This window comes from Malania oleifera, chromosome 7 (genome assembly GCF_029873635.1).
Source record: "Malania oleifera isolate guangnan ecotype guangnan chromosome 7, ASM2987363v1, whole genome shotgun sequence".
NCBI lineage: Eukaryota > Viridiplantae > Streptophyta > Magnoliopsida > Santalales > Ximeniaceae > Malania > Malania oleifera.
Genome location: NC_080423.1, coordinates 21,080,605 through 21,152,693, shown reverse-complemented (window position 1 = coordinate 21,152,693; position 72,089 = coordinate 21,080,605). Strand labels below are relative to the sequence as shown.

Below are 72,089 nucleotides of genomic sequence, written 5' to 3'. Positions count from 1 at the left end.
TAACTCCAACAAACATGAAATGAATCCACATGCGACACAACCATACCATTTCACATACAAGAATATAACCAAATTTCACACCAGCTCATTCATATTTAATGCACACATCTCCGAAGCACGTCACTCATGCAAGTTTCATCATTATATAGCAATTAAGAATAGTATACTCTCATGAAGTTAACCAACTGTACAATTCAGATTTAATGCAGTCATATAAATTCAAGTATAAATAGGTGAAATCTTGGGGAATGTGTGATGCGTGTGACTCGTTATACCTAGGATACTAGTGGACACCTACAGAACGGTCGTTTTGACTCGGCCAAACTAGTATACCTTCAAGGACACTAAAAAAGGATAGATTCACTCATCATATGTGAGGAGGAGTGTCGCGATCAAACATCCTACATATTGCAAGGAACAAACGCTAAATGTATGGATTGGATTAGTCTGAAAGGATCTAACCTATTTGTGAGGTGTCGGGTCCTTTACCCTAACACCTTCTCACCTACTTGCCATGTCCAACCAAGACCACTCTAGATCAACTTATTCACAAACTTGGTGTGAATACATCTGAGACATTAAGCGGTTGAAGAATCTTTTTACGTGGAGAACATGTGTAATGTCCTTGACTTTTTTTGGTATTTGTGTGGAGCAGGCATTAGCATTTCATTTCATGTGCATTTTTAATTTTCTTATTCTTTCTTCTGCTCATTCTTCAATTTCTATCTTTTCATTGTCAATTAAGACAATCATTACACTTCTTTTATTGTCTTCATACCACCAATGGGAATTAAGTTTGAACAGTAGTCCATGAACTAAGTCTATCTCTAGGGGTGGTTCAGCCTTCACATCTTGAGTAGGCTACAAGACTTAGGTTTCTATCTCTCCACTAGATGTCACCTCTAGGCTAGTAAGTCAAAAACATAGACTAGTGTAAAAAGAGTATCTAGAAAAAAAAAAGAAGAGGAAAAGTTGTGTTTCATGAACTCTAAGCTGACGTCAAAAACTCAAAAGAACGATAAATGGCTCAACAATACCTCACAAGGTGTCATAGTCGTCATGGGTGCTCTCTCAGTGCTCACAAGGAACTCTAAGTCACATGAACGTGTATTTTCAGTCTCGTGAGATACCATGTAACTACAAGAGTTTATATAACAAAATTAACACACGAGTGTACTACCAATCAATTCCTCATGGAGTTACAAAATCATATAAAGAGAAACTACACATAAATGACTCAAGTGTGTAATTCTTAGGTTATATTCAAGTATGTGAAGGGTATAGGTCAGTGTTAGTCATGGCATAAGTCAGTGTAATTCCTTAATACTCTTTCTTTCTTTCTTGTTTTTTTTTTGTTTTTAATATAAAGCCCAGCAAGAAGACATGCACAGTGTCACATGCAAATTCTCACCCCCCATCTAAAATGAAACATTATCCTCAATGTGAATGTATAAGGGAAATAGAAAAAGTGTGCACGGGTGAACAAACTAATAGAAAATCACTACCAACTAATGCAATCGAAAAGGAAAAAATAAATGCAAATAAAAACAAATGAAATGAAAAAGTGAAAAAGAAAAACAGTAAAATAGAAAGGTCAGAGGACTCCCTTAGGGTCTTGCAGAAGTAAGACCTCTTTATTAGGATTGAAGGGGGTTGAGAGGCTTAAGTTGCTGTTCATTGAACATGACATTGTTAGCATTCGTTGGATCCACAAATTTTACTGCGCCGTTGGAATGAATGTGTTCAACGATGTATGAGCCACCCATCGGGACCGAAGTTTTTAGGGGAAAAAATGTGATCTAGAGTTGCAGAGAAGATCTTGTTGATTCAGTAAAAGTTGTTTATCCTTGATTGTATGCAGTGGCTTCATCCGCTTCTTCACTAAGCGAGTCTTGTCATAAACTTTCCTCTTGCATTCTTTAAGCTCACGCACCTACAACTTTCTCAAACCTATGGCATTACCAAGTGAAAAGTTATTCTATTTTATAACCCATAATGCATAATGCTGAATCTTAATTGGTACATAACATGTCTTACCATAAATCAACCTGTAGGGAGTCATCCCTGAATTTTTCTTGAATTCAGTTCGGTAGGTCCAGAGTGCATCAACCAAATTCTCGAACCAGCCTTTTCGATTAGGACAACCCGTCTTCTCAAGTATGATCTTGATCTTTACAAAGAACTGACGCTTATCCTGCGTTATCCTATGTTTTGGTGTTCGATCGGTGGCAAGGTAGTTCATAAAACCAAGGGCCGCATGACATGTCGGTAGTAGGATAGATGATTTCTAACATCTTTAGCACTTCTTTCTTAATCACCTTTGTCATGGTTGGGTTCAGTCTCCATTGCGCATCACGGACTGGTATTGCATCTATCTCTATGGACTGCCCCTCTAATTCTAGTAGAGCTCTAATCAAGGTAACTTTTTCATCAAATACCTCAGGTAGCTCAGGAGATTCATTCTTAAATGCACTATCAGAACCAAATACTGAAAACAACTTTAACATATCCAAGTCATCTACCACATCTAATGCATGTACCTCTGAATCATCACACCCAGTCGACGTCTTATTAAACACGTTCATCTCCAATGTCATGCTTCTGAACGTGAGCTTATGTACTCCGCTTTGACAGTTAATCAAGGCATTTGAAGTAGCAAGGAATGGTCTCGCAAGAATAATAGGTTCCTGGTAGATGTTGGAGACAGGCTGCTGAATATCCAAAACCACAAAGTTCACTGGATAATAAAATTTGTCAACTTGTACTAACACATCTTCAATAACACCTCGTGGAGCTTTTAGTGATCTATCTGCCAACTGTAGCATTATAAGTGTTTTCTTTAGCTCACCTAAATCCAACTGCTCGTATATTGAAAATGGGAGCAAGTTCACACTACTCCCTAAATCAAGTAAGGCTCTCCTAATACGAGATTTACCAATCATGATAGAAATAGTGGGGTAACTAGGATCTTTGAGCTTCTGAGGAGTCTGACTCAATATCAATGCGCTAACTTGCTCGGTCAAGAAAGCTTTCTTCTTCACATTCAATTTCCTTTTCACTGTGCATAGATCTTTCAGAAATTTTGCATATGCAGGGACTTGCTGTATGGCATCCAAAAGTGCAATGTTGATCTTCACCTGTTTGAATATTTCTTGAATCTCAATGTAATACTTATTTTTCTGACTAGATGTCAACCGCTAAGGATAGGTTACCACGGGTTGATACTCCCTAACCATCTCATCCTCCTTATTATCTGACTTCTTTGAACTTGAGCTTGCTTCATCTGATTTTTCATTTCCCTCATCTGTCTCGGTTGTCACTTCAGGAGTTGGAGTAACTGTTTTTTGATCAGTGGGCATTTCAGGATGGGCAACTTCTTCTCCGCTCCTCAAGGTAATAACTGACTTCGTCATTTCAATAGAATCCCTTGAAATAGTATGCACTGGTTTCTATTGTTATCGATATACTTGGGGATTAGGCTGAGGTTGTGCTGAAAATTTCCCTTTTTCTAAGGTATTTAGCTGTGTACTTATCTTATTCATGGTATCTCTCAGTTCACTGAAGGCTCGATTACCCTGATTGTTGGCCATGATGTGAATCTGCATGAATTGCTTAAACATGTTTTCCATCTATGCTATGCTATCATTAGAAGATTTCTTTGCTGGAATAGGAGCTAAATTTGGTTGAAATATTGGAGGTGTGTAGCTCTGAGAAATCTGTTGCGGCTGATACTGCGGTTGAGAAGCTGCAACTGGATGATATAGCGGTTGCGGAGGTGGTGCATAAGATTGAGGAACTTGCTAATACTACGAGGATGATGGACCGGACTGATCATTCCTCCATGAGAGGTTCGGGTGATTCCTCCATCCGGGATTATAAGTGTTTGGGAATGGCTGATTCTGAGATCTGTTGAACCAATTCGCTGATTGTACCCAATCAGATCTACTCCCCTGCCAAACTGGTAGTAAACGAAAATCCTGAATTTTGTGGTATGAGGTTTCACAAGTAGAGCAATCCTAAACTTTCACTTTTTCTGATTCCATAACCTCTAGTTTCTTAGACAACGCAGCAACAAGAGCTTGTAGGCTAGTTTCCTCTTTGACCTCGTATCTACCTCCACCACTGATCGCTCTAAGAGGTTATGTGGCCATTGATCCCCGTTCATGAAATGTATTCCATTGTTGGGCACTTTTAGCTAAATAATCAAAGAATGATAGAGTCTCATCCGATTACTTGTTGAAGAACTCCCCGTTGCACATAGTTCGGATAAATTGTTTACATGTAGGGGTTAAAGCAGTATAAAAATAATTCACTAACCTCCAAGATTCGAATATGTGGTGTGGATTTATATTCATCAGGTCCTTGAATCTCTCCCAGGAAGCTTGGAACGTCTCATCACCTCTCTGCATGAACTGACTGATCTACTCTTGTAGGTATTGAGTTCTCTGAAAAGGAAAGAACTTATATAAGAACTTATGCTGCATTTCAGCCCAGCTAGTAATAGAGTTAGGTCATAGAGAATTAAACCAGATTTTTGCCTTATCTTTCAAAGAAAAAGGAAATAGGCAAAGTTTGATATACTCATCGGTTCCAGCCCTATTAATAAAAGTGGTACAAACCATCTCAAAATCTGTCACATGCTGGTATGGACTCTTAGAATCCATCCCGTGAAATTTGGGTATCACAGATAACATGCCATGCTTAATTGTGAAGTTCGATGCATTTCATGGTAACACAATGCAGGAAGGAATAGATGTGCGTGTAGGCTATATAAAATCCTAAAGTGTACGTGGTGCAAGTGCAGCCATAACTTCCTCAAAAAATTCTTCAAACAGATTACTCAAATCAAATTCAGAATCACTCGTAAAAGTAATGGGAGAACAATCAGATTCTGTGCTCTGTGTGTCACTACTGGTGCTAAGTGAAATTTTGGACAGTCTATTCGAATTATCTCGAACCCAGGGCATCAAACATCAATATAAATAGTAGAAATTCACCAACACAGCAGCAAACAAGCATGATCAATTTTTTTTTTTCAAATTTTTCAAATTTTTATTTTATTTTATTTTGTTTTATGAAAAATAAAAAATATTTGGAAAAACACAAAATTTGAAATTAAAACTGGCACTCCCTAGCAACAATGCCAAAAACTTGACTCACTTGAAAAATGAGCAGCTCGAAATTATCCCAAGTATAAGAATTCTGTCGTGTAATATTCAGCCCAAAGGTCAAATAAAAATCAAAACTGTACTACGCAACTGAAGCATTCAATTCTCTTAAAAAGAACACAAATCCTAATTAAATTTCAATACAATTTATATCGCGACCCAAAATTAACTCTTTAACAATTCAACTCTAACGGAAACACGATAAAAATTCAGACTTTAATTAAACGAACTTAATAAAACCCAACAAAATTCAACTTCCAAAGAAAGACAACAAATTTAAAGCATAAAGAAGATATTTTTTTCTTCTTTTTGTATTTTTCTCTTTTCTTTTTCAAGAACTAAATCGGACCTTAAGCAATTAAAATTAATTCAAGCAAAATTAAATCTAATACTAATATTAACTAAGAGGGAAAGAATTTAAATACTTTAAGAACAACACCCAAACAAGATTAAAAATTAATACTTTAATTAAAAGTCTTCCTAACAAATAAAAAAATTTTTTAAAGGCAATAATCAAAGAAAATTAAGGACAAGAAAAGAAAGAAAAGAGAAGGAAAAAGAAAGAGAAAGAGAGGGAGGGAGGGAGAGAGAGAGAGAGAGAGAGAGAGAGAGAGAGAGAGAGAGAGAGAGAAAGGTCGTGTAGCAGCAGGGGCTGGCCGGTGGAGCAGCAGCAGGCCGTGGGGTGGCTCGGCTGTGATGGCAGCAGGTGGGTGGCTCAAGTCCTTGGCAGCAGATGGTCGTGGGGTGGCATAGCTGTGATGGTAGTAGGAGGAGTAGCACAGCAGCTGCAGCAGTAGTAGCCACACAGGAACAGTAGCAAGGGCAACATTCTTCGGGTCCCTAGAACAGCAGCCCTCAAGTTCAGCTGGGAGGAGGAGCTCAGCTGGTGGCAGCAAACTGGAAAAGGGAGAGAAGGGAGAGTGGGAGAGAAAAGGGAAGGGGAGAGGGAGAAGAGCTGAGAGGATAGGGAGCTTGAGAAGGAGAGGATGAAGGAGAAAGGATGGAGAAGGAGAGTTAGCATAAGGTGCGTGAGGGAGAAGAGAGTTAAGGGAGAGGGGTTGGTCTTATTGCTATTCAGATAGCAATGGAGGAAACAGGGAAGGGGGTAGGAAGAGATAAGAGTGGAGAGAAGGGGAGAGTTAAAGAGAGTTGAGAGAAGGGGGCCGAGAGAAGGGAGCTGGGGCGGCCTAGCTGCTTGAAAGAGAAAGGAAGTAGAAAAAAATATATATAGGGGAAGGGGGAAGAAGCCCTACGCACGCATGGAGGATCTGAACCTAGCTGCATGGCCGGGTCACATCGGGTAAATTAATATTTTTTTTTCTTTTTTTTTTTCTTCTTTTCTTCTTCTTTTTGTCTCCTGGCAACAAGTCCACTTTGGACCATTCTAGAGCCCGTATCTCTCAAAGCTCTAAACACAAAAGTTGTAGATAATTTTCTTGGCTTTCCATAGAGTTTTGAATCGTCTTAATCGAAGCTCGAACAAGAAATTTACGCTCAAATTACGAAGTCGCATCAATTTTAGCTTCCAATAATCGCCCTGCGATAAAAAAATACGAAAAATTCATAATTTACTCAATAAAACCCAAATATTATAAATAGAACACCGTGCTAAAATATTGAGAGTAATTAAGTCTTTAATTAGAAATATTAGCCTCAATGCATAAATTAAAGAACCTAATTACGCAGTTTAAGCGCGTAATCACTTATGAAGGAACAATTGACGTAAGGGATAGTAGAATTGACATGCTTACCAGCGAAGTATGAGGCATTTAGGATATACCCTGAAGAGACTATCACTAGTATGTATACTAGATTCACCCACATAATAAATTCCCTTAATGCATTAGAGAAAAAATATTCTACTTATGAGATGATTTGAAAAATCCTTAGCGGACTTCTACCGATTTGGGAACCTAAGGCCACTGCCATAACGGAAGACAGAAATCTAAAAAATACCTCCTTAGATGAATTAATAGGATCACTCCTCACATATGAGATAACAATAAATGAAAGAAAAATTGAAGGTATCAAACAAAAGAAGTCAATAGCTCTAAAAGCTGCAAAAGACAGTTCTAGTGAGGAAGAAGACAATGAATTATACGAAGATGATATAACCTTATTCACTAGAAGACTAGGAAAATTCTTCTAAAAGAACAAGAGATTTGCTCAAAAATTCAGAGGCTCAAAAACCAATAAAGGTGAAACTAGCAAGAAAGAAACAAAGAATGAACCTCTCACATGCTATAATTGCAAGAAAGTTGGACATATAAAACCTAACTATCCACAACTAAAGAAAGACGCCAAGAAGAATAAAAAGAAGGTGATGAAAGCTACCATGTGGGTGACTCAAGCTTGTGTGAATCAGAAAATGAATCAAGTGATCAAGATGTGGCAAACCTTTGCTTCATGGCAAAAGATGACGAGGTAAATTCCTACTTTAGCTCACATGAAGAATCTAGTGACGAATCATGTAGTGACTCATGTGAGAGTATGTCTTTATATAGAGAAATGCAATCTAAACTATTTTTATTACATAATAGGTTCATAAAAGTATCCAAACGAAACATAGCACTTAAAGAACAAAATGAAAAGCTTATGAACCAACTAGAGACATCAACATGGGCTGAAAAAGAAAAGGACTCACTTATTGATGAACTCGTGAGTAAAATCAATAAGATGTCTCAAGATCTAGCAAAGTTACAAGTAAATGGTAAAAATATAAAAGACTCAGAAATATGTAGTCTTGAGAGTAAAATCGAGGTTCAAGCCAAAATCATCTACAATTTTACCAGAGGAAAGGAAAATTTTGATAAACTAGTTGGATCACAAAGAATGTCTTTGGATAAAAAAAGGACTAGGATTCAATGACATGGGGTACTTTGTAAAAGCCTCAAAACACTTTCTAAATACATCTTCCAAAAATGCATAAGAACACACTACATGTTTCTTGTGTAAGAAAAATGGTCACATAAAGTTTGAATGTCCATATAGAAGAAAAATGTCAAAGTCAAGAAAGTATGGAGAATCAAAACTTAAACTTAAACTGAATAAAAAAGACCTAAGAAGGCTTGGGTACCAAAAGTAACACCTTGAAAACCTTCTTGTAGGTATGTTTTAGGTCCACTCCATCAAATGATAAATGACACTTAGATGGTGGATGTTCAAGACACGTGACCGAAGACAAGTCCAAGTTTTCCTCATTAATACTAAAGGATGGTGGACATGTCACCTTCGAAGACAATGCTAAAGGCAAAATAATCGGCATCGAAAAAGTTGGTAAAGAACCCTCTTTAATTATTGATGATGTTTTGTTGGTAGATGAGTTAAAACATAATCTGCTTAGCATTATTCAATCAAGTGATAAAGGCTTTGATGTAACATTTAAACAAGACAAATGCCTGACACCTTGTTCATTGCAAATAGGGTTGACAATGTATACTGCATAAATTTTGAAAACCTAATACCTCAAGAAGTCACTTGCTTCACAGCCTTGAATGAAACCGAATGGCTGTGCCATAGAAGATTAGGACATGCTAGTATGGACCTATTGTCCAAATTAGTTAAAAAGAACTTAGTCAAGGGTCTACCCATCACTAAGTTTGTAAAGGACAAGATATATGATGTTTTTCAACTTGGGAAGCAAATCAAGACAAGTTTTAAAAAGAAGAAGAATATCTCCATTGGTAGGCCTTTGGAACTTATGCACTTAGACTTGTTTGGCCCCACCAGAATACAAAGTCTAGGAGGAAAGTAATACATGTTCGTCATTGTTGATGACTACTCCAGGTTTACCTAGGTACTTTTCTTACCCTACAAAGACGATGTATGTAAGATGCTAATTAACTTATGCTAGAAGCTCCAAAATGAAAAAGGGTACAAAGTTTTAAACATTAGAAATAATCGAGGTAGTGAATTCAAAAATAAAGATGTTGAGAAATTCTGTGATGAATATGGAATAACTCACAACTTTTCAGCACCTCGTACTCCTCAACAAAATGGTGTTGTTGAAAAGAAGAATAGGTCACTTCAAGAAATAGTTAGAACAATGCTAAATGAGCATAATTTGCCTAAATATTTTTTGGCTGAAGCCGTAAACACCGCATGTTATGTGATGAATAGTCTCCATTAGGACAAGCTTAGAAAAAGACCCCCAATGAACTTTGGAAAGGAAGAAGTCCAAACATATCTACTTTCACGTGTTTGAATGCAAATGCTTCGTTTTGAATGATAAAGAGGATTTAGGAAAATTTGATGCAAAATCAGATGAAGGAATCTTTTTAGGATATTCAGTGAATAGTAAAGCCTTTAGAGTCTACAACAAAAGGACCCTTTCAATCATAGAATCAGTCCATATAGCTTTTGATAAGGCAAATCCATTCTCTAAACCCTCTGATATTGAGGAAGCTAAAATTAAACAAATACTAGAAGACTTAGAGATTCAAGAAGTAAAATATGAGAGTAAGGAATCGAGCTCATCTTTAGATGATAGCCCTCTATATAAATTTGAATTACCTAAAGAATGGAAATTTGTAAGGAATCGCCCAAAGGATCAAATCATCGGTGAACCTTCATGAGGAGTACCCACTAGATCCTCATTGAAGAATATGTGTAATCATTGTGCATTCCTATCTTAGGAGGAACCAAAGAACATAACCGAAGCATTAAATGATGACTCATGGATAGTAGCTATCCAAGAAGAGTTAAATCAATTAGAGAGAAATAGAGTTTGGAAGTTAGTTCCTAGACCCACTGATCACTCAATAATCGGCACCAAATGGGGGTTTAGGAATAAGAAGGATGAGAATGGAATTGTAGTGCGTAACAAGGCTAGACTAGTAGCTTAAGGTTATAATCAAGAAGAAGGAATAAATTATGATGAGACCTTTGCTCCTATAGCTAGAATGGAAGCAATAAGAATGCTACTAGCCTATGGATCTCACAAAGATTTTAAAATTTATCAAATGGATGTGAAGAGTGCATTCTTAAATGGATTTATAAATGAAGAAGTTTGTGTAGCACAACCTCCAGGATTTGAGGATTTTCATTGTCCTGATCATGTGTTTAGACTAAAAAAAGCCTTATACAAACTAAAGCTAGCTCCTAAAGCTTGTTATGAGCAACTAACTGGCTTTTTATTGGAAAATGGCTTTTGAAGAGGAAAAATGGATAGATCTCTGTTTATTCAGTCTAAAGACAAAGATATGCTCATCATCCAGATATATGTGGATTACATTATCTTTGGTGCTACTAATGAGGAATTATGCAAAGAATTCACAAAATGCATGCAAAACGAGTTTGAGATGAGTATGATGTGCGAGTTGACATATTTCCTTGGTCTTCAGATCAAGCAAGCTAAAACTGGGACTTTCATAAATATGTCAAAATATATAAAAGACCTCCTAAAGAAATTTGATATAGAAGGTGGAAAGCCACTGGGAACCCCAATGAGCACTTCTATAAGCCTTGACAAAGATGATCAAGGAAAAATGGTAGATATGAAATACTACCGAGGCATGATAGGTAGTTTGCTCTATTTGACTGTTAGTAGACCTGACATCATGTTCAGTGTCTATATGTGCCCTTGTTTTCAAGCAACCCCTAAAGAATCTCACCAAATAGCTGTCAAGAGAATATTGAGATATTTAATAGGTACTATTGACTTAGGTCTATGGCATCCTAAAGATATAGGTTTTAAGATGATTAGTTATTCGGATGCAGATTATGCAAGCTGTAAAATAGATTGAAAAAGTACTAGTGGTACTTGCCACTTTCTAAGATGATCTCTTGTGTCTTGGTTCTCCAAGAAACAAAATTCCGTAGCACTATCTGCTATAGAAGCAGAGTACGTGGCAGCGGGTAGTTGTTGTGCACAAACTCTTTATATGAAATAACAATTAAAGGATTTTAATTTGGAATATTTGGTTGTAACAATTAAGTGTGACAATACCAGCGCCATCAATATTTCCAAAAATCCCATCTCCCATTCTTGGACCAAGCATATCGACATTAGACATCACTTTTTAAGAGATCATGTGCTAAAAGAAGATATCATACTTGAGTTCGTAAATACAAAGGATCAATGGGCTGACATTTTTACAAAACCTCTTTCAGAGGATAGATTCATTTCAATAAGACAAGAACTAGGATTATTGAATAGTAGAAAAGTAATTTGACAAGGAAAAAGGATGACTATTTGAGTTAGGAAGTAAGTTAAAATATTGAAGGTCAGGCGACTAACAACTTACCCTCAGTCAATTGGTCACTCTCTGACTTACTAGTTTTTTCAAAGATCAGGCTCATCAGTTGACTAACTCCTTGAGGCATAGTCATCTAACTCACTACTGGTTTGCGAAATTTCGAAGAAATACATAGGTCAGGCGACTAATTCTTCAAGCATAGTCGACTAACACACGACGTATAAATATGAACTACTCATAAAAACCCTAATTTTTCACTCCTCAGTCTTCTGACCCTGTTTATCTTCTCTTCTAAACCCTTTCTCCTTTATCCACGAGTGTTCCCACACGAAAAATCTTCTGATTAAACCTTAGAATACATCCTCCTACTTCATTCTCACTTTATTTTTAAGGATTTCACTATTCATTTTCTCTAAAGCCATGCCAAGAGCAAAGACCACGGCGAATCGAGGTTCTACCTCTAGGAAAGATGACATCAACGACATCAAACAATGGCTAGTGACACCCCATGCCAAGTAACTTTATCGAGACCATATTCGTGCTACCCGAACCTATATTTGGAAAGGTTCTAGATGTTGAATTTTTTAAGGAAGATTTTCCAGGCATTTTGCCTATGTTCAAAGCTTTAGGTTGGGAAAAGTTTATTACATATCAAGCAAAAAGAATGTATCCAAATTTGGTTAAGCTTTTTTATGCAAATTTGATCAAAGGGGGAACTGTGACCTCCACCCAGGTCATGGAAAAATCATTTGCAAATACTCCCCAAACCTTAGCTGCAATTCTAAGAATCAAAGCAGGAGAATTTGAGTGTCCACCTCTTGGCCAACCATGGATTATGGCTCAATATTTTACCCCTGAGGAATTTCTACCTTTGGTTATGACTACAGACCTTGTCTACTTTGGTCATCCTCCACCATAAAATCAACTGAACTTGTAGGCTCAAATCCTACAAAAACTTATCACTTACAATATCTTGCCTAGGATAGGATCACATGACCATGTCTCCTATCTTGATTGCTTTGTAATATGGTGCCTACTAAAAGGAAAGAAGCTTGACTTGCTAAGCTTAATCTTGAAATGGATGATTTCAAGAGAAGAAGCTCGTAGAGTAATTCTTTCGTATGGAGAAATTCTAAATCTCATCTTTTATCATCTCGGAGTAACCACACCATCCACATTGTTTATCAAACAAACCCATTATGACCTGTTTTCATCTACCATGATTAAAAAAATTGGGTATGAACGACATAACCAAGGTTGGTTTCTAAAAGGTAGGCATATACGCCAAGCACCTCATCAAGTTCTTGAACCACAACAAGTTGCTCCTCCAGTAGATGATAGTTCTTCTTAGTTTGTTGCCTATCAGAAGCAGATGATCTGGTCTTCGTGATGAAGTGCGTACTGGTTTTAGCTCACTTCAGTCGAGTTATACTTCTCTTGACCAACGGCTTGGATGGATTGAACAATATATGGTCGATTCATCTTCTTCACGAGGTAAGGCTCCTATGGAGACAAGCTTGGGTGAAAATGAAGCTGACAATGAAGATGATGCTGAGGAAGGAACTGATACTGATGATGCACCGTTGTTTTCGTTAAATGAACAATCTTGGATTGTAATATTTGCATCTGACACTACTCTTTTATTTTTATCTTTTTTGCTTTTATGGTTTTCACATGCTGTTTTGGTTCTTATTAACTATCTTATTATGCATGATGACTGTTCACTTTGTGTTTTGGCTATTATGTTGGATATATGCATTAAAACTTTCCATGCTATTCTTGTTGTTTTTCTCTTTTTGATTGATGTCAAAAGGGGGAGAAGTTTGGGCAAAATTGAGCATGATGCAATTACAATGAAAATATGAGCATGATGAACCGAGCATGATGCAATTACAATGAAAATATGAGCATGATGAAATCTGATTGTGATGAGATGTTATTAAATAATGATATTAGCTTCATACTATACATGGTTTAAACTTAACTTCATGAATGAGATTCAAATTTTATTGAATATGGGGAGAGTTATATTTGATAAATGATGATATCATGATATATGTCCATTGCTGAAAGTTAAAGTGAATTCTGATATGCAATCTCATTACTCTACATATCTTGTTAAGATTATGCTTATTGTAAGGAGGGAGTCTTATGAAGGCTTACTCACTTTTACTCCTTATTTGTCATCATCAGAAAGGGAGAGATTGTTGGCCTAACAAGGGTTAATCTCGTTTTGATGATAACAAATCAAGGGTACTTAACATGATTGTTTAAGTAAATTTCAGGGCTTCAAAAGATACTTATGAGATCAAGTTCAAGCGTTTAAAGAGAATGAATGAAGCTTGTGCTTAAAGTCACGAGTACTGATGAAGTTAAAGCATATTGAAGAAAAAGTTCAAGCTAGACATAAAATGGAAGTTAAAGCATGAAGACTTAGTGCTAAGAAAGTTTTATTTTATAAAAGTCTCAAGTAAGTACTTCACAATTTCAATATTGATGCTTGAAGCTCGTAGGAAATATCATTGACTTAGAGACCTATTTTTGAGTCATGGAAAATATTTTCAAAAAGTCTCTTATACGTTTTTTCAAGATCAAAAGTAAGTTTTGAAACCAAATTTTGAAGAACAAAAAATTAGCAAGAGGAAAGACGACTGATATATTGCTTTGGCTATTTATAAGCAAATAGAACCAAAGTAGTCGACTAACCCTTGGGCCTTAGTCGACTGAAAGTTATGTTATAACTTTAAAACAATATTTGTAAAGTTTCCAAAATTAATTTCTTGGCTCCTAAACTAAGAGAAAACTTGGGGAAAATAGTAAGCTACTTTATTACTCTATATATAATTGATATTTTTTGCAAATTACAAATCATCATCAAGCACATACGAATCATATATTCATAGATATCCTACTGAAAACTTTTCTGAAATACTGTTGTGCTGTTGTTGAATTAATTCATGAATTTCTAATCTCCTATGCTGAAATTCTCAATTCTAAATCAGAACCCTGGTGATATTACTTTGAGGTTCATCTTCTATATCGTATTTTGATTGAAGTATGTTGATTCTAACATTGTACAAAGCAACTCTTTTGAGAGTATTTCATTGTACGAACATTATTTGTTCCTTGTTCTTGCTTTTGTTTTTGATGATTCAGGATTGTTGAATCATTGTCTAGTGAGAGGGTTGTTCTTGTTAGAGAGGGATCTCCACCTTGAATGAAGAGAGGCTTTACTTCACCTGGTAACGAAGTTGGGAAAGGAAATCCTTACAGCGCGTTGCTTGAGGTAAGGACATAGGCCGCTGGCCGAACCTTATAAAAAATCTGGTGTTCCTCTCTTCTTCTCTTAATCTTTTTACATTCTTGCGAGTATATAAATTGTGTGTATGCTTATTTAATTGTTGTGAACTTGCTGAATATTGGGATTTGCTGGAATACTAATTTTAATCAAGGAACTATATTGATTGTCTTTACTAGATTGAAAATTCATATTAAGCTTAAATATTGAATTGCTGAATATCACAGCTGAAATAGATTATTTCATTGAAGGAAAATTGCAGAGCATTTAAGATAAATTTTCTGAAATTGATATTGTCTTTGATATTTACTTAAAAAGAAAAACTGACCTTGAATTTTTTCTATTGAATCGCTGAGAGTTGAATTTGTAATATCATATATACATTGGATTGTTGGTTGGTTTGAGTAAGGTGATTGATAAAAATTTTTTATTATGTAATTGTATTAAATTAACCCCATAGGCACCCCTTCTCGGAAGCAACTCCTCCGCAGCACTACTTCGACACCATCATCTCCCCTACAACCACCCTATCCATTGCCCTTGACTAGAGTGACGTCGACCTCAACCTCTACTCCTCCGACCACTTTCGAATGTTTTAGTTCATTTACTGTAATTTTCTTGTATTTGATTCTTTTTCTAATGTTCGTTTAATTATCTTAGAAGTAGGGCTCTATGAGTTTGCTCAATTTTTCTCTTTCTAATACTACCATGGAAGCATCTCAATAGCCCCAAACTTATTATTTCTCCCCTTTTTTCTTCTCAGTTTCTCAACTTTTTATGAGTTATCTTTAGATCTCTTAATTTTCTTATTTTTTTTTCAAGGATAATCTTATAATATATGAAACTCCTTTAGTTGTGTGTAATCTTTACCATGCTTTTGAGAGTATGAAATTTAGACATTAAATTTAAATAGAACCTAATACAAAATTAGATCTCTTTTAAACCTACACAAACTCAAATCCAAACCCTAAAATTTATGCTTCCAAATGCAACCCTAAACTTTATATATTTTACTAAAATTTGCATGTGGATGGCTGTGGGCAGTAAAATACATAAAACCATATCCAGTAGTGTCATTTGGGTTGCCGCTAGCAACGAATCTTTCATTGACAACCATATACTCCAGGGCGATGCAATGCTTGAAGGCAATCTTTGGGGCAACGATAAATTATTATTATTATTATTTGTACTTGTCACCAATCCTATTAGTTAATAGTAATTCACTTTTTCACATTTAATTAACTCATACAAATAAAAACATATACTATAAATTAATAAACAAGAAGTGTTCCATCTCACATTTCATTAACCTTTTGTTTTCTGTAATTTTTTTTTCAGTGTGATAATTTTATTTTTAATAATATTTTTAACATGAAGAGAAGATATAACAGAAACTTAATTTATTCATTTTTTATTTATAAATAAAATCCTTAATCCAGACATTTTCTAGAAATTTTAGAAATGACCTAAAAAGATGAGGGCATCCATCAACAGCTACTTTGGCTGGCCACAGAGCATAACCTTAATCTAACTGAACATAAAAATGGAGCTTCAAAAATGAAAGCATAATGAGATTTGGCACAAAATTATAGTAGTTCTGGCTCATCACACAACAATTCCAAATCCAAGGTTTATTGATGAAGGCAAAATGAGGCAGCAAATGTCCTCACAGACGTGTATGGGCTATTTATAAAAGAAACACATTACGGGGAGGCACCCCCACAAGGAACAAGAGCCTCTCAATCAAAGTACAGCTCGTCATCTTCAGCTATGCTTGCTGGGAGTAACTTCTGTAACATACAGAGAACTACTGGGAGTAACTCCATGGAAATACAATCAACTCTGTTGCTGGGAACAGCAAGGATTTTTATTTATTTAAGCCATCTTCCTCTTCCTCTTTCCAGAGCATGGGACTAGGGAAAATCATTGGCATCCTAGTGAGTGTTGGATCAGACAAGAATCTTCCTTGATAATGAAAGAACACCAGCATTGGCAGTGAAGAAGATTTTATTCCATCCCAGCTCTGATTGGGCACCAAGTGGCATTAGTATAAATCTTCTGAGATTATCATACTCATGGTATCATTGAAGCCAACAACACGACACAGAAAGCACAATGGCTCAGTATTTTCACCACCATCACTTTACTGATTGCGTTACATACATAGTGTAGGAAGAGAAATGGGCAAAAAAAATTAAATTAAATGAAACCTAGTACAAAATGAAAAAAACGACGGTTTAATGAGCCTTTTATACAAAACGGAGATGACTTGGCATATCTAGTTGAGGTAGTTTTCAGAACTCTGCAGACCTATTGTTTCACCATGAATGAGCTTTTACAACTGCATCCGCCCACTGCACTTGGATTTGTGGTTACCTGAACATGAAACAGGAATTTTTAGCTACTGCTGAGCTAACCATGGGCAATGGAAGCAAGGACTAACAGTGTTTCAAAAATGCAATTCAACTAGACAATGTAACAAAAAATGAAGGCATTCCTTTGAACAAGAAATCATCCAGGAAGAACACAATCCCCAGATGGGATATGAGGCTTGTTAACATAGTAGATTCTCCTCGTGAATTATTTCAAGTAAACAGAAAAAAATGATAGAAATTATTATTATTATTATTATTATTATTATTATTATTATTTAAAAGTGAACATAGAAATGAAACACAGTATTGTTAATTTGATAAGAGGGTACCATGTAATTTAAGGATGAACAATTGCTAAAACAAAAATAACAAACATTACTGTCATCACACCAATCCAACAATGTAGTTTCCATGCTCATTGCAAGGTTTGATTCTAAAGCCTAAACAGTTCTAATTGTGTAATTAACAACAGGGGCAAAACCACATCCACACATCAGGCCCACTTAAGTTTTTATCCTTATAATGTTATGCAGTCTTAGCAGTTACATATTTTGATTAGAACTAGTGGTGGTTGAGCATTCGCTATGCATGTGCAAGTATTACAAATTATTAATTCTCAAAATTTTTTAAATTTGAATTCTATTTGGACAGTTTTGGGTTAATTTTTAAACGGTTACAAATGTATGTGGGTTGTATTCAGCAGTTAAATGTTTGTTGTCATAGATATTTTTCAAATTATGCATGTAGCCTTCTTTTGAGTATTTGATCTTGACTATTAACATGGGAATGATGAAGGGTTTTCTTGGAATACAATGAACCAAAAAATGACAAATTAACAACTGCCGAGACTAAATAATAGTAGAGAAGCAACTTTGTATTTTAAAATGCCACCCAACCCCACAAAAGAATGATGTTCTGGTTCCAGCAGTTAAATGTTTACTTTAACAAAGCTAAAAGCTGACAAAACTGGATTCTCCAAAACACATCATCCATCAGTGTCCCTGCAGATCCTTCGCAATATTTTTTCTCCAGAAATAGGAGAAAAGGTGCGATCAAGTAATTACTCACATATCTCTTTGGCTTGTGGAATTATTGTACCTGGCAAATGCTTTGAACTATGACTGTATCAGTGAATAAATGGAGAAAAAAAAATGGGTAAAGTTTATTGTTCTCAATGTTTGTCATGCCTACGATTAATTTGTAAATTATCCGATTGGATCACTTATCACAAAATGGGAAAACGAGCTCACTCCAACTTTGAAAATACCGACCCACAAAATAAGAATAATATTTTAGAAATAAAGGAAAGAAAACAAACCCCTTGAAAGAAAAATACAAATAAAACATAATTATAAAGGAATAGAAACAAAGGTACTTAAAACTAGATATAAAAGCCAATAATTTTGTGTCTTTAAAAATATCTGCTGCTGACTGTTGATTTGGTGGGTGGGCTTTTTTTTGGGGGTGCGGTCATGGAGCCACTACGAAGAAGTTCCAAGAGTTACATTACAAAGGAAGCTTCGAGCTCATATTGGTCATGGGTTGAGAACGGGAATTGAACTCTATGAGATCTAATCTCCCGTTGTTCCTCAGTAGCTTAGTGGTGTAGAGCGGTCGGCTGTTAACTGACTGGTAGGTTCGAATCCTACTTGGGGAGATTTGATTCATTCTGAATTAAAGAATTCAGAATGAAAGGGCTCGCTTTGCCCGTTAAGAGTAGGTAACCCGTTCCCTATCTTTGTTTCTATTGCATTCTATTTCATCGTATCACATTCTGTTTTGCGATATTTGAGAATCACCATCAATACCTCGGTGTAGGTCCGGGATAATCCTTTGTTCCATAGTCCTAGGCATTCACCGAGGAAGCAGAAGCCCTTTTGAAAGAAGCTATTCAGGAACAGATGGAACGCTTTCTACTTCAAGAAAAAGCATAAATTGATCACGTTTAACTTTAATTAACTTATTAACTTAATACTTAATATATTTAATATTTTAATATAATTTATTAATTGAATATAAAATAATATTATCAAATTATATTTGATTTGTAAAATATATTTATAAAAAATAAAAATAGAAAATTTGAATTCTTTAATCAATCCTTTATAAATAATAAATAAATAGAAGCAAATAGAATAAATATAAACGTCTTTGATTCAAATCATAAGGGAAGGATCCATGATAAGGATTTAGAAAAGTTTATGCTCATCAGATGGCAGTGCGGCAGGCAAGTGTTGAACTGAATATTATTTGAAGAGAAGCTAGATAATTCTAATGGGACAACCACAAACTTGAAGAAGAAATGCTAAAGAAAAAGTGGGAAATGTGGAATACTCACTCAGAAAGGGGGCCCAGATGAGAGGGTCTGCAAGGAGAAGAAAAGAAGGGGTGATGTGTCGGACAATGATAGTGATGACACTAGTAAGTTTGCTTATGAGGGCAGTTTGTGTTTTAAATGAGGTTTGGGAACAGTATGGCTGTTTTGAATTGTCTGATAACTTGGGGATATATTCATATGGGCCATCATCTCTGATATAAGTTTGGAGCATGTCTCTATTTTTGAGATTGATAGAACCAGCAGCAGCAATAGAAGAATGGGCCTTTTCCCACCACACTGGAGGAGGTAAATGGGAAAGACTTATACGCTCAAAATTTGATGGATAAGATGGGGTTGTCGCTGTATGATCCTGAAGGAAACAAAGTTCGTTTAAATGGGTGTAAAAGAAAGTGAAAAAAGGGTCAGCAGGCATTAGCAAACTTGGTGAATTACACAATCAAAAGTGTTTATGGAGGGGTTTTATTTTCTTTCGTTATTTTTATTTTTTCTTGATGGTTTCTTGTTCTCCTTTAGATAATTTATCTTCTTGTCTTAATACATCTTTTTATGATCTAAAAAATTGTCTTTGTTTCAGTTTACGTCACCAACCAGGCAGCAATCAACTGATTCTGATTCCATGCTGTTTTCAGAGTTCCAACGGAATGCACTGTGATTCACATTGGCATTTGCAACAAGAACATTTAACATTTCATTGAGAATTTGAAACTAGCATTTGCTAAACTTCATAATGTAATGCACCCTTCATTTCAGCCTGAAGCTTTAATATGTTTTAACATGTTTGACCACCCAGGCCAAACTAAACCCTTCACGCTTCATCGTAAAGGTTGATATGCTTTCTCAATAATACAAAACTTTTCTTCCAAACTATAAAAAAAAGGGCAGCCCAATGCACAAAGCTCCTGCATATGCGGGGTTGGGGGAAGGGGCGGACCACGATGGGTCTATAGTCCACAACTTTACCTATCGTTTTTTCAAGAGGCTGTTTCTACGCTTCGAACCCATGACCCCTAGGTCATACAGCGACAACCTTACTATTATGCCTAGGCTCCCCTTCCTCATCCAAACTATCAAAATAAAAATTTGTAGTTGCAGATCTTCAAACTAATTCATTAATCATTTATTTTTTAATCACCAAAATCCAAAATAAGGATAGAGAACAAAGCATAAAGAACCACAATGAGCTCTTAACCACCAACTTTGATCTTTGCAAATAACCGAATGACTCCTAACATTGGGGGAAAAAAAATGATGGATAGCTTCCTTTGATGCTCCCTCCTTAAGAATTTTGCTTCTTGCTTAAAGTGTTTGGCATCTAAAAAAAAATGCCTATTATATGTACTTAAAAAATAAAATTTATTATTTAAAGTGAATTTCTAGCTTGTGACACTTTTTTGGAAGTTTTATTGTTAGTAGCAAACTCATACTTCTAGCAACAGTTTAAGTTTGAAAAACTTGTAATTTAATCATTTATACTACTATAAAGGGGATTCCCCTATTTGGTGTCATCTTTAAAAAATTTCAAATTTATCCCTATATTTACCAATGATTATTTCAAAATATTCCTTTAGCTACCCACAACCATCCCAAAATACCCTTTAATTATGTTAAATGTATCCCTATAACAACTCATAATTATCCCAAAATACCTCTATAACTATCTACAATTATCCCAAAATGCCCTTATACTATTTAATTTTTTATTATTTTTTATATTTTTTTATTATTTTTAAAAAATAGAAGCCATAGATATAATATTATTAACATTTTATTAACGATTTAAAAATTATAGTTTCATAAATTATATAACTAAATCTTATAGATAAAAATATTTATTAAACTTAAAGAAGCATAAATTATATTAATAATTATTAAAATAACTCGAATATTTATGATTTAGTTATTTTAATTCATATATTACTGAAATATATAAGTTATTATCACAAAAATATTAATATATGAAATTTAATATTCTAAACATTATTTTAATAAATTAAAATTTTTAACAACAGTATTTTAATAATTATATAATATAACTTAATAATAATTTTAATATATTATTATAATAAAAAATTATATTTTAATAAATTATAGAATTAAATTTATAGATATATTTTTTTAAATTATAGTAATTATAAATTATATTTTAATCCCTTCATTTCTATTTACTATTTTGGTTAATGTCTTGAGTAGGATTGTTGAAACGTGTAGATAGAGGGTTGGTGGAGGGGATTAAGGTAGATTATGAGAATTGCATCATTTCTCATCTTCAATTCCCAGATGACATTACTCTTTTCCTGTCAGACAACATAAGTTGCTTCTTTAATTTGTTGACTATCTTACAAGTGTTTAAGAAAGTGTCTAGGCTGAAAATTAATTTCTCCATGAGCATTCTGGAGAGTTTGGGTATCAATGTGTATCCTTTTCCTAGTGGGTCTAGGTATTATTGTGGATCCTTTTTCTATGGTAGCTGGTTGTGCCATTTTGACTTAGCCTATTACTTATTTAGGTCTCCCCCAGGTGGTACTCCCAATGCAGGCTCTTTCTGGGACCCTATTTTTGAGAGTGGCTAGGAGACTGGACTGGTGAAAGGAGCTTTCTTCACTTTAGGGTGTTGTGTTGCCCTAATCCACGCTTGTCGATCTTCCATCCCTTTGTCGTACCTTTCTATTTTTAGAATCCCTGTGAGATTGGCACAAAGGCAAAATTAATGAGGGATTTCTTGCGGTCAAGCGGAGGAGAGGGTTGTAGAGATAGTCTTGTAGGATGGAAGATTGTTTGTAGGCCTAAAGGGAGGCTTGGGTCTTGGTAACCTAGTGTCCAAAAACATCTCTTTGGTGGGGAAATGGTTATGGTGTTTTCCTTTAGAACCTAATTCTCTTTGGAAAAACGTAATTTGCTATAAATTTGGAATGCTAGAAAACAAGTGGGATGCTAAAGTAGGAATTAACACTACTTATTCGAGTCCTTGGAAGTTAGTATCTTAGATTTATTATTAGTTTCCTTCCTAAAATCATTATACAGTGGGTAATGGGGAGCATATTCACTATTGGGAGGATCATTGGGTGGGGGAGATTCCTTTGGCTAGTACTTACCCTCGTATTTTTCATTTATCGAATCTTCATGACACCCTGATTTTTGCTTTTCTTCTTTTGCAAGAAAATGGGCATTCTTGGAGCTTCCATTTTAGGAGAAATCTAGGTTGCTCAATTTTTTTCATGTTCATTGAGGGTTTAATGTTTAGATCCTTTTGGGAAATTTTCTTGAAAATCATTTTTCACACCTACTTGACTTGTGATTCTACTATGGGTCCTTTTGCTTTGTACCCTTTGATTTAGAATGCTAAAGCTCCCTAAAAATAAAATCTTTTATTTGGACAGCAATACTTGAAAGAATTAATACCAACGATTTGCTTTATAAGAGAAGACCTAATAATGCCATGTCCCCCCAACTTTTGTGTCCTTCGTATGAAGAGTAAAGAGACTTGTGCATGTCTCTTTCTTCATTGCCCTTTCACATTGGCTATTTGGAATAAGTTCTTTGGTATTTAAATATAAAAAAAAAAGGCGTCCCCGAGCCACAAGGCTCCCGGCTTTGTGAGAGTAGGGGAAGGGTCGTCACAGTGTACATAGCCTTACCCCTGATTTTTATTTAGAGAGGTTGTTTCCTTGGACTCGAACCAGTGACCAACCAGTCACAAAGAAGCAACCTAACTGTTGATCCAAGGCCTACCCTCTAATAAGTTATTTTGTATATTTGGAAAAAACTGGGTCTGTCCATGCACTTTGAAGGCCTTTTATACCACTACTTTTTGGGGTTTTGGCAAAGGAAAGGATAGGAAAGCTCTATAGCATTACACTGTTATGGTTATTATTTGGTGTGTTTGGTTGGAAAGAATGCTAGAATATTCAAGGGTGTGGCTATTGCTAACAATTTGCTTTGGAGTAGAGTGGTATATCTTGCATCGCTATTGGCATCAACAAATGGTTTTTTTTGTCATGTTTCTCTAGAAGACTTGTAGCGAAATTGGTTAGCCCTATTACATTGAGTTTAGTTCTCTATTTAGGTTGCATTCTTTGCAACTAGTTTCTATTGATGTAGAGGAAGGATGTCTTATTGTAACTCCCTCGTTACCCATTCTCTTACCTCTAAAAGATTAATGGAAAAAACTGCATCTAAATTTCCTTTTCCTCAAAGACTAACCATTATTGTTGATTGAGAAGCAATTATTCCCTATAAGACCTCATAAAGGCATTGGAAATGGACAATTGAGCTTGACTAATCAAAAGAGCTTTGTGAAAATGTGGCAGAGGTATACATAGAGCAATCACCAGTCTCTCTCGTATCATATCTCTATTTGTGTTTCAATCCTATTGGTTTCATTAACATATTTACTATTTCTTTCTATTCTTCTTGATGATTGTCATAGCCATGTTTCAGCTCATATACAGTATTCATAGGGGGTTGTTCGAGCCCATAATTCTCTAAAGGTACTTCTTAATGATAAACATCCTCTACAGGTGGTGGTGGTGTAATGAGAAGGGGGGGGGGGGGGTTGGGTGTGTGGGAGGGAAGGCAGTTTATCAACCAAATCTTTGGGCCCATAGTAGTCAAAAGCATCTACCACCTTACCAAGGTTGAGGCGAGGCAAACTTCAAGAGGCGCAGTGAAGCACAATGAGGCTCAAGGTGCACTAAGTCACTCCTTGAGATATTTGAGCTCTTAACTTCATTTTTTTTTTTTTCAACCTTTCAAGAAAGAAAATGCAAGGCTTCGGTAGACATAGCAAGAGCTAGAGCCTTCAAACCAGCCCTAGCACTAGCCAGAGGCTTCGACTCGAACTAGCATGTCCAAGCTTCATCTTAGAGCCTTCGAACTAGCATGAAACACCTTCTTCATCACGTCTTTGAGCCTTTACCAGCAAGAGAGCCTTCTCAAGAGCCCTTCATCTTCGAGCCTTCGAACTAGCACAAAACACCTTCATCTTCACGTCTTTGAGTCTTTGAGCCTTTGCTAGCAAGAGAGCCTTCTCAAGAGCCCTTTGCCTTCAAGGTTTGAGCCTTCGAATCAGCACAACCTTCGTCTTCGAGCCTTCAAACCAGCATGAAACACCTTCATCTTCAAGTCTTTGAGTCTTTGAGCCTTTGCCAGCAAGAGAGCTTTCACAAGGGCCCTTTGTCTTTGAGTCTTCCGCCAGCAAGAGAGCCTTCCCCAGAGTCTTCGAACAAGCTAGAGGCTTTGAGCCAGCAAGTCATCATCGTCAGTCTTTGTCAATCTTCAGGCTGCTTCAAACTTCGAGCCAGCAAGTCGTCATCACCAGTCTTCGTGAGTCGTCAGGCTGCTTCAAACTAGTAAGGCGTTTTCTTCTTCTTCTGCTGTCTGCTGCCTGCTGGTGGCTGGCAGGCTGCCCTGCTCTTCACAAGTTATAGATTAACTTGCATTAAGCCATTAATTTAATATTATATAATATGTAATTAATTATGTCGTTTAATGCAAGTTTACAATTAATATATAACATTTTTTACGGAATTTAGCTGCTGTTTTGTTTGGAAATACAGTTTACAAACCATACACTGCTTTTGCATTTAGGATACCAGGGCTTAAATCTTACTATTGATGTGTTCATATATATCAATTATCCATCAAATAGGCATTGGACACAATTTTAATAATTATGCACCTCACCTTCCTAAGGCGCACGCCTTCGCTTTGTTGGAACTGAAGAATAGAAAAACAGAAAAAACAGAGAAGAAAAAATACTGAAAAATGCCTCTTTAATTTACTGACTTGATGGAGAAATTACATATATAAAAAGCTACAGTGCTGCAGCACTTTTTGCTGGATTTTTTGAGATTCTTTTCTATTTTTTCACTACTTAAATTGACTAGGATAAGGCCACTATTTATAGGGCAGAGTACATGGGGAATAAATGGGTAATTTTAATATTCTAGGGACTTAACCCTAGAAACACGGCAAAGAATATGACAAGTTCCTAGACTAAATAACTCACTCCTGTGCTATTAATGGATGACAGCTGTATTCCACTTTGAAAAATTGAACAGAACTTTGACTAAGAATCACACTGGCTGCAACTTGCTGACTGAATAATTTCATTGATGAATGTTCTGCTGACTGTAAGCTGAGTTGTCTGCTGACTTTTCAACTAAATAATTGAATTAACTAACTTGAGTAGGTTTATGGCATTCTCACAAATTCCCCTCTAAAGTCATGCGTCCTAACATGTCTCTGAACTTCAAAAACTTCTCAGTAGTAATAGGTTTTGTGAGCATGTCTGCTGGTTGTTTATTAGTGCTGATGAATTCTAGCTGAATTTCTTCCTTCTGCACAAGGTCACGAATAAAGTGATGTCTGACCTCAATATGCTTTGTCCTGGCATGAAAAACTGGGTTCTTAGTTAGAGCTATTGCTGACATATTATCACAATAAATGGTTGTAGGACCCTCTTGCTTCAGCCCTAAATCACTAAGTAGTTTCCTCAGCCAAACTCCTTCACAAGCAGCCTCTATTGCTGAAATATATTCTGCTTTTGCATATGACAAGGCAATAGTGCTTTGCTTTCTTGAACACCCTGAAATGGTGCCATTTCCAAGGCAAAAAACTTATGTCGATGTGCTTTTTCGATCATCAACTAATCCAGCCCAATCACTGTCAATGAAACCGGTCAAAACAAACTCAGAATCTTTGTTGTACTTCAGTCCAAGTTTTAGTGTGCCTTTGAGGTATCTTAATACCCTTTTTGCCGCTGCATAATGCAGTACACTTGGGCTGTGCATGAACCTAGACAACATACTAATAGCTTGTGTAATATCAGGCCTAGTATGAGTCAAGTAAGTAAGGGATCCAACTAAACTCCTATACTGATTTCGTCAAATTTTTTAGCTCCATCATCAGAATTTAATTTTTCATTTAGAGCCATAGGAGTACTTACAGCCTTACAATCCTTTATACGAAATTTCTTCAAGATATCAGCTGCATACTTTTCTTGGGAAATGAAAATTTCCCTTCTTTGTTTAACTTGCATCCCCCGAGGAAATACTTCATGATCCTTAAGTTTGTCATCTCAAAATTTTTCATCATTGAGTGCTTGAAATTAGAAAGTAAATGAAGATTGCTTCCAAAGTAAATCAGATCATCAATGTACAAGCAAACAATGATGAAATCAGTTTCTTTTAAAAAAAAAATAAAGAGATGGTTCATGAGAGCTTTTATGAAATCCTAAATTCAGAAATAAGAATCAATCTTACTGTTCCAAGCTCATGGAGCTTGTTTGAAGCCATACAAAACCTTGTTTAGTTTGTACACCTTTTCTTCTTTGCCCTTCACTTCATATCCATGTGGCTGCTCAACATAAACTTCCTCATTCAATTCTCCGTTGAGAAACGCAGATTTAACATCCATTTGATACACATTTAACTCCAATTTGACAGCTATTGCAAGTACAAGCCGAATTGTCTCAATTCTTGCAAACGATGCAAAGGTCTCGTTGAAATCAACTCCAGGTTGTGGAGAATAACCTTTGGCAACCAATCTGGCCTTATACTTTTGAATGAAACCATCCTTGTACTTGGTTTTGTAAACCCACTTGAGATCAATAATGTTTTTGCCTTAGGATCCACAAGCTTTCATGTGTTGTTCTTTTCAATCATGTTCCGCTCTTCTTCCATGGCCTTTTTCCATTTTTTATCCTTCATTGCATCTTCAAAATTCTGTGGCTCACAAGAGAAAAGAGCAAATTCTGAATTTTCATTAGAAAAATAGCTTCTAAAATCACCATACCTCTCTGGAGGTCTTCTAACTCTTTCAGATCTTCTTAGGACAGTTGAAGAGAATGAAGTTCCTTCATTTTCTAAATTTTCAGATTTTGAACTAAGGTTCCTAGGTGCAATTTCAGCTTCTGAAATTGCTGGATTCTGAGATTTAGTAGCCGATTTAGGTCTTGTTGCTTCAACTGGTACAAAATATGGATTATATGTTGAGTTCTGGCTGCTGGAAGTTCACTGCCATACTCCCCTTTCCTCAAAGATGACATCTCTTGCCATTATCAGCTGGTGATTAACAGGATTCAATAGTCGGTAGGCCTTTGATTCATTGCTATACCCAATAAACAGAAGCTTTTCTCCCTTTTGATCAAACTTGTCCTTATTAGGAGCTTTGTTGAGTGAGTAGGCTAGACAACCAAACACTTTCAGATGGCTAACATCGAGTTTTCTCCCACTCCAAGTCTCATAGGGAGTTCTATTCTTCACTAATTTTGTTGGTGACCTGTTTAAGATATAAACAGTGGTATGTACAGCTTCAACCCAAAGAGAATTAGGAAGTCTTTTACCTTTTAACATGCTCTGAGCCAATTCAACAATGGTCCGGTTCTTTCTTTCAACAACTCCGTTCTGCTAAAAGCTTCTACTCACTATTAGTTGCCTTTGAATGCCTTCCTTCTTACAATAATTCATGAACGAGTGATATATGAATTCACCTCCACAATCAGTTCTTAAGGTCTTCATTTTCAGCCCACTTTGCCTTCAGCGAGGGCTTTGAACTCTAGAAATATTGAGAAGGCATCTGATTTTTGCTAAATAAAATACAACCATATTATTCTAGTAAAATCATCAACAAAAAGGGTAAAATACCTTTTGTTTCCAAGAGATGGTGTTTTTGTGGGACCAAATATATCCGCATGAACAAGCTCCAAAGGAGCTTTAGCCCTCCAATAAGTTTTGGGGAAAAGAAGGCGGTGCATCTTCCCGTAAATACAGCCTTCACAAACTCCTTCAATTTGATTTATTTGGGGAAGAACACGAACCATATCCTTTTGCTTGAGAAGCCGCAGTCCCTTATGATTTAAATGCCCATATATGAGATATCATAGTTGAGATTCGTCTGAAATTTCACTCTTCAAAGCCACTAGACTTGTGTAGTTGATGGAGAGTGGAAAAACCTTGTTTCGAGTCATCTCAACTTTGGCCATCAGTGAGTTCTTCTTCTTGTCTATGATTCTGCATTCATTTCCTTTGAAATGGACTTGATATCCTTTTCGAATTAACTACCCCACACTTAAGAGATTGTGAGCAAGACTTGGGACATAAAGAACATCATGGATGAATTTTTGCTCACCTGATATGGACTACACTGCTATTACACATTTTCCTTCAACTTTTACAAATTTCCCATCACCAAGAATAACGGAATTTGAAGCATTTTCATCAATTTAAACAAATAACTCACGGTTACCTGACTAACTGCTGCAGCCACTGTCAAGGTACCAAACCTTGTCGTCGTTGCTTTCAGCATTGAGACAAGTGAGAAACACATGCTCTTCATCATTTTCCTAGCTGAAATTTGCTTTTGAATTTTCATTCTTCTTGTGCCAACAATCCCGGTATAAATGGCTTGGAATGCGGCACCTTTTACACCTTAAATAGCATTCGGCTGAGGTGTGATTTGACTTCTTGCATATGATGCAATTATGTCCTTGATTGCTGAACCTTTGAGGCTGAAAATTCCTGCCTCTGCCACGACCTCTTCCATGACCACGGGACTGATTATTTTGGCCTCTTTGAGACTGGTCTTGTTGCTGAAAATTTTCCTTCCTCTCTTGATTTTTCCAGTTCAAATTGAGCTTTGATTGCAAAGCCTGCTCCAAGGGCTGACCTAAAGATCTTTTAATTCTTTACTCATGTGATTCTAAAGAACCACAGAGGTCAAACATGGTCATAATTGAGAGGTCCTTTGATTCTTCAATTGCTATAGCTACATGATCAAATTTTGGTGGTAAACTTTTGAGAATTTTTTCAACGATCTTTTTTTCTTCTATCCAATCACCATAAGCTCTGATTTGGTTGACTATTTCAGCAACCTTGGAGAAAAAATCTTTGATGCTTTCAAAATCTTTCATTGCCAAGCAATCAAAGTTCCTCCAAACAGATTGTAGTCGGATCAAGCCTACTTTATTGTTTCCTTGAAATTCCTTTCGCAGTGTTTCCCATGCGTCTTTAGCCTTTTGAATGCCAAAGATACGGGGATAGATTGTCTTGCTGATCCCTTGATGAAGATAACTCAAAGTAAGAGCATTATTTTTTATTTTTTCTTTGCTCTGGGCAGATCTCTGAGATGAGGTTGCTGTGCTTGTGTTTGTAGAGGATGAATCATCATTTGCTGAAGTTGAATCATCATACCCTTCAATAATCTCCAATAAGTCTCGTGCAATGAAGAAAATTTTCATTTGATCAGCCCAGTACCCATAATTTTCTCCTTCAAAGATGGGTACTTGGTTTTGAGAATAATTGAACATAGTTCCAGCAGAGGAAAAGGTGCTGGACAACCTAGCTCTGATACCAAATTTTGTTGGAACTGAAGAATAGAAAAACAGAAAAAAAAAAAGAGAAGAAAAAATACCGAAAATGCCTCTTTAATTTACTGACTTGATGAAGAAATTACATAGATAAAAAGCTACAGTGCTGCAGCACTTTTTGCTGGATTTTTTGAGATTCTTTTCTATTTTTTCACTACTTAAAATGACTGGGATAAGGCCACTATTTATAGGGCAGAGTACATGGGGAATAGGTGGGAAATTTTAATATTCTAGAGACTTAACAACTCATTAAATAAACCTAGAAACAAGGCAAAGAATATGACAAGTTCCTAGACTAAATAACTCACTCCTGTGCTATTAACTTCAGTAGGTTCACGGCTTTCTCACATGCTTCACGCCTCGGCTCCAAGTACCCTTTGTGCCTCCGTGTGCCTTGGGCCTTTCACTACTATGCTCAAGTTGTACCAATCAGAAAGTTCAGTCATAAATGGTGGTGCAGGTGTTATGAAATCCTTCCAACGAAGCAGTGTTCAAAAAGGTCAGCAGTCACAATGAGCAGTGCTGCAACCTCAGGCAGTCTTTTGCTTTGTGACTTTGGTAGCAATTGTGGTTAAGTTCAAGGTTTGCGTTTATGATACCAAACTTCTTGTAGGATAGAAACGAATGAAAGGAAGGGAGGGGGGAGAAGAAGAAGAAGAAGAAACAAGGAACAAGACAGAATGTATGGACAAAATAGAAACAGAGAGGGAAGTTTTCCTGATTGAAATCAAATTGTCAACTAGCTGCTCCACAATGCACGTACAATTATTGAAACATACTACACTTAAGAAAAGCACATCTATATAACAGCTATAAATAACTAGAAAAAACAAAAAAAGAGGAACATAATTTCCACATTTAACATTTAACTCCTAGATTCCTAAGCCTATGCCTAAAGTAGCATGTCGAAAGGCATCCTATGTGGAATTAGCAGTCCACTGCATGTAGGTCATTCCAGATTGGAGTTGATGTGGTGGCTAAATGTAAAGAATTAGCAAGAAGCCTTTGAAAGCCTGTGCTTATATGTAGGTCATCACCGGATGAGTGATGACCTATTGTTAGTAAGAAAGAAGCCTACTCTGTTCTGTTTCAACTTTTTTCAAGATAATATCATACAGCAATGAGCTAACCTGGTGGAGCATTGTTTTTTTTCTTTTCTGGGTACGCGGAACACAGTTATAACAAGCATTTACAGGCCTCCAGTTCAGAATAATATAAAAAATCAAACAATGGGTAGTGTGACTTACCAGGAAGGCAGATCGAATTAGCTCCTCAACATAATCAACAGTTGCCCCCTTTACAAAACCATATGATATGTCATCAACCACCAATTTAACTCCTTTCCTTTCAAAAATTCTACATATATTGAAAAGATAAATCAGTGAAATTAAAGCAAAATGGAACGTATGAATTATTTTGAAGGCAACATATAGCAAGCAGCTACAAATAACATGAGAGAACCTGTCATCTGAATTAGTTTTATCATCTAGCGAGAATGCATATTGGAATCCAGAACAGCCACCAGTTTCCACACTCAAGCGAAGCAACTTTTCCTTTGCTGATGCTTCATTGTCTTGCAGTTCTTTCAACCTCTGTATGACATTTGCAAAGTCAAGTGAAAAGTGCATCCACGTCTATACATTAAAACAACCACAAGGCTCTCTATGAGCTCAAAATTCTCGAACCAAAGTTTGAGATTATTTTGATTTTTTTTATTTTTATTTTTTTTTTGAAAATTTATGTCAAGGATCTGTCTAAGCTATATGGACCAATCGGTCTTTTTCTTTTTTTAAAAAAAAATATTTCAAACATAATAATTCGAAAAAGATTATTATTCTTCAAGCTCGAGATCTGCACAAGCTTATCCTAGTAATTCATAAAACATAGACTTGAGGAGTTAAATGCAAACCATAACATTCACTTGGTTTGTTGTTCCGATGAAACTAATTGATATTTTTCTTAGAAAAATAGGTTTTATTAAGAAAAGCAGAATGTACAGGAAGGATGGCCTCCAAAATAAAACTAGATACAAAAAAGAAAAAAACCAACACTATATACAAAAGATCAAGCTAACAAAGCCATCCAATCACACTGAAGCAGGGCAATGAGAGCCTCTAAAACAACAAGAGAACACCCACAATGATGTGAAAAAAGATCATCCTGTCCCAAATCAAATGAATAGGCAATTAGTGATCACAAAAAATGTGATCATTCCTCTCCATCCAGGCCACTCAAAAAATAGAAAAACTGCAGATGACTAAACTTTTTGTATCCTCACACCTCCTAAAACATCTAAAGAAATAGGGAACCCACAACACACAACAAACAATCCAAAATGCTTATTCCACAAAGTCAATCGACCTCCTCACGATTTCTGTGGATAGAGTTACTTTCCTTGCCTCTTTGTGGGTGCACTCCTTGAGTTTCTTTAGGGGTCTTCCGCTGTCTAACCTCATTAGAGACTGGAAGGCACTGCTTTTGTAATGGTTTTTTGTTTTTGTTCATATATATATATATATATATATATATATACATACATATATATTTTATTAAATAAAGGAAACTTTATTGAAGAAGCATCAAGGGGATGCCAGCCCATGATACATTAAATCACACACCCTGAAGGGTGTCACAAATAAAAGATTACGTCATAATCATTAATAACAGTTCTACTATGCCAGCTATTGACCACAGTGAACCAGTGTTCTTTCCTGTTTTGGATTGTCGAGGTTGAATACACTCACCTATTCCTCTCTTTCCAAGAGCACTAGAAAAATGCAAGGGGATGAGGGACATAGTCTTTATCTTCTCCTTTGTTGCCTGAATCCCTTTCCAGGCCCAGAGCTCCCCTCCCACAGAGTTAGCGATAACCCACCTTTGTCCGATCAGAATCAGTGCCATATTCCAGAGAATCCTTGTCCAAGCACAGTGGAGGAAGATGTGCTCAACAGATTCTGCATCAGCCATGCAAAGGGGACATCTGTTGGGTACTGACTGACCCCTTCTTTTCATATTATCCATAGTCAAAATCTTACCATGGGTAGCCTTCCATGCAAGGAAGGCAACTTTTGTGGGGCTGCTGTCTTCCAAATCTGAGTCCAAGGGAAATTGAAGTTATTTTACTCCAAAAGATGAGCTTCCTGTGGAAGGATCTAACAGTGAAGGCCCCCTTCTCATCTAAGGCCCAAATAGGAAGATCAGTGCTATTATAGTGTTGGAAGCTGTAAAGAAAGCTGTAGAAATCCGTGACTGGTTGAATTCCCAATCTTCCACATTTCTAAGGAAGAAGATGTTCCACAAGAGCCCCTGATGTGAGGTTTCAAGGTGTTACTGATGCAGGCATCTTTATGACATGCCAAGTTATAGATGGCTGGAAATAAGGCACTAAGGGCTTCTTGATTGCACCACAAGTCATGCCAAAAATAAATGTTATCACCCCTCCTCCCTTGATACCTGATACAAGAAGCAAAAAAATTCCAGCTTTTCCTAATGAAATTCCACGCCCCTACACCATGTGATTCTCTGTTAGCCTAGGAGATCCAGTCATTATGTTCAAGCCCATATTTCACAGCAATGATTCCCTGCCAAAAGTGGTCTTTCTCAATCATGCATCTCCATAACCATTTCCCTACAGGGATTTATTGAAAATGTGGAGGGACTTCAAACCCAAGCCTCCTAAATGAAAGGGTTGTTTCACCATGTCCCATTTGACAAGGTGAAATTTGAATTCCGCCCCAAAGCTCCCCCAAAGAAACCTCCTTTGAATTCCTTCAAGTCTCTAGGCAACTTAAGTTGGTAGGGGAAGGAGAGACATGCAGTAAACAGGGAGATTTGTCAAGCTGTTTTGATTAGAGTGACTTCGTCACCTTTTGATAAGAAATTTCTCTCCCATCCAGCCAACATTTTTCAGTTTTTCCAGTAATGGGATTCCACAATCCTTTATCTTTGAATTTGGCGCCGAGAGGTAGCCCAAAGTAGTTAATAGGGGAAGTACCCATTTTGCAGCCCAAAAGACCAGCAAGGAGAGGCCCATCTACATTTTCTCCAACCAAAATGGTTTCACTTTTTCCAAGGTTAACTTTCAAACCTAAAACCGCCTCAAACCCTACTAAGATACATCTCAGATTCAGAATGTGAGAGGGTCATTCTCACAAAAAATGACAGGTCATCAGTAAACAGGAGATGTGTGACCTCCATAGACCTATTGTGCCTGCCAACTCTAAGGCCTTTGAGCAACCCTTCTATTGTAACACCACCCCATTTTTATGTTCCCTCTAGTGAGCATCCACTACCTTGCTGCCCCCCAAGGGTGGCTCAAGTGGTAAACTCAAGGCTCTTCTGGTTAAATGACCAAGGTTCAAGTTTTGAGAGCTATGACTTTCCATTTGGGATAATACCTTGATATTTAAGCGGAGAGGGTTAAAGGGGCGGGCCCATTATATCGGTGGATTAGTTGAGTGTCCAAAGGGCTTTGGACACCATCCTTTTGACAAAATAAATAAATAAATAAATAAATCTACTATCTCGTTAGCTATTAGGGCTGCATCCATGATTTGTCTTCCCGCCACAAAGGCGTGTTGATATTAGCCAATGACTTCCAGAGTCGCTTTTTAAGCCTCGTAGCAAGGACTTTAGCAAGGATCTTATAGATACCACCCATCAAGCTAATTGGAGGAAAATCGTTAACATTGGTTGCTTTGAGTTTCTTCGGAATCAAGGTAAGGAAAGTGGCATTGATGCTACTCACAAATCTACCCAATCTAAAGAATTCCTCAAAAGTTTCAATAAAATCCTACTTAAGCTTGCCCCAGTTTGACTAGAAGAATGATAAGGAGAACCTCTTTGGCCCTGGCACTTTGTCTCCATTGCAATCTCCAATGGCTAGGAGGCTTTCAGCTTGCTTAAAGGGTCTCTCAAGCCACTCTACGGTGGAGGGGCTGATACTTTAAAATCGATGCCATCCACTACAAGTCTCCAGCTTTCATATTCAAAATAAAGAGCTTTGAAAGAGTTGCAGATTTCCCTTTTGATGTCCTCCTCCTTAGTTAAGGAGTTCTCCCTGATTTCAATGTTGGAAATGTTGTTAAGTCTATGATGGGCATTCACAATTCAGTGGAAAAATATGATATTTTAGTCTCCCTTCTAAGCCATAAGGCTCTAGATTTCTACGTCCATGAGATCTCTTCAAGGCTAATAGCCCCAGTCAGCTCCTTCTTCAACAAAACTCTTTTGGTCCTTTTATCAGAACTGAGCCCTTGTCTTAGCTCTTGCTCATCAAGGATCTTCATGTCTCTTAGAATAAAGGTCTTCTTCGCCTGAATGCTCCCAAAGGTGCTTTTATTCCACACTTTAAGCTTCTCTTTCAAACCCTTCAGCTTTGAAGCTAGCATAAAGCTGGCTTTCCCCTCAACATGTAGCGTGGACCACTAAAGCTTAATGAGGTCCCTAAAGCCATTGTGCTTTAACCACATTTTTTCAAAGCGGAATGAGGTTGATCCACATTTGATTCCACCCGTGTCAACAATGATGGTGAAATGATTTGACATGGTCCTAGGTAGAAGCTCCTGAGTGGTTTTGGGAAAGTCAGTATCCCAATGCACTGAGATAAGGAATCTGTCAATTCTCGAGAAGGAAGGTGAGTCCCTAGACTTGGACCAAATGAAAGCACCACCAAGCAAAGGGAGATCAATGAAGGCATTCACATTGGTGAATTCTAGGAACTCTCTCATATATCTATTCTCTACTCCGCCCCCACATCTTTCTTGAGGGTACAACACCATATTGAAGTCTCCTCCAATAACCCAAGGTGCATCCCAATGGCCTTTAATCTCCAAAAGCTCAATCCAAAAAAATTTAAGTGAGGTCCAATGCCTTGGCCATAGACCCCCAGTGAAAACCCATAGAAAATTGTCATCTAGATTTATAAACAAGCCTAAGATAGAGAAGGAGTTGATGGAATGATCAATCATCTCCACCACGTTGAACAACAACAACAACAACAAAACCAAGTCTTAAGTCCTACCAGGTGGGGTTGGCTACATGAATCCTTTTCCACCAATTTATGCAAACATGGACCATTTCTTTTGACAAATTCAAGGCTATTAAATCCTTACTCACTATTTCATTCCAAGTTATTTTAGGTGTATCCCTTCTACTGCCCCTCATAGTAATAAGTAACAAACTCACTCTTTCTCACTAGTGCACTATGTGGCCTACGTTGCAAGTGCCCAAACCATCTAAGTCGTCCCTCCCTTATCTTATCTTCTATAGGAGCTACACTTAACTTACCGCAAATATGTTTATTTCTTAATTTATCTTTCAGTGTTATACCACTCATCCATCTATGCATTTTTATCTCAACAACTTTTACTTTTTGGATATTCTATTTCTTCATCGCCCAACATTCTGATTCATATAGCATAGCTAGTCTTATAACTGTTTTATAGAGCTTCCCTTTCAATTTAAGGGTAATCTACAATCACAAAGCACACTTGAAGCACTTCTCCATTTTATCCAACTTGCTTTAACTATATGCATTACATCCTCTTCAATTTCTACTTCAACTTGCATAATAAAGCCAAGGTATCAAAATTTACAAGTTCTATTTATTTCTTCATCATCAAGTTTAACTTTGTCTCCAATATTCCTCCTACTATTACTGAAATTACATTTCATATATTTTTTCTTATTTCTACTAATCCTAAATCCTCAAGATTCCAAAGCTTCTTTCCATAATTATAACTTAGCCTCTACTCCGCCCCAAACTTCATCGATCAATACAATATCAACTACAAATAACATACACCATGGAACCTCATTTTAGGTACTCTTAGTCAGTTGATTCATTACTAAAGCAAAAAGATAAGGGCTCAAAGCAGATCCTTGATGTACACCTATTGTGATTGGAAATTCTCTAGTTTCTCCACCTATAGTCCTTACACTAATCATTACTCTATCATACATATCCTTAATGACATCAATATACCTACTATATAAACCCTTTTTTTCTAAAACCCACCATAGAACTTCCCTAGGTACCCTATTATACATTTTCTCTAAGACAATAAATACCATATCCAAGTCCCTCTTCTTTTCCCTAAATTTTTCCATTAATCTTCTTAAACTATATATTTATTTTGTAGTAGATCTCCTAGGTATAAAACCAAATTGATTTTCTGAGACCTTCATTTCTAGCCTTAATCTTTGTTCAACTACTCTTTCCCACAATTTCATCATATGGCTTATAAGTTTAATTCTACGACAATTATTACAATTTTGAATTTCTCCTTTATTTTTGTATATAGGTATTAAAAATGTTTTTCATCCATTCATTTGGAATTTTCTTAATTTTTATAATTGTGTTAAATAAATTAGTTAACTATATAATTCCATTATCATCTAAGCATTTCCAAACTTCAATTTGGATGTTATCCGGTCCTATAACTTTTCCATTTTTCATCTTTTTTAGTGCAAACTTACCTTCATTAACTCTAAATTTGCGAATAAATCTCATATTTTTAATCTTTTCCGCATTTGTCAATTCTAAGTTTAAGCCTTCTATTTGGTTTTCATTAAACAACTTATTAAAGTAACTTCGCCATCTTTATTTTAAATCTTCTTCCTTAACCAAGACAATATTATCCTCACTTTTTATACACTTTACATTACCTAAGTCCTTACTCTTTCTTTCTCTAGCTCTAGAAAGCTTAAATATATCTCTTTTCCCTTCTTTTGTATCTAATCTATTATACAAATTATTAAATCTTCTACATTTAACTTCACTAACGGTCTTTTTTGCATCTTTTCTCGCCTCTTTATACCTTTCAAAGTTATCCATGTTTCTACATTTTTACCACATTTTATACCAAATTCTTTTTGCCTTTATGGTTTTTTGAACATTTTTATCCCAACACCAACTTTCTTTGCTATTCGAAAATCTTTCCCTTGATTCACCTAAAATCTCTTTTGCTATCTTTTTAATAGAGCTAGCTATCCTACTCCAAAGAGTATTTGTATTTATCCCATCCTCTATAGTCCAATCACCATCTTTGATAATTTTATCTTTAAATTTTATTATATTTTTTCCATTTAGACTCCACCACCTAGTTTATTTTATCCTTTCTCTTCCATTTTGTAATATTTATATCTAACACTAAGACTATATGTTGTGTGGTCAAGCTTTCACTAGGGATAACTTTACAATCCTTGCATGATAAACAATCTACCCTTCTAGTTAAGAAAAAATCCATTTGACTTTAATTTAGTCCACTTTTAAAGGTTATAAAGTGTTCTTCTCTCTTTTTAAAGCAAGTATTCATTGTAATAAAATCATATGACATAGCGAAGTCTAAGACCATCTCCCCGGACTCATTTTTTGTCTCCATATCCATATCCTCTCATAACCTTTATGATCCCTTCCAACGTATCCATTTAGATCTCCTCCTATGAATATTTTCTTAGTCCCTAATATGCCTTGTATAATACTATCCATATATTCCCAAAATCCTCTCTCAAGATTTTCTGCTAAGCCTACTTGAGAAGCATAAGCACTAATGATATTTATTATTTCTTGGCCTAAAACCATCTTGATTTTTATAATTCTATGGCCCACTCTATTTACATCTACAATGCTATTTTTAAGTTTTCGTCTACAATAATTCCTAACTCAATCTTATGTTTTTCTTTTCCTGTGTACCAAAGTTTAAATCCTAATTTATCAATTTCTCTAGCTTTCTCCCCCACGCACTTAGTTTCTTGAAGGCAGATTTTATTAATTTTTCTTCTAATCGTTGTGTCCACAATTTCCATGCTTTTACCCATAAGTGTCCCTATATTCCAAGTTTCTAATCTAATCCTAGTCTCCTGAACTAACTTCTTTACTTGCCCACATCTAGAATGATGCAAGAAATCTTGCATATTTGACATGGTACCAGGATGCTGACATGGCGCATCGCTTCAGGGCAACGACTTAGCCCACCCTCACCCACTTTCGCTACACCCAAGTGGTACAAGTGCAACACATCACTCATAGGGGGGCGCTATTCGGGTAAGGATTCATACCATAGTGATCTAACAAATTTTACACTGGGTGTCAGCTACCTAACACAACCTTCCTCCTTTACCGGGGCTTGGGGCCGGTTGTGTGTGAAAAGATTAGGACATTAAGTGCATCACAGGCGGAGTTATCTCCACCACGTTGAGATTCCACAAAATGAGGATGCCTCCTACATTGCCCACAACACCAAGGGAGATCCATCCACAATTCTCCCGTCCCCAAATATCTCTAACAAAGAATTAATCCATATTTTCCACTCTAGTTTCCTTTAAGCAGACAATGTCACCTATCCATTCTTTAAGAAATGATTTGATTAGCCTCCTTTTATCTTTGTCATCTAATTCCCTCACATTCCAGAAAATGAGTTTCTTTAACATGGTTAGTAGTGCACACCCCACTATTGTTCGCCTCCACCAAATCGGTGCATCCACCCAGTTTATCATAATTTATTGTACATTCTAGGAGTTTCAGCTCCCAGTTCGTGTCCAGTTTCTTGTTGCTGTCCATAGATATTTTGAAGCTAAGCTGCGCCTCCTCTCTTCTCTTCTCTTCTTCTCAATCTCTTCAAACAATTTCAAAACCATATCTTCAAAGCCATTGAAAGACACACCAATAGCTTTACTGATAATTTTTCATTTTCCGTAACACCCACTCAGAGAGATGCTCCTCAAAAAGCATGCTTTCTGGGTCTAAACCATTCAACATTTCAAAGTTGGGGTTTTCCTGGGTATCAGCCGGAATGAGGGTGGATTGAAAGGCCTCTGGGTTGTTTGAAGGAGCTGGAATTAAAGTTAGAACAGTGGCATCAACCTTCAATAATGAAGGCCCCGAACCTGGTTCCTTCTCAGCATCGCTAGAATCAAAGACCTGGGAATGGGGCTTAGTTGCAGGGTTTTTTCCAGAAGGATGAAGACCCTTCAACTGCCATGGAGGGTCCTTTGCAGGAAGTAAAGGGACTGTAAACGTTAGCTTTGGTTACAGGGGAAGTTTTAGGAGTAGGGAGGCCAAAGGCGAGAGCCCCCTCATACAAGGTGCCTTGTTCACCTTTAGTTCAGTCCCAAGCTCTACAAAGGAGAAGAAAAATTTAGGATTGCACAGACCTATGCTGTTCTTTTCAACAATGTTTGCAAAAGATAATGTAAAACCAGACGGCTTCCAAACCCCAAGAAAATGCCCAGAGCTTGTTGTCTATAGTTTTTTTAAAGCTTATCTAGCTAGTGGAGAATATTCCTTGTCCTCCGTATTATGCACTCCTTTTTTCCAGTCTTAACAAATTATCTTCTATCAAAAAAGAAAAAAAATTCCTGCGAATTGGCGGAATCCCATGAAACACAAAATCCCCACTACGGATCAAGCAGAATGAACACACACACTATAGCATGTGGTAAGACAAAAAACAAAAAAGAGATGGAAAAATAAGAGAAAAGCAATGCTCCCCTAACCAAAGATCCTCCCAAAAATGAATTCAAGGACCAACCTCATGTACTTGATACATAGAATGAAAAGATGTGCAATTTGCCAAATGAGTTTCCATGGGTTCCCATGAGAAAGTCTATTTCCAATATTAGTGTCTCAACCATCCTCTTGCAAGTCAAATTTACTGTTTATTACTTTCTGCCACCAGGAGATTTAGTTTCCAAAGGAGAACTCTGTAAACATCAACGCTATTAGACGCCAAATTTCCAAGACTTGACCCCCCCGTTTAAACATTGGACAAACAAATAACCTCCCAACTAACAAGTTGATCCTTCCTCTTACCCACATTCAATCAAAGTAGTTTAACCATTAGATCCCAAAACTGCAAAAGACCAAGAATTATCACCTATCAAGACTCCTAAATAAGACATAGGCTATAGCAGAACCCCACAACCCACAAGAATGGTAAAAGTAAGTCATATCTGCGCTCAGATTGATTGCACCTAAACCACACTTACTAAAATTGATATTTAACCCAACACTGACTAAAAAATTTGTAAAAAAATAACATGAATATTAAAGGAAGAGAACAGGACCTATCCTCAGACATGAAAGAAAAATAGCCATCACAAACTACAAATGCGAAAGATAGAACAACCTTACCCTTCCCATTGAAAGAATCTGAACAAAACCTACATCAACTACCTTATCAGTCATCCCAATTAAAACATCAGAAACCAGGATAATTTTTTTTACAAAAAAGGAAATAAATGACCCTTGCCTCAAACTAACCCCCCTCCCCGCCCCTCCTCTTCTCTAGAGGCTACAAACCAAGTTTAGGTTCAACATTAAAAAGCAGAAGGGTAACCAGAATCCAACCTCACCATCTTGAACAAGGTTATTGAGCAGGCCCATGCTCAGTTTAAAGAAACCATTTTGGGCCTATTTAATGAAAAAAGCACGACCCAGCTGTTTCCTTGCTGGATCATGTTAATGGGCAGGTCAAAGATCCAAATTCTGAAGCACAGAGACAGAGCATGCCAAAAGAGGATAAGGAGGCCCAAATTTCTTCTCCAGTTCTCAAAGAGGTTCCTGAACTGACAGAGCTTTGGAGCAAAATCAAGACACTAATCCAAGAGTACACTTCAAAGCAGGTTTGTGGCAACCAAGAGGTTAAAAGCAGCAGTTTTGGGTTGGTTGATGATTCTGCTCTCTTAGAGGGAAAGTCTTCCCCATTAGTTGAGAGGATATTCAGTGGGCTGTCTGATGGAGATGAGAGAAAGGTTCCTCAAAAATTGAGGAGTAAATTATGTGGGTTTAGAGGAAAATTATGCCATTAAGGAGTAAATTCTGTTAATATAGGGGTCAAAAAGTCTATGCTCATCGAACGGAAGCGCAGTTGGGTCTTGAATTGCAGAAAAAAAATTAAGATAGTAAAGATTCTTCTAGTGAGAAAACTAGAGAAGTTCTTAAGAGAGATTTAGGTGGAAATTTAAGTAAAATGGAAAATCCACTTGTTCATAAGGGTGTTTCTACAAAAGGGTGAATATGTGCAAGGAAAAAAAGAAGTTGGGGGAAGCTTCAGACAATGATAGTGAAGGCATCAGTGATTTTGAACGTGGTGGGGGTTTGCTGTTGGACGAGATTCGAGATTCGAGGTCAGCATGTCTGTACTTCTGATTCTTCTTCTGATCATCTTGGGGATTTAATATATGTGCCACCTCTTCCTTTGGAAGGATTGGAAAGGATTAGTATTTTTTGAAAATGATGGTACAGTTTATTAGCAAATGGTCCCCCTTTGGAAGGTCTGGAGGGTGTTTCCATTTTTGATAATGATGAGTCAAATCAGTTTTGGCATAGGGATGGAATTTTACCCACACCAGTGGAGGAAAGTTCAATGGACAAAATGAATTTAAAGCTGACGATATTGGAGGAAACATAAAGCGTTTGGATGGTGGCAAAGTTGAAAGGTGAAGGGTCAAAGCGAATTAGCAAATTTGAAAAGTTCAGTAAATTATGATGGAAAGAGTTTGGAAAGGGGGTTGCTTAGTTAATTTTGCTTAGTTTTTTTGGGACCCAGTGGTTTTTATTTTCTTTTATTTTTTTTCTTCTTTTCTATTTGGTGGACTCCTTGTCCCCACTTTGTGCCTTCTATTCTTTCCATCTAACATACTTTCTTTTGTTTAAAAAAAAAGTGAATAAGCAAATGGTAATGATGGAATTTTACCCACACTAGTTGAAGAGACTTCTAGGAAGGGTTTTCAAACTCAGCTTTTGTTGGATAAACTGAATTTATGATTGTATGATTGTGGATGAAATGAAGTCCAGCACGCTGGTGGTAATCTAAGGTAAAATCAGGTCAAAGGGAATTAGCAAATTTGAACTGCTTGGCAAATTATGATGGGAAGGGCTTGAAGAAGGGTTTTCTTGATTAATTTATTTCTCTATTTTTTAATTTTTTTTTTTTAGTTTTGTTCTGTCTTCTTCTTCTTTTTTTTCCTAAGGATTTCATACTCTCTCTCTCTCTCTCTCTCTCTTAATATATCTACTTTTGTAATCAAAAAACAAACGAAAAAAAAATTAAGTCATTTAAAATTTAAAATAACCCGCAGAAGATTTATTTATTAAATTTAATGACGCATAATTTTAGAAAAATAACAATGTATTTTTAATATAAAATAGATAAATAGACAATAGAACTTCATTTTCATGCGCAAGTAATGTCCCAGTCTGAGCCAAACCCATTGTTCACTTTGACCTATTGGGCCTCATGAAGGGTTGATATCATCCATCCTAACCAAGATCTCCCTAGGACACACATGACATGGAGTTGTGCAAGCTCCTCTAATTCCTAATGTCCACGTAAGAGTGGCTTGCACCTCTGTGTGGGACCTACACCTCTATGTAGGATACATCCATCCACCCACCCACCCACATGGTGAGGTATTGTCCACTTCAGCTCATTGGGCCCCACAGTTTTGCCTCATAAAAGGAGCTTCACAAGGTTAGAACCTAATCCATCCTTATATGGCAGTGATCACCGTACTAGCCAAGGACCAACTAGTAATCATATAAAAGTTAGTGGTGAAACTAAAAGATCTAAAACCATCTTATAAACACTAGTTGTGAAACTAATAGATCTAAAACCATTCACCCAAATAGAATGGTCCTTTTTTAGGACCGGGGAGGGCATCAATCCAACCTCTCACCATTCATTGGCTACCCTAATAAAAAACCTACAATCCCAATTTCTCACCGTAGCCTATTTGACCAAACTTGTGTCTACTGTACATATCTTCCTTAACAGCAAAACCTCCAGATCATTCTCAAGAGACTCTCCTCACGGCCATTTAAAGAAAGATAGCCCATATCCTCCAAATAATCTGGCTTACCTACCTTGACTATAAGAGGATTAAAGAGAAAGGAAGTCAGACCAGAGGATTGATTCTAGTGAAAGAGCCCACCCCTTCCATCTGCCTGATTTCAACCCTTTGACTGTAAACATGCTTCCCAGAGTGCTTGCTTTCCTTGTTTCTTTCCTGAGTGCGCTAAATAGCAAATCTCCTTCAAAATGGTAGCCTTCTTAATCCACACCTTATCAAGACCTCCACATTCAATTTTTTAATATAAAAAGAAACTTTATTAAGAGAATAAATAATATACAAGGAGGAAAAGAAATCAACCTCATACAAAACAGACAAACAACAAGAAAGAAACAAGCACATACAAGAGAGAGAAAACAGGCTGTGAAAGCCTTCCAATCACGTTGAATATGAAAGGAACCAACACTGCCAAAACAATCCGAATAAAGAACCCACAGTAAAGCAAAAAAGATAATCAAATGCCAAATCAAATCAGAGCAGAATGCAATCAGAAAAATATAAGCATCTCTCTCTATAACTAAAGCATCCAGACAACAACAAAAACTGCCCAGCACTATAACCTCCTTTCATCCTTAGGGCTCTCAAAACCTCTAAGGTAGTATTTTCGCAGTTGGAATCAGAATCGGAATCAACTGGAATCAGAAATAGAATGTCAGATTCCTCTTATATGTTTGGTTCAGCACAGAATCGGAATTGAAATTGTATTATAGTATTTGACATATATAGACATAAGAATCAGAAATGAGTCTAGTTTATCAATTATGACAATATAGTATAAAAAAATTTTACTTCGATTAATAATTAATTTAATATATAATAATAATATTATAAATATATAATTATTATATAATATTATTTTGTTAAATTATATAATTAATAGTTTTTAACAATAAAATCATTCTGATAATCATTTAGTTGAATATACTTTGCATATTATATTTTATCCAAAAAGTAAAAGTTGCCAAGATGAGAATGCTTAGAAGGATGAGTGGTATAACATTGAAAGATAAATTAAGGAATGAACATATTCGCAGTAAGTTAGGTGTAGCTCCTATAGAAGATAAGATAAGGGAGGGACGACTCAGATGGTATGGACACTTGCAATGTAGGCCATATAGTGCACTAGTGAGGAAGAGTGAGTTAGTTACTGTAGGGGGTAGTAGAACAGGTAGGGGTAGACCTAAAATAACTTGGAAGGAGATAGTAAGGATTTAATATTCCTAAATCTGTCAAAAGAAATGGTACATGATCGCATAAATTGGCAGAAAAGGATTCATATAGCCATGGTTTTAAATAAAGGCCGCGACCGTTACGTAACGCCGTTACGTAAAGGTTTTTTGGGTTACCGATACCGTTACACACCGCGAAATCGGTGGGAAGAAAAATCACGGCCGTAGCGGCCGTTACGGACCGCGACCGTTACGTAAAGGCCGCTACGGCCGTTACGTAACCGCTACAGGACTATTACACCAAAAATATATTTTATTTTTTACTTTTTCTTCTCACTTTTTCTCTCTCTTTCATATATCATTCTCAATATACCAAGTGGCAAGAGGGGGAAAAGATTATAATGAGGATGACAATGATACAAAATTTAATTTTTCTTTAAATACTCACAATAGATGCATAAATTAACAATTTCAAAATACTAACTTGTTATGAATTTTTTTTTAATAATATTAGTAATGTGATATTTATGTTCTTTATTTTTCAACTTCAACCTTCTTTCTTTTCTAGCTATTTTATATTTATATTATTCGTATGTCTTATGTGTCTAATAGACTAATGGAGTGTATAATGTATTTTATTTTATTAATTCATTTAGCACACATAAGAATTTATCACAGATAAGAACAATTAGAAGTATAAATATGCGCACACACGTAATTTTCTATCAATGATGGTTTAAAACAAATGTAAATTTGTTGCCCTTACCAAATAACTTAGTTACTCGAACTAAAGGGTCCAAAATACACTAAAACCCTTTCTAAGAATGGCCAAAAGCTTAAAACATGCAAGTATGCTAATATGCACAAGGTTGTGCATGCTTCAAAAAAATTCACGGCCGTTACACCCGCTTCCCGTTATGTAACATCCGCTACTCCTGCTTCCCGTTACACCTGTTACCGTTACGTTACGCTACCCGCTACCGCGATTTAAAACCATGCATATAGCAGACCCCACCTAGTGGGACTTAAGGCTTGGGTTTGTTGTTTGTTGTTGTTGTATTATATTTTATCATATTTTTTGTTATTAATATTTAATTATAATTATATTATTAATATTACTTTTATCTTATACTTTATAATCATTATATTTTTAATATGTAATTTATTAAATGTAAATAAAACCTCAAATATTATAATGTTATAACATAATAAATTATTTAATATAAAATAATAATATAATAAAACAACAACCACACCATTATCGTTTATTACAAAATAGTATTATATTCATTTGTATATCATATCATTATTAATTTTACTATTATTAATTTGTCTTAATGATATTAATAATTAATATTTATCTTATTTTAAGATTATATATAAATTATATAATAAATTTAAAAAATTATATCATAATATTTATAATTTAATATAATTCTATTAATTTTTGTGTTATAATGTTATTATATATAATATACATATTAATAATAATGATTATAATATTTGTATATTAAAAATATTTTATTTTATTTTTAAGATTATAAATAATAATATAATAAATTAATAATCATACCACAATTATATCATAATATTTTAATATTCAATATTATTCTATTAATTTGTATGGGTTATAAGAATATTATATATAATAAATATCAACAACGATCGTTTAATATTTATAGTAAAATATATTATTATATATTTATATTTAATGATATCACAATATTAATATTGTTTATGTAGGCACACGTGTATGTATATGCATTATCATGAGTATGGTAATTGTATTTTCAGGAATCAAGGTTTGATTCCAAACTAAGAGATAGGAATCAAAACGTAGGCAAAAGGGAGATTCCCATTCTTGCATGGAATGACAATCGAATTAGATTATTGTAAAAAAAATGTTAGGAATGGGAATCAACCATTCCAATTCCGACAATTCCTATAGTAGATTCTCGAATCTCAATTACCAAATTCCTTAAAAAGTGCTAGTGCACACCAAACAATATCTGAATAAACCAAAAAGCTTGGTCCATGAACTCCAACATCGAAAAATGAAGAAACAGATGAGGCACAAAACATCATGCATAAATCCAAAAAACCCTTCACCTTAGAAGGAATCTTTGCTTTCTACAACTAATTAACAAGAGAAAAGACTTACAAGAGAATACACTACAAGCATCTAAACTCTAGAGAGCCTGAAATCCCCAAAATAGGAATAACAAAAGGACTCCAACAAACTAAGAAGCAAAGTAAGCTCCTCAGCCTCCCTACCATTAACATTCCTTCAGAAATGAAAATCCCAAGAAGTACAACCACCATCAATAATAAAAAATAAAGAAACAGGAGCACCATAATGCAAAGCAAGATGAAAAAGAGAAGGAAAAGCAACTCAAAAACAATGTTCCTCAAACCAAAGATCCTCACAAAACTAAGACATCCATCGACGACTTTATATTTCATACAAGAAATAAAATGTTAGAAACTTGCGAAATGAATTTCTATCCTCTTTCATAGGAAATTCTAGCACCTATATTAGCATCTCGCCCATTTATGTACAAGCAAATCTACTCTTCATTACTATATGCCAAAGAGGATTAGTTTCCAAAGGGAAAAACCATGACCACTAACCTATAAGGATAATGTTTTACACACCAAGTTACCAAGACCCAAACCTCATCTTCCTCAAACCTACCAATAACCTCCAAACTCACAAGATGGTCCCTCCTCTCTCTTACACTTGAACAAAGAAAGTCCCTCATAATCCTCTCCAACTTGAATGCAACCCCTACAGGAACCTTAGAGGAAAAATAGAACAGAATCAAAGAAAGTCAAGTGCGTATTAAGGTTATACATGGAATAAACAGTGCTCTTCCATGCAGTAAAGCACTTACAAATAGATATCTTAGCAACTCACAAGACCTCAAAGTGAGGATTACCACTTATAGCCTATAGGAACTCTTAAATAAGTCGAAGGCCACTAAAGAATACCCAGATCCACAGTAGTAGCAAAGCTAGAAGTCACCTCCAAACTCTTCTTGAAAGCCTCGCTTAAGAACATCAAATATTTTCATAAACCTAAAATCCTCCCACCCCTCAAAGGAAAAACTCCTCCCTTCCTCGACAAGAGAAAGAAAGAATGACGACATTGACGAGTCTATCTAAAACCTCCTAGAAATATCACTAAAAACATCCCCCCACTCACTACAATATAAAAATTTATCTAACCACAATCAGCCATAGACCAACCCTCTCAATGGACTAGGTAAGTATATCATTAGCCAGATGAAAATCCCACAACCCACATTTTCTAATTATATTATAAAAAGACTTGACACTAGAAGAAACCCTAGAGCCTCCTTGCTTACAAAAGAAAATATAATGACATTAAAATCACATGGCATAACCCAATTTGGCGTAAAAATCAAACAGATAGAAAAACTCCTCCCATACCAAAGATCTAAGACCATGCTAGAACCCCCATTAATCGACAAAACCGACCAATAACCCTTCTTATGAAACTCTAAGAAACCAAAAAGAGTAAACGAACCACAAAAGACTATAATTTCTAGAAACAAACCTAGAATCTCATAAAATAAGGAGACCCAAGAAGTACTGGAAGAAGGCAAACACTCCCACTCTTTAAAATGCAAATCTTAATGTACCTAATCAATAATGAAATTGCTAATTAAAGCTTACTTGAGGATACCAATTTTTTTTTTTAAAAAAATTAAAAGTAAATATCCATTAGGACAAATGAAGTGTTTGGACATGTTGAAAGATGGTGTGATGAGGTTCCTTGGGGAATTCCATAGGAATGTTGTAGTGTGTAAGAGCATTAATCCTACTTCCACTCTCATTCCTAGAAAGGAGAGGTCAAGGAGAGAGAATGATTTAGGACGATAAGCCTTGTGACTAGTATCTATAAGATCCTTACTAAGGTCTTGTCGAAGAGACCTAGGGAGGTCTTGGGAAAACCATATCTATTGCCCAGCCGCTTTTTGTGAAAGAGAGACAAATCTTAGATGCAGTTCTGGCAGCAAATGAGGTGGTCGAGGTCATGGAAAAAAAAAAAGAGGTAAAAAGGGCATTATTTTCGAATTAGATCTTGAAAAAGCCTATGATATGGTCAATTGAGGTTTCCTAGAAATGTTTCAGTTAAAAAGGGCTTTGGGCCTCTATGATGTAGATGGATCAAAGGATGTCTCAGTTTTTCTTATATGTCGGTGATAGTTAATGGCCAGCTTAGGGATTGGTTTGGGCTTTCCAAGGGTTTAAGACAAGTAAATGCATTATCTCCATTTTTGTTCACGCTGGTTATTGATGCTTTGACTAGGTTTGTGTTTCTTGCAAGTTGCTGATGATATGTTTTTTTTCCTTAGAAAACAGTGTTGAGAAATTTTGTAAGGTTCTTACCTTGCTAAGAAGTTTAAAGATGAATTTGGGGTTAAAAGATAATTTGTCTAAGAGTGGCTTAGAAGGTATTAATTTGGATATATGTAGTTACAGGGCTTTAGATCTCTAGCAAGGTGTGATATTCTGGCTAGGCCTATCTTGTATCTTGGCCTTCCTTTAGGTAGTAACATTACGTCTAGAGGGCTGGAAGAAGGCTTATCTCTCTCTTTAGGGCGGTAGGATTACTACTGTTAGTGCTTCACTCTCTAATATTCCGATTTATTTTTTATTCCCTTTTAAAATTCCCATGAAAGAGGCTGGGAAGTTGGAGGAATTAATGAGAGATTTTTTATGGTCCAATTATGGGGAGGACAAGAGGGATCTCCTTATTTTCTGGGAGGTAGTTGTAGATTAAAATTAGGGAAAAAAAAAGGTGGGGGTAGTCTTGGGCTCGGTGATGTGGTTTCTAAGAGCATCTCCCTGATAGGAAAATAATTATGGAGATTCCCCTTAGAGTTCAGCTCCTTATGACACAAGGTAATAAAGTATGGTATTCACATGAATGGATGGGATACAAAGGGGAGCAGTATTGTCACTCATGTGAAGCCCTCGAAATGTGTTTCCCAATCCAATTATTTTTTTCCCCTCACTCGTTTCACTGTGGGCATTGGTGATTGGGTTTGTCTTGGGGAGGATATTTGGGTGGGCAAGACTTCGTTAGAATTTTTAGGGCCATGCTTGTATAGATTGTCTTCCATACATAATGCAACAATTTCAGATTTTTATTCTTTTGAGAGGGGTCTTGTGTCTTGGGACTTCCATTTTTTTAAGATTCTCAAATAAGAGAGGCGGATGAGCTCGCTTTCCTTTTGGGTGCTTTGAATTCTTTTAATCCTAATATGAGGAGGGATGTTAAACTTTGGATTGGGCATTCTTCAGGGTCCTTCTTCAAATTTTTTTTTTTTTTTTTTTTTTTTCCAATCATCTATACAAAATCTTTAAATCCTAATACGTTCCATCTAGATCAAATTGCGTGGAAGGATAAAATTCGTTTCAAAATTCAAGTTTTCATTTGGACCTTGGTTGTTCACAGGGTTAATACAAATGACTTGCTTCAGGCTAGGAGACCTCATAAGGTTCTTAGGCGCAATGTATGCATTGATGTGCCATAAGGAGAATGAAACAAATTGCCCTTTGTTTCTGCAATGTGGGGTGGTGCGGCCTTTGCAGAACAATTTGTTCTCCTTTATTGGCAAGGATTGGGTGGCTCTGTTGCCTATTCACAAGTTCTTAGCAGCAAAATTTTGGTGTTCTGGAAAGGATAGAAGAAGGAGAAACTTCTGGTTTTGCCCTGGTTTTGCTACTTAGTGGCCACTGGCTTGAAAGGAATGCTAGGATTTTTAAAGACTAGAAAACTTCTCGGAACTTGATTTGAGAGAAAGTCACTTTTTTGGCTTCCTCTTGGGTGCATTCTTTTGGGCTTTGTGGTCTATCAACTATCGCTGTCCAATATCCATAGGGACCGGAAGGCACTGTTGATGTAACTCTTTGAGATTCTTCTTCTTTTTTTCTCCCTCTTTTTTTTTGTTTGGGGGGGGCGGGTGGCAGTAGGGATGTCTGGGGGATGCCTCATCCTATTTCTCTGTAATCTCTTCTCTTTCAGTTTCAACGATTTTTCTACAACAACAACAACAAACCAAGCCTTAAGTTCACTAGCTGGGGTCGGCTATGTGAGTCCTTTTCCGCCAATTTAGGCAATCATGGACAATTTCCTTCAACAATTTTATGCGATCATGGACAATCCTTACGCACCATCTCATTCCACGTTACTTTAGGTCTACGCCTACCACTCACAATAACTAAATCACTCTTCCCCACCAGGGCACTATGCGGCCTATGTTGCAAGCATCCAAACCATCTGAGTCGTCCCTCCCTTATCTTCTATAAGAGCTACGCTTAACCTACCGCAAATATGTTTAGTTTCAACAAATTTTTCTGTTGTCAAAAAATTAAGACAAATAAATTGTTTTATGAAACATACATTTTTTAGGCCAAAAAAAAAAAATGAAACATAAATTTTTTTACATTTTCCGCAAAAAGCATTGATACCCAAACCAAAGAAACTACATGAACTGACAAATTGAAAGATTAAAAAACATTATAAGAATGAAATTGACTCTTAACAGAAAGCATCAAGCGAGAGAAAGAGGGGGAGAGAGAGAGAGAGAGAGAGAGACATACTCTAATGCAATTGTCAGTCATCTGAACAGAATCAATATTTGGAGAAGTAGGAGGAGATTGGTGGAGAGAGGCAGAAGAGCTGAGGAGTCTATGGTTGTGACGAAGCCGAGCTGTGAAGAATGGGGTGAAACGCTGAATCATTGATCTTGACATTGTTTATAATTGTATATATTGCCTTGTCCTCACTTTGTTGTCTCAAAACATCGTTGTCACCAGCAACAATTCACTTTCAGCAATCAGCTGCTCTTGCTTCCTGATCCCTGCTAATTTCTCAATATTTTCGAGGTTGAAGAAAGTAAGGTATAAAATCCAACTATCTATGATGTGCCTTTAATGTAACTTATACAACTGCTGCCCATTGACCATAAACTTCTCTTTTATCTGTCAGAATGTAATTTATAAACTTTAACAACTTAATTGATAAAGTCGTATTCTTTAAAGTTCAAAAATTCCTAAAATAGCTTTAAGAAGATAGATGTTAAAGCTATCATGAAAATCAAGTTTAGATCAATGGTCACTTGTGAACTAAATTGCAGGGTTTCAACATTAAATAAATTTCAAACCATGAAATCATTTATCACCAAACTATTCCTCAGCAAAATTTATAAGTACAAGAAAAACCAAGCCCTTACTAAAATTATGAGAAAAAACTGCAGAAAAACAAAGTTGTTAATGATAATATGATGCTCCGGATGCTTTGCTCAACAAGGACTTGTTCATATAAAACATGATTTTTTTGTATAGTTAATGTAACAAACAGCCCACATCTAAACATTCTAAAGTTTGGCTTGGTTTAACTCATGAACATGTTCATGAGCACGCCCATTTATATTCAGAGCTCGGTTATGTACTTGTTTAAAACTTGTTGGTGGAAATACAATGCTTAGTTTGGTTTACGATGCATATTTGTTATAATACAACTATTAGATTCTCATACTGATATAATTTAATACGTGAAGTTTTATGCATTATTTGTTTGTAAAATTATCAAGTTTGTTTGTTTAAAATGTTAATACTTTGTTGATAAACAAAAATGAACAATATATCCAAACTTGAATATGCTCAATCAAGCTCAAGTTTCATTGAGAATTTAGTAAACAAGTTGTAATATTTATTATAAACTTGGCTTAGTTCACCTGCATCCTAACTTAGATTGCAGTTTTTATGTGTTCTATTTTAAATATAAAAAAAAAACACGTTAAAACATTGAAAGAAGAAAGAGGTTTCAATGGTTTTATTTATTTAAAAAAAAAAACAATATAATTTTTCAGCACTAAAATCTTTGCTTAAAGACACAATTTCCCATATGCTTTCATAATTTATAATCATAATTAATGGACACAGTGTTATTTACTTTTTCACATCAAAGTGAAATTTTGAGCATGGTTTACTAAATTGTGACCTAAGAAGCATCAATACTGAGACGCGACACATATGCAACATGATGATACAGCAATTTCAAAAAACCTAAGATAGGCAAGGAAATGTTAATTGATTAATGTAACAAATATTTATTTAGGCCTTTTTTTTTTCTCCTTTTAGATGACAAATCTTGAGGTATTTTTAATTTAAAGTGAAATTATAGAAATCATTTATGCACGTGCAACAAATAAATTTCATCTACAATTATACATTTATTAGCTATATCTGCATTAGAGTATCAACATTAAAACATTGATCAACAAAGGCAAAAACGACACAAGGAACATAAAAATAATTCAATATTATCAGTTTATCACAAAATGAAAGGAACAAAGCCCAGAGACAAACTGAGTTGTCATTCCTTAGGCATCAACCACTCGCAGTGGCAGATCGAGGACCTAAAGTCAGTGGGGCTAAGGCCCTGTGCACAATGCACTTTTAATTTTTTTAATTTTATAAGATTAAGTTTTACAATTATTCATTAATAATTATAAACTATCATTAAATTTAGAAATAGCATTAGAATATTACTAAACAAAACAAAAAAAAAAAAACAACTTTTTCTTACATTGGAAAGAAAAAAGATACACTCGCCCTTGACAAGTTTTCATGTTTTGAAATCACTCCATAATCAATCCATTTGTAATGCTATTAAATCTCTCTCTCAATATATGCAACTAAACAATCATTCATCCAGCCATCTCCAATCCGATTATGTAACCGATTCTTCAAAAGTTCCATTGTAGAACATGTCCTCTCCACAATTGCAATAGCAACAAGTAAAGCCATTGCTAATTTCAAAAACAAATAAACTAACGGATAAATAATATAGTTTCTTGTCTCAACCAACTTTTTCGCAAGGCTATCAATCCCTTTTAAGATAAAAAATTCAGTGGCTAATATGCTTATCAAGGATATAAGTCTCAAATTGAGTATTAAGTGCCATGATATCCACCAAAGAAAATTGAAGGGGGTAAAACTGAGCAAGGCCTATGATGAGAATCAACAAGCACCATTAAAGGATTCATTGCATGCTCCAGTTGGGCCTATTACTAGAGCAAGATCCAAGAAGATCAAAGAAGCACTTAATGGGCTGATTCAAGAAATTTGGGCTGATTCTAAAACGGAGCATTCCAAGCTTGGCCCAAAGGGAGATGAAGGCATAATAAACTTAATCCAAACTATTGATGGCACTGATCGTGCTTAATTGGGCATAATTTCCTTAGCAATGGCATGGATTAATGGCTGTAATTTCCTAAGAAATGGCGTGGATTAATGGCTGATTATGGCTTAAGTGGGCGTGGAATTAGAAGGAGAAAGTGGCTGATTACTTTCTAATTTCAGACCAATTAATTGGCTGATTGACTTTCCAATTTCATACCAATTAATTGGCTGATTCACTTGCCTATTTCAGACCTTCCTTAGGCATGATTTCCTTGACCATTACAGTCTATTATTGGCGTGGAGGAGCTGCTAATTTCAGACCAAATTAGTGTTAATTTTAGGCTTCTATTTTTTTGTCCTTTTTATCTACTTTGTTATTTTGGAACCAAGTTAGTTTCCTTTTCCTTATAGCGGGCGTGTAGGGTTGAAAAGGGGCTGATCAGTTTTAGTATTTTGTAGTCTTATTTTCAGCCATGTTTTATAATTAGCATGCACTCATTGTAATGAAGAGAGAGGGGATGGAAATTAAAAGAAAAACGTGAGGTTTGTTTCTTAAATTGGTTCTTCAAAGAACTTGTGAACCTATCAAGGATTCTTCCTTGTGGCGTTCAAATTTTATACCTTTGGTTCGTGATTCAATTATAATCATTGGGTTGAAGTTTGTTGCTTTATACTTTCAGTGCCCGTTTCATTTATAAACGTTGGGTCGGGGTTTTCTATCAAAAATCTAAATTTTAGCTTTCTTGGGCAAGTATTCCAGTATTGTTTGTTGGATCTCAAAGCGTGTCGGTTGAGGTTCGCATAAGCCTATCAACTTTGGCTTGTTAAAAGCAAAGAAAACATTATCTGGATCAAGACACGCCACACAAAGAAGCAACACAATATTTACCTCAATGAAGCAATTACCTAGCTCCTAAAGTTGCATATCCACAACAATATAAAATAAATCAATATAATAGTGATGTAGGTATGTAAGATGTTGAGTTTTAAGTCATACTTGCCCAAGGATAACAAACATTCCATCCATGTTGGGAATTTCAATATCATGGCAATTGCATAACAAGGATACAACATCTAATTAAGATTCCCACCCTTTATCTCTAAACAGTTGTAGCTGCTTCTTAAAGATCTTAACCAATTTCATAGCATTGATGTATTTTGGACTTCCTTTGCAAAGATTGTGATAGTTCATTTGTCATTCCCAACACTTTCTCCGTCAATTGTAAGGTGAATGCAAAATCAAATGACTGCATTGAGTTTAACGATCCATGAGCTTCATCCTTTAGTTCAAAAGAAGAACCATCTTCCATGATAATCTTTAGAACATCAATCACCAACAAAAACATGAGAATTAAGTTCATTATTAAACCATAATGGGAACCTCAACGCGTATCAATAGGTCATTTAAGACTTGTCTCTTGATTCAAGCCTCTTTCACTCAGAATTTCTCCATTTCCCAATGCATCACTAATCTTAGCAAGTTGCTTATCTTGAAGGATGCTGTGACATTACACAAACCTCCAACAACATTCAACAAAATTGTAATAAAGTGGAAAAGTGAAGCAACATCTATGTGATTCTTTGTAGTGGCAACAAATTTGAGTTGGAATTGATAAGCAAAGCACTGGACATAGAAAGCAGTGGGATTTTCTCTCAAAATCAAACTTTTGAGAACATTAAGTTCACCTTACATATAGCTAGCACCATCATAATTTTTTCCATGCATCCTTCATAATATCTCTCAAAATCAAACTCAATCCATTTTTGCACAACAATGATTCAATTCCTATTTTTAAGTGATAAAGCATCAATATATCTAACATGTTCAATCCCAAGGAAATGCTCACTTCCCCTTTTATCCACATATCACAAGCGAAAGTTATTTGCTCTTTATACAAAATATACACACGACCCATCAAGTATAAAAGCAAACAATTCATCACCAGGATCATTCATTATTGCAAGAGCGGTCTCAATTGTAGCTGCATTTACAATTTCTTTCTCAATATCAAGTGCAATCAATTGATGATTGTCTAGAGCATTATGTAAGACCACATTGTTGATTGCTTCAATGTGTTGAACTTGATTCATCAAATCCTACACTTCTTCCAAGCCTAATTATGAACAATATTTGGACCTTCAACATAAGTAGTGAATCTTTCTCATTCCAATTACTAAACCTCGCCAACAAAAGAATCTCCACAAACTTGCTTCCCAAAGTTAGGCCTAAAAAGATGACAACATAAAAAAAATACGATATATTTTGCAATGTTATGCTCCACCCAATTTCCAAAATCATTAAACCAAGAAGGACAAAACCTATACTTCTATTTTCCAATCATTTTTTTAGGGAAAACATAATGGCAACATTGGAAAGGTCCCTTGTGCAAAAACGCTCTTCAAATCTTGTCTCGATCATTTGGATGATAACTTGAAATTTGTAATCCCTGATCTGCTGGCAGATCTTCTAAGTTAATCTCAAATCAATCTTCTTTTGCACTATTTCTTTCATCATCTTTAAGCCTCAATTCTTGAGGAAATGATTGTTGTTTCTCTATCGGTCTCATCCTTTTACGAAATCTTTCCATATCTTATTCAAATGAAATAATCTTCATATTCATAATTCATCAAATATCATTACCATTCAATTTTGGGTTCCCCTCAAATTAGTGATTTAAAAAAAAAATCTTCAATCTAGTTTAAACAATGAATTTACCCATAAAATATAAAATTAATAGGAGAAAAAATAATAACGAAGGACTCACCTCAAATTATGGAATTGAAAAGAAATATAAGAATCTAGTATCAAACAAAGAATTTGCTCATAAATAATTAATGACAATTGGCAAGAAATCACGATGTAGGGTTCATCTCAAAGTAAGGCTCTTAAAAGAACTCTAGGAAACTAGTTTCAGACAAGGAACTTACCAATGAAATATTAAATTGACATGGAAAAAAACCAACAATGTAGGGTTCACTTCAGATAGGGCTTTTAAAAGAAATTAAAGAACTTAGTCTCAAACAACGAACTTACCCACAAAAAAATTAAACTAATATGGCAAAAAATAACAATGTAGGGCTCACATCAAATTAGGGCTTGTAAAAAAAAAATAGAAACATAATTCAAACAAAGAATTTATCCATAAAAGTATCTAATCAATATGAAAAAGAATAATGAATTAAGCCATCCAACATGCAGGTTTAACCTCAAATTAGAATTATTAACAAATAGTTCACTATTCAAGGCTCTCAAATTTTCATAAGTAACATTAACTAGGGGCGCTAGGGCTAAAATTGGGAGACTAGGTGACTAGGTGAACCAAATGCCAAAAAATGCTCATTTTGGGAATTTGGGAGAGCCTCACCGAAGACCCAGGCCGGCGTCGCTCCGTGAGAGAGAGCCAGAAGCTGGATTGAGGCCAAGGGAGCCTGCCGGCTGCCGTGCGTGACTCGTGATGCACTGTCGCACTGAGGAGGGGCCGCGGGGAGGAGGACTAGAGACTGCTGCAGCCTGCGAGCCTGCTTTGGCTGCGCGGAGGTAGTCGGGGAGCAGATGGAGAAAGGCGGTGAGGAAATTCGCTGATGAGCGCTAAAGCAGATTCTTCATTTTCTTCTCTTTTTTCTTTAAAAAAAAAAAAAACGAAATAGTTAACACAAAAGTTTCTAATTTTAACTCACACCCTTCAATTTGTAAAATGATAGGATCCAATTACCGAAAGCGCTTCTCTTCAACACTAACACTATAGCTCCTTAAACTTGGGCGGAACTTTTCGTTTTAAAAGCCACACCTTCCTCATATTCTACTACTTTACAAAAGGCAGAGCCTCTGCTACTTACAGGAGGCACAACTTCCTCCTACTCTACTGCTTATAAGAGGCACAACTTCTTTCTCTCCAATTCACAACTCGAAGCATAAATACAAGTGATAATATATAAATCTGAATACAAGCTAACTCAACAAGTTAATGAGTACAATAAATTCTTAAACATACTCATAGGATATAATTTTGAAACTCAATGAGTGTATGTTATTGGCTTACAAGGTTTAAAATCTTGTTATCTTGTTTTGATGTTAACAAACAAGTGAAATTTAATATATTTGTGTGAGTAATGATATTTCAAGGCTCATATATGAGAAAGTAAGGTCAAAGTGCTCACAAGGATCAATGAAGCTTAAATGAGACAAAGCATGGATTAAAAGATGATATATTAAACCTTGAAGAATATGAGGATATAAATGAGTTGTTGAAAGTTAAGGAATATTAAGGTCAAAAGAGCCAAAAAAAGGCAAAGTGAGAAAGTTCAAAGAATATGGAAGCTTAAAAAAAAGATGAATTCAATCCAATGACAAAGTATGAAGACTCAAGAACTTAAAATGTTAATGTCTTGGAAGTCTCATATAAGTGCTTTAATATTTAAAATATCGTTTGAAATATTAAGAAACTCTTAGGTTAATTTCTTGGACCTAGATACCTTTTAAAATACTTGAAAAATATTTTTATAAGGTCAAAAATTATTTTAAAAATGTTAGAATCATTTTTGGAATGAAAAACACCAAAAAGAGTTTTTCCAAATGCTGTCAGTTTTTATACATCTGAATTGAGGTAAATTTTTCTCTATCAAAAACTCCTTATTTTAAAATGTGTTACACATGAAAGTTGTAGGATTTTCTCTTAACTTTATTTTGACACCAAGAACACTTAATTTTTAATTATACAGAAAAAGTTATGGTCAAACCACTGAAGCAGGGTCACAGTTGTCAATCATCCGAACACTGTTCACGGGAGGAACTTCAGCTGTCTGAATAGCACACAGAACCACCTCAGACGTCTGAACCCTACTTCAGTCATCTGACCCTGTGTCCAGTCCATTTTTTAAAGGGTTTCAGGAACTTTAGATGACTGAAACCGAGACTTCAGTCATCTAAACACTGTTTAATGGGCAGAAATTTTAAAAGTTTTAATTTTTAAATATCCGTTGCTTGGGCTCCAAACTTTTTAAAATTTTGGGAAACACTCCAAGGAAACTTTAGCAACATGGAAACAAGTATGTACATGATTTTGCAAATCAAAATACATCCAAGAATTGAAAAATATGTTTTGAGAAGCTAAAAGCACTCTTGTTCTTCCAAAGTTCTCTTGCTCACTCATTGCAAATCTCTTTTGCTGAGATATTCTAAAGTACTAATCCTTCCTTCTCTGAATTCCTACTGCTAATCTTCATCTAAGAAGGATATTAGTGAATTCTATACTTGAGTTTCATTCTATTTCATATTGATATTTTTACATTGAAGTATATAGTGCTGAACTTGTACTAACTTGCTCTTTCTAGAGAGTGTTTCTTGTACACAACTATTCTTTTTATTTTTCTTGAAGATTGACGATTCCAAGGATTATTTGGATCGTTGACTAAGGAAGGGGATATTGCTTAGAGAGGCAGGCTCTAGCCTAAAGGAGTGACCGAATGAGGGGATATCGTTTGGAGAAGGCGGGCTCTAGCCTTAACAAAGGAGTGTTGTAAAGGTTTGTTCCACCCATCAAAGGAACATGTTTAGTGAATCCTTTGCTGGTTTGCCAAAGGCGAGGACGTAGGCTGGGTATACGCCGAACCTCGTAAAAATCTTTGTCTCACTCACTCTTTTCCTATTCTTTATTTTCAGTGCATATTTAAATTGCGCGGATGGTTTAAATTTGAAAATCATATAAACTACGTATAATTGGAAATCAAACAAACTTAAGGTTTAATTTTGATTTGGGTTGCGGAAACCGAAAGGGAGTACGTTGGTTATGCCATATCTTGCAGAAATCATACGAGAGTATGTTACTTGGTTAACATCCCAAAGCTAAATTTATCAAGAGTTTATTTAAATTCTAAATATTTGGAAAGAGTGATTGGATTCATTTATACAGGGCTTTACATTAGCAAGCATAAATTTTCATTCACTACAGGGGTTGGTTCAAATTTGGCAAATATCAACAAACAACCATTTTGAGTTTTTATATTACATAAGTATTGTGTATTGGCTTGTTTGCTTGCTTTCTAATTATAGTTGATTGGTTTGGTTGAATGATTGAATGCCTGTATGGTTAAGGATTAAATAAAGAAACTAAGTTCTTGAGTGCTTAACAAATTAAACAAATAAGTCACGAATTGGTTAAAAGAAATAAAATGAGTTTAAGAATTCTAAAAAGGAATTAAAAGAAATTTTAAAAGTCAATTCACCCCCCTCTTGGGAAGCTATTCCTAATTTCAATTGGTATTAAAGGGGAGTTTATAGCAACTCTTAACTAGAAACTATAAAAAGATTTAAATGGCTAACTTAGGCGTAGCTCTCTTTGGAAAGGGACAATCTTTAATTAGACCACCAATCTTTTGTGGTTTGAATTATACTTTCTGGAAAAAGAGAATGTAAATCTATCTCCAAACTATGAATTGGAAAGCATGGGAGGTTGCCATGGAAAGTGACCAAATTCCCACTAAGATAGTTGATGGAAAACAAGACCCTAAGGAGAAAATTGATATGACAAATTTGGACTATAAGATGTTGCAAGTAAATTCTAGTGCCATGAATGCTCTATATTGTGCTTTAGACATCAATGAATTTAATAGAGTAATGGCTTGCAAATCAGTTAAGGAAATATGGGATAAGTTAGAAGTTACTTATGAAGGAACAACGGATGTTAGGGATAATAGGGTTGATATGCTCACAAGCAAGTATGAAGCCTTTAAGATGAACTTAGATGAATCAATTACAGATATGTTTACTACGTTCACTCACATAATAAATTCCCTAAATGCACTAGGAAAAACATACACTACTTATGAAATGATAAGGAAAATTCTTAGAGGGCTACCAATCGTATGGGAACCAAAAGCCACTGCCATAACTGAAGGAAGAAATTTGAAAAACACTTCCTTAGATGAACTTATAGGTTCTCTCCTTACATATGAAATGGCAATGAATGAAAAGAATGGAAAAATCAAAGTCCAAGAATCAATAGCCTTTAAGCCTTAAAAGAAAACTCAAGTAGTGATATGGATGAAGATGAAGAAGCCTTCATATCTAAAAAACTAGTAAGGATACTAAGAAGGAGAAACAAATTCAAGAGAAGAAATCAAAAATCTGAATTAGATGAATCAGAAGAAGAAATTAGCAAAAAGAAATTTAAAAATAAAACTCTTACATGCTATAATTGCAATAAAGTCAGACATATAAAACCGGAATGTCCACTTCTAAATAAAGAGTCTAAGAAGAAAAACAAAAAGGTCATGAAAGCCACTACTTGGGATAGTACAAGTAGTTCAGAATATGAATCAAGCGACCAAGAGGTTGCTTACACGTGCTTTATGGTATGGGACAACGAAGAAAGCTGCTCAACTAAATCTTCGAATAATTCTTATAGTGATGAATCAAGTGATGAGGGTATGCCATCTTATGATGAACTTCAAAATGATCTCTTCAAAGTATATAAGATGTTGATGAAAGCAAATAAACAAAACACCTCATTGAAGAATAAGAATGAAAGTTTAATGAAAGAATTAGAATTTCTAAAGAATGCTGAAAGAGATAAAGACTCAAAACTCAAGCAATTAGAACATAAGTATGAATCAGAAATGAAAGAAATAGAATCCAAAAATCTTGTTGAAAAAGAAAACAACTTGAAAATTGAGAAACTAGAAAGCAAGAATGACCAAATGAAAGAAGACCTTCGATCCTTATCCTCTACCGTATATGAGAAAGATATGTATATTTCTAAATTAGACGATAGAATCAAACAATTATCTCAAGAATTAGAAAAATCATTAAAAAATGTTGATAACAAGAAAGACATAGAGTTAAATGATCTCAAGAATCAAATCAAAGATAAGGATTAAATTATTTACAACTTCACAAAAGGAAAGGAAAACCTTGATAAGATGATTGACTTACAAAGAATGTTAAATAAAGAAGGCATTGGTTTCAATGGAATTGAAAATAAAATGAAGAAGAATTCTTACATGGTATATTTCTCAAAAGAATCTAAAGACTATACTTGCACATCTTCTAATGCCTACACAAACACCATATGCTATCAATGCAAGAAAAATGGACATATAAAGTTTAAATGTCCATTTAAGAGGAAAGGTGTTAAACCAAACAAGTATGGAAAATAAAAGAAACCTCCCTTGAAAAATCCTCCGGACCCAAGGAAATATGGGTACCAAAAATGAAATAATGACTTCACACATATATAAAATAGAAAATGGCATTGCTGGCCAAAATCATAGGATGGCTTTTGACAAGGCTTAACTTAAGAAAATATAAAAAAAAATATCAAATCTGAGCTTATTATATAAAGAGCCTTGATGTTACATGCTACATGCTTACTTGCCTACATGTGATGTATTGATATGCTATGTGCTACATGTGTATTAATTAACTTAACTTGATTTATATTGAAAAGTATGGCTCACTATGTTAAAAATTGAGAATGAAATTGTTGAGCCTAAGCATAAATTTTTGATATAAGGATAATTCTTGAACATGCATGATTTTAAATGAATCACATGGATAAACATACTGCTCTTTATCTATGAGCTATGAAAGATACAGTAGTTATATTGATATCCATGAACTATACATTATGTGATATTAAGCTTTGGTATCTATAAAGTATTTTTGGTTTCACATGTTAAAAAATTTCAATAGATATCAAATCTAAAAGCTCACTTGGTATCACAAAGTCAAATTATTTATGAGCATGATGTGACATTGATGATCTTAGCATGATATTGATATTTAATACATGATATGATTCAATATTTTACATGGGATGATAAAAGCAAAATTAATAACAAAACTGAATGTATTGAATTCAGGGGGAGTGTCATGAATCATTAATCAATTGATATCATGAATTAATTTTAAATTTTAAATTGGTATCATAAAAACCATCAAATTATTATCAGCTGGTATCTTGAATAAATGCTCTAAGCTACACACTACACATGCTATATTGAAAAACAATAACTCGAATGTGTACATATGTTTGGAATACATGGTTATTGATATACTCAAAATGATTTGTATTTGAATTTAAATCATTTTTTTTTCTTTTTGATTGATGTCAAAAGGGAGAGAAATTGTGGAGCAAAAATTGATCATAATTGAGCATGAACATAATATCTATTCAAAAGAAGTATTTAAGTATTTAATATTGATTGAAAAAGCTTGTAAAACCAAAGAAAGTGATGAGCATGACTGATGAAATTAATATTGATCTTATTAAGACGAAACTTAGTGAAAGTGGGAGCCTTTCTAAGGCTTACTCACATTTTTGCTCCTTGTTTGTCATCATAAAAAAGGGGGAGATTGTTGGCCTTACAAGGTTTAAAATCTTGTTATCTAGTTTTGATACCAACAAACAAATGAAATTTAATGTATTTGTGTGAGTAATGATATTTCAGGGCTTATATATGAGAAAGCAAGGTCAAAGTGCTCACAAGGATCAATGAAGCTTAAATGAGTCAAAGCATGGATTTAAAGATGATATATTAAACCTTGAAGAATATGAGGATATGAATGAGTTGTTGAAAGTCAAGGAATATTAAAGTCAAAAGAGTCAAAGAAAGGCAAAGTGAGAAAGCTTAAAGAATATGGAAGCTTGAAGTAAAGATGGACTCAATCTAAGGACAAAGCATGAAGACTTAAGAACCTAGAATGTTAATGTCTTAGACGTCTCATATAAGTGCTTTAATGTTTAAAATATCGTTTGAAATATTATAAAACTCTTTGGTTAACTTCTTGGACCTAGATACCTTTTAAAATACTTGAAAAATATTTTTATAAGCTCAAAAATTATTTTAAAAAGGTTAGAATCATTTTTGGAATAAAAAGCACCAAAAAGAGTTTTTCCAAATGTTGTCAGTTTTTATACATCCAAATTGAGGTGAATTTTTCTCTATCAAAAACTCCTTAGTTTAAAATGTGTTAAGCATGAAAGTTTTAGGATTTTCTCTTAGCTTTATTTTGACACCAAGAACACTTAATTTTTAATTATACAGAAAAAGTTATGGCCAAACCACTGAAGCGGGGTCACAATTGTCAATCATTCGAACACTGTTCATGGGAGGAACTTCAGCTTTCTGAATAGTACACAGAACCACCTCAAATGTCTGAACCCTACTTTAGTCATTTGACCTTGTGTCTAGTTCATTTTTTAAAGGGTTTTAGGATTTTTAGATGACTGAACCCGAGACTTCAGTCATCTGAACACTATTCAACGGGCAGAAATTTTAAAAGTTTTAATTTTTAAATACCTGTTGCTTGGGCTCCAAACTTTTTAAAATTTTGGGAAACACTTCAAGAAAACTTTAGCAACATGGAAACAAGTTTGAAAGCCTATAAATACATGGTTTTGCAAATCAAAATACATCCAAGAATTGAAAAATATGTTTTGAGAAGCTAAAAGCACTCTTGTTCTTCCAAAGTTCTCTTGCTCACTCATTGCAAATCTCTTTTGCTAAGATATTCTGAAGTACTAATCCTTCCTTCTCTGAATTCCTACTTCTAATCTTCATCTAAGAAGGATTTTGGTGAATTCTATACTTGAGTTTCATTCTATTTCATATTGATATTTTTACATTGAAGTATATAGTACTGAACTTGTACTAACTTGCTCTTTCTAGAGAGTGTTTCTTGTACACAACTATTCTTTTTATTTTTATTGAAGATTGACGATTCCAAGGATTATTTGGCTCGTTGACTAAGGAAGGGGATATTGCTTAGAGAGGCAGGCTCTAGCCTAAAGGAGTGACCGAAGGAGGGGATATCGTTTGGAGAAGGCGGGCTCTAGCCTTAACAAAGGAGTGTTGTAAAGGTTTGTTCCACCCATCAAAGGAACATGTTTAGTGAATCCTTTGCTGGTTTGCCAAAGGCGAGGACGTAGGCTGAGTATACGCCGAACCTCGTAAAAATCTCCGTCTCACTCTCTCTTTTCCTATTATTTATTTTTAGTGCATATTTAAATTGCGCGGATGGTTTAAATTTAAAAATCATATAACTACGTATATTTGAAAATCAAACAAATTTAAGGTTTAATTTTGATTTATGTTGCGAAAATCGAAAGGGAGTACGTTGGTTATACCATATCTTGTGGAAACCATATGGGAGTACGTTACTTGGTTAACATCCCAAAGCTAAATTTATCAAGAGTTTATTTGAATTCTAAATATTTGGAAAGAGTGATTGGATTCATTTATACAGAGTTTTACATCAACAAGCATAAATTCTCATTCACTACAGGGGGTGGTTCAAATTTGTTAAACATCAACAAACAACCATTTTGAGTTTTTATATTACATAAGTGCTGTGTATTGCCTTGTTTGTTTGTTTTCTAATTATAGTTGATTGGTTTGGTTGAATGATTGGATGTTTGTATGGTTAAGAATTAAATAAAGAAACTAAGTTCTTGAGTGCTTAACAAATTAAACAAATAAATCACGAATTGGTTAAAAGAAATAAAATAAGTTTAAGAATTCTAAAAAGGAATTAAAAGAAATTTTTAAAAGCCAATTCATCCCCCCTCTTGGGAAGCTATTCCTAATTTGATATGTGATGTTTTTAATATTATTTTTGTAATAATCAAATATATGATCTTTGTATATAAAAGTATATATGATATGTTTGCTCCAAAGATCTAAACTTTATTTAAAAAATTTCCCCACATAAGATATCTTAAAAATATGTATTTTGGAAATTTTAGGATTTTCTCTCGAATAGTTTTTGTAATAATGGAATACGATGAAATCTTTGAATAAGGTATAAACGTGAATGCTTTCAAAGATTTAAACTATAGCAAAACTTTTTCCCAAAGAAAGATTTCAAATAATAAAACGATGAAGAACTAGAGTTCTTGCTCTCAATAAGATATTAAAAATAAAAGAATATGAGAGAAGAAATCCTTTGAATATGATGATTGAATGCTCAAAAATTAAAACTTGTTTTACAAAACCTCAACACCCAAAATGTTTGCAAAGATATGAGTGAATGCTCTTTGATCTTGAAATTCAACGTAAAGAATGCCCAATATTGTTTTATGTGAAGAGTATTGCCAAAAGGATGTAACACTGGGTTTAAGGTTTGATATTTATAAGCATCTTTGCATATGGGTGTATCCTGACTGTTAGATCACTTAAAAATATTTTTGTTAATAAAAAATTTGCCCCTTGAGCGCTAGAGTGCCGTTCTACTCGACAGACTCATCGATGAGTGGATATATTCGTCGCTGAGTGTCCTTAATGCATTCGTCAACGTGAACACGGAATTCGTCGACAAGTGAGTTGTTTTGAGATTTTTATGATCTCAGTATTTTCTCGTTGATGAGAGCAGAGTGTTCGGCGACGAGTGGCCTTCAGTCATTCGTTGATGAGATCAGGGGAATCATCGATGAGACCAGGGGAATCGTCAATGAGCTGGCTGTTATTTAGCCCGATCCAACCTAGGTCATTGCATATGAATATGTCATGAAAAATATGCATCATATGGTCAATCTATATGTAACGACCCGAAGAATAATGATATTTAAATAATAAACAGAAAGGGAAATGGAAATCGGAAACAGAAGGAGGCAGTCGACTTCAACGATCAGAAGCCACCACAACGTTTTTAGGGAAGTTCTCTGCAAGTCTGCCGGAGCGGATCATCGGTGGGGCTGAGTTGGAAACCATCCCAAATCTAGGGTAAGACTTTCCACTCAGTATTTGGTTAATTGACAGTTGTAAGAAGTGATATACACGTAGAAATACTGAACTTTAGTTCTAGAGAATACTGTTTCCAGGGTGTTGAGTTGGGAACCCTACGAGTGCGGGACATATTTTTTTAGTGGCTTTTCAGGAATCAGGTAAGGGGATAAACTAAGTTAGTATTTTATGAAAATATGTATATTGTTATAGCATTTGATTTCAGGAAATAAATATATTTATATATGATTTATATTTGGGAAAATACTGTTGAAAATGATGATATGTTGAATATGCGAAAAACCTGTTCATGTGGCATGAGTAAATATTGTTATGAAATACTGTTTTCTGGAAATATGATTATAATACGGATTTTTATAATGGAAAACCGGCGTATGGGCTGAGATTTTGATATATTTTCTGGCGAACGGGCTGAGCTATGTCTATGATTTGCCGATATACGGGCTGAGCTATGTGTACAATTTGCCAGCGTACGGGCTAAGCTATGGATATGTTTGCCAGTGTACGGGCCGAGCTATGGAAATGATTTTCCAGCGTACGAGCTATGCTATGATTTGCCGGTGTACAGACCGAGCTATAGTAAAATGTGTAATACTGGCGTACGGGCTGATGATTTTCATAATATACATATATATGCAAAATGATATGATTGATTTGATAATTAATGATATGAGATATCCATGTATCACAGTTTTAGTATATGTTATATGATATCAGAATTTGGTTGGTTTGGTCTAAGTTAACACTTGCATGGTACTATTGCTATGTGTCCATGGTCTTCGTGATCATGATATTTATGTTAACGCTGCTATACGGAGTGGTGTGAGATTGGATGGTCAATGTGGTTTTTAAGAAGTGTGTGAGCGCCCCTAGTGTACAGACCAGGTCTGGCAGACCCATCAGACTTAAAGACTGTACTTTTGACTTGGCAGTGGTCGGCCAACCATTGTCAGGTCCCGCCTTCGGGCCACACAACCCAGTCATGTTGGGGTAATATATTACAACAACTAGCTAACCTACCAGGAATGTTTTTGTATTATATTTTATGAGATGAAATATGATTATGAAAATGCAGTATGTTCTGCCATGTTATAATGATATATATATGTTTTCCCAAATATGACATAACAATTGATTAGATATGTTTTTATACGATATATGTATAACATGGAATACTCATGTTGCCACACACTAGTATTAGTTTATTTTCCTTACTGAGAGATGTCTTACCCCAAAATTTTATAAACTTTTTAGGAGCCCTAGATAGGAGAGCGGGAAAAGCCCCGCTGATCTAGAGCTGTTTGTCTGCCCTTTTTAAAGGGTAAGTTTTAGTAGGGACAATAGGATTTTTGTGGGAAATGTCCCTAGATTTTGTTTTTGGGATGTATATACGGAAATACAGTGGATATAGTGACTCTGGTATTTATGGTAATGTGATGGATGTTTTCAAATTTATAATATTGTGATTGTATGTTTCCTGCTGCTTAGGCTTCCATTTTGTGTTATGATGTATTCCTGGTACCCACGGGTCCAGGTGAATTATGATCTGCTGAGCTGGGATTTGTGATATTGATTATTTATTGTAAAAAAAAAAATATGGAAATTAAGCAGGTCGTCACATTATATGTCATTTTGAGCTTCCAACTATATCATGTGATCATGCATATACAAACATAATCTAAAACAATATAATTGAAATAAAAACACATTTTCACTAATTTACTCTTGAATTCTCTTATGGAATGAGCCAAGGTATGTGAGCTTTATATTCCTTACGGCTTCCATTTTTCCTTTGTCATGTGTGTGTGCTTGAAGTATAAACTTGTTCTAGTACTAAACGCACGAATGAGATAATTGTGCTTTGTTATCATCAAAACAGATATCGAACTCAAAAAGTCAACAATCTCCCCTTTTTTGACGATGACAAACACAATAGCAAAATGTATAGTTTCAAAGTAGACATTGTAATTTAATCATATTGAGAGAGAAAATAAAATATTTCAAGTTGAGAGTTTTGAGTTCAGCTCAATTTAAAATGCAAGGAGTATATAAAATATTTGTCATTTTGCTCAACAAATTTCTCCTCCTTTTGGCATCAGTAAAAGGGTTAAGTTAAGTGTAAGACAAGTTTGAGAAAAAAATTTCTTAGCGTTAAAAAATAACTCCCCCTTTTTTAAACAATTTTTATTTAGCTCAAAAAAAACTTTCTCCCTTTTTGAAACAATTTTTTTATTTTAGCTCAGAAAAACTCTCCCCTTTTGTTGAGAAACTCTCCCCCTTTTTGGCATTTAATCTCATAAAGATAGTATAATTGACCATTAAAAAATTAAAATGACATGTTAAACATAGTTAGACCAGAAATATTTAAAAATCATTTCAAAAAAAATTATACCATAAGGCCGGTTAAAGAATAGAATTTGAAACATATGACATATGATACCAAAATATTAGGTTTGAACACGATTTATGTCTAGCTAGTTCACATGCATTTTCATATTTAATCAACAAATCAGTAATGCTTTGCCCCTTAACAAATTTAGTATTTTAAAAATTTTATGACATAAGATTTTGAAAAGAAATAGCATAAGTCATGAAGCATTTAAGTTCACAAGTAAGAACCAAGATATATTATATATAAGTTCATTTCTTGCATTTGGAAAATTAAATACATGCATACACAAATATATATACATTCTCTTATGATTATCAATAAATATTGGGGATGATGTTTGTTGAAAAAGAAACTTAAATATGAAAGATCAAGTAAACATCATTTTTTTGGTTAACTATTTACGAGCATTCTAAAAAGAATATAACCAGAAAGATAAACTATATGGATCTTAAAATATAGATAATTTAAATGCAAGATCATACGACAAAGTTTGCAAACTTTGTGGCAGAGTAAAATATTTTCATTTAAGATTTACAGAAACATTATTAGACTTTAATGCACCTACCACAATACAGCTCAATGCACATCTAAGCATAAAAATATTGATGAACATAATAAGGTAGGAAATAATTTCCAGATGCTCCCCTTATGAATTTGAATAATTGCTTAGATGAAATGAAATGCTTATACTTATGAAAGATTTAATTTCACTAATAGTTCTAAGCCATATAAGCAATCATTTTAAAATATCTTAGACTAACTATACTAAATATTTATCAATTATATTCTGATCAGTACATTCGTCCCTATAGGCCACAAATGTATCAAAAAAATACATATTAAGGCATACAATAATGTTCATAAAACAATCCATATCTGAACACAAGGCTATAATAGGATATGATGCTCCGGTTTTTTAGAAGTGTCTCAATATCTAAAAAGCGAGAGTGATGCATATGAGTCCTTTGTGCTTTTTATCTAGGGATGGAGCTCAGCTTCCTAGAATATGCGATGATTATGAAATTTAATATTCAATTAATTCTCACTCATCTTTTCAAAGATATTTTAGCATTTATTTTATCATAATCATCTTATCATATGGTTTTATTTTGGAAAAAAATCTAATAAAATTTTGGCAGCATGTCGTATGTAAATTGAACTTTTTCCCATAAAACATGTTCCCCTAATCTGGTTGTTTTTCAACAAATAATTCATTTTAAGCAAGCAACAACCTAGAGTATCTACCAGCATGCATTACACAACACGACATCAGCTATGCAAGTGACATTCAATATAAGCATGCATTTCCGTAGACCAAATAATAATTATGCTAGAAAAAGAGTTAACTATCCATTAAAAATATCTAAACACTTAACAATATATGGATAGTGATTTGCAGGTTTCACAAAGCATGTAGGTATATGGGCATAAAAATATGATATAATATCAAGAGAGTATTTTAATTTATAACCATGAAAGTACTCCCCCTGAGTTATGTACTCAATTCATTTAATGTCTTTTTCATTTTCTAATTTCTTAATCAAGTGTCTTAGATTTTCAATGATTTGAACTTGACTTTGGATGCATAGGCTTGGAGGACCAAAAAGTCACAATAAATACTTCTTTGGATGAACTAAACCTATTTAGCCTCTTTTTCTTATGAATTTTAATGTGTGAGAGGCTCAAGTTCATGCAATGGACGAAGTATGCTAAACTTAGGTTTTTTTTATTTAAGCATGGATTAAGCATTAAGAATTATTTTCCAAGCAAAAGTGCTTTGTCCATTTGGAAGTGGATTTAATCTTCAATAGTATGAGTTATGTTACTCATTTGTAAAGTATAATGTTCCTGATATTTAGCTAGTTTTAAGCCTTCAACCTTCTACTTTGAACAAATCAAAGTTAGCATGCTTTAACTAATATTTTTATATTTTACCCAATCATTATAATATATATGCATTAAGTTCATATTGGATATATTATTTGAGTTTTCATATCGGCTTAACTTTCTTGTAAAATTCTTAGTATGCATATACTAAGATTTTTCATTTTAAGCACATACCACTTTCCAAGCCTTTTAGTCATCACTTACCCTATAACTAGTCCTAAGAACAAAGGATGAATTAAATGACCATGTAAATCCAATTGGAACCTTTCTTGGTTACCCATGTTATTTTCTTGTCTTTGCATCGGGCACCTCTAAATAGGCAAGTTAACCAGATATGCCCTTTTCTTTCACAATAAAGACACACTTTATATACATGTGAAAGACTGTGTATTCATTTTATTTTTACTTGAAAAAGCAAAAAAAAACCTGTGGGGTTTATGAGGCGAACCCTTTTTGAAATATTTATTTCATTTAACTCCTAAGGGTTTATTATGATTATTCTTTTCATTTGTAATTTTAGAATTATCCCCAATATTTCCATCTATGCAGATAATTTTCAATATCTTTTTGATCTTCTTCTTTTCTAGACAAGCATGATAATCTCTTAATTCTTCTACATGTTTTGCTAGCTTTTTATTCACATTTTTCAAGAATAATTTCTTCTTAGACATCCCAACTAGAAATTTATGTATTTCAAATGAAGCAATTTCTAGTTTAACATTAGCGGACATGCTTTTATTAACAATTTTATCACAAGATTCAATACAAGATTTTTCACTAAAATAATCACATGAAATATTGCACGAATCATTATCAGAGTTATCAATAGATGATTTAACACATGATTCATTACACAATATAATGCAGGATTTATCAGATGATTTTTTATAGGATTTATCGTAAAAATCATCACATGATTTTTCATAATATTTATCACAAAAATCATCACATGAATCAATAAATGAATCATTAACTAAGATATGTTGAGATATATGCACCTTCTCCTTGACTAATTTAGTTTGTTCATGAATTACCACTTCTTACACATTTGAGCGTGAAGCCTCAGGAATGGTGGTCACTTC

At 35.0% G+C, this 72,089-nt stretch overlaps 1 protein-coding gene and 1 non-coding gene across 2 annotated transcripts; one reads left to right on the top strand and one right to left on the bottom strand.

Moving 5' to 3' along the window:
* Positions 1–16,279: 16,279 nt before the first annotated feature.
* Positions 16,280–51,665, bottom strand: LOC131160038 (iron-sulfur assembly protein IscA-like 2, mitochondrial). Its single transcript, XM_058115324.1, has 4 exons — positions 51,402–51,665; positions 31,204–31,334; positions 30,990–31,098; positions 16,280–17,039 (listed from the first exon to the last, which is right to left on the bottom strand). Exons 1-4 carry the CDS (start codon positions 51,552–51,554, stop codon positions 16,974–16,976), a joined length of 459 nt encoding a protein of 152 aa, XP_057971307.1. The 5' UTR covers positions 51,555–51,665; the 3' UTR covers positions 16,280–16,973.
* TRNAN-GUU (transfer RNA asparagine (anticodon GUU)) lies at positions 18,625–18,695 on the top strand. The gene has a single exon. It is a non-coding gene; the product is annotated as a tRNA-Asn (tRNA).
* Positions 51,666–72,089: the final 20,424 nt, after the last annotated feature.

Bases quoted from the DNA above. Each gene is read 5' to 3' on its own strand.
- LOC131160038 (XM_058115324.1), bottom strand. From the start codon at position 51,554: ATGTCAAGATCAATGATTCAGCGTTTCACCCCATTCTTCACAGCTCGG. The intron at 31,335-51,401 runs GTATGTCTCTCT...AATGTCATACAG, and splicing joins TGACTGACAATTGCATTAGA to AGGTTGAAAGAACTGCAAGA. The intron at 31,099-31,203 runs GTTCTCTCATGT...CAATATATGTAG, and splicing joins AAAACTAATTCAGATGACAG to AATTTTTGAAAGGAAAGGAG.